Source organism: Lotus japonicus, chromosome 4, assembly GCF_012489685.1.
Source record: "Lotus japonicus ecotype B-129 chromosome 4, LjGifu_v1.2".
In the NCBI taxonomy this organism is placed as follows: Eukaryota; Viridiplantae; Streptophyta; class Magnoliopsida; order Fabales; family Fabaceae; genus Lotus; species Lotus japonicus.
In genome coordinates this window covers 8,689,573-8,759,874 of record NC_080044.1, presented here as the reverse complement: position 1 = coordinate 8,759,874, position 70,302 = coordinate 8,689,573, and the positions used below count along the sequence as shown (strand labels likewise).

The 70,302-nt window shown below is 36.8% G+C and overlaps 6 protein-coding genes and 1 pseudogene across 12 annotated transcripts; 3 read left to right on the top strand and 4 right to left on the bottom strand.

Moving 5' to 3' along the window:
- Positions 1-4,770: 4,770 nt before the first annotated feature.
- On the bottom strand, positions 4,771-15,750 carry LOC130713545 (uncharacterized). 2 transcript variants are annotated; one of them, XM_057563314.1, is made up of 15 exons: positions 15,385-15,748; positions 15,104-15,296; positions 14,556-14,635; positions 13,205-13,243; positions 13,027-13,045; positions 11,360-11,413; positions 10,349-10,476; positions 10,201-10,269; positions 8,985-9,070; positions 8,277-8,386; positions 7,686-7,736; positions 6,090-6,148; positions 5,786-5,830; positions 5,570-5,644; positions 4,771-5,206 (listed from the first exon to the last, which is right to left on the bottom strand). In XM_057563314.1, exons 1-15 carry the CDS (start codon positions 15,547-15,549, stop codon positions 5,087-5,089), a joined length of 1,293 nt encoding a protein of 430 aa, XP_057419297.1. In that variant the 5' UTR covers positions 15,550-15,748; the 3' UTR covers positions 4,771-5,086. The 2 variants fall into 2 exon arrangements, with proteins under 2 accessions (XP_057419297.1, XP_057419298.1); XM_057563315.1 differs by lacking the exon at positions 11,360-11,413 and having other exon boundaries at positions 15,385-15,750.
- A 750-nt stretch (positions 15,751-16,500) lies between these two features.
- LOC130715079 (SUMO-activating enzyme subunit 1A-like) lies at positions 16,501-20,355 on the top strand. Its single transcript, XM_057565079.1, has 10 exons — positions 16,501-16,890; positions 17,048-17,099; positions 17,349-17,544; positions 17,673-17,752; positions 17,865-17,981; positions 18,474-18,524; positions 19,195-19,261; positions 19,516-19,619; positions 19,693-19,797; positions 19,877-20,355. The coding sequence occupies exons 1-10, from the start codon at positions 16,769-16,771 to the stop codon at positions 19,991-19,993; spliced, it is 1,011 nt and encodes a 336-aa protein (XP_057421062.1). The 5' UTR covers positions 16,501-16,768; the 3' UTR covers positions 19,994-20,355.
- Positions 20,356-21,094: 739 nt separating this feature from the next.
- On the bottom strand, positions 21,095-25,969 carry LOC130712236 (alpha-L-arabinofuranosidase 1-like; annotated as a pseudogene).
- A 12,865-nt stretch (positions 25,970-38,834) lies between these two features.
- LOC130715887 (protein THALLO) lies at positions 38,835-42,014 on the top strand. Its single transcript, XM_057566037.1, has 7 exons — positions 38,835-39,304; positions 40,106-40,200; positions 40,281-40,371; positions 40,942-41,189; positions 41,398-41,458; positions 41,550-41,618; positions 41,721-42,014. The coding sequence occupies exons 2-7, from the start codon at positions 40,136-40,138 to the stop codon at positions 41,850-41,852; spliced, it is 666 nt and encodes a 221-aa protein (XP_057422020.1). The 5' UTR covers positions 38,835-39,304; positions 40,106-40,135; the 3' UTR covers positions 41,853-42,014.
- A 6,334-nt stretch (positions 42,015-48,348) lies between these two features.
- Positions 48,349-53,537, top strand: LOC130710932 (transcription factor bHLH153). 4 transcript variants are annotated; one of them, XM_057560324.1, is made up of 7 exons: positions 48,349-48,507; positions 48,637-48,770; positions 50,855-50,980; positions 51,534-51,599; positions 51,760-51,819; positions 52,596-52,643; positions 53,080-53,537. In XM_057560324.1, exons 2-7 carry the CDS (start codon positions 48,729-48,731, stop codon positions 53,233-53,235), a joined length of 498 nt encoding a protein of 165 aa, XP_057416307.1. In that variant the 5' UTR covers positions 48,349-48,507; positions 48,637-48,728; the 3' UTR covers positions 53,236-53,537. The 4 variants fall into 4 exon arrangements, with proteins under 4 accessions (XP_057416307.1, XP_057416306.1, XP_057416309.1 ...); XM_057560323.1 differs by having other exon boundaries at positions 51,760-51,825; XM_057560326.1 differs by lacking the exon at positions 51,534-51,599.
- A 2,476-nt stretch (positions 53,538-56,013) lies between these two features.
- Positions 56,014-58,536, bottom strand: LOC130715307 (uncharacterized). Of its 2 annotated transcripts, XR_009011617.1 has the most exons (5): positions 58,203-58,536; positions 57,976-58,034; positions 57,308-57,489; positions 56,336-56,470; positions 56,014-56,225 (listed from the first exon to the last, which is right to left on the bottom strand). XR_009011617.1 is itself a non-coding variant. In XM_057565387.1 (4 exons), exons 1-4 carry the CDS (start codon positions 58,519-58,521, stop codon positions 56,398-56,400), a joined length of 633 nt encoding a protein of 210 aa, XP_057421370.1. In that variant the 5' UTR covers positions 58,522-58,536; the 3' UTR covers positions 56,014-56,397. The 2 variants fall into 2 exon arrangements, 1 of the variants encoding a protein (XP_057421370.1); XM_057565387.1 differs by having other exon boundaries at positions 56,014-56,470.
- A 2,782-nt stretch (positions 58,537-61,318) lies between these two features.
- On the bottom strand, positions 61,319-69,263 carry LOC130711795 (BAG-associated GRAM protein 1). 2 transcript variants are annotated; one of them, XM_057561534.1, is made up of 18 exons: positions 68,848-69,263; positions 68,530-68,574; positions 68,285-68,382; positions 67,957-68,032; positions 67,017-67,145; positions 66,845-66,891; positions 66,596-66,716; positions 66,326-66,442; positions 65,897-65,926; positions 65,684-65,783; positions 65,119-65,225; positions 64,122-64,265; positions 63,941-64,045; positions 63,044-63,190; positions 62,786-62,839; positions 62,265-62,328; positions 61,768-61,829; positions 61,319-61,653 (listed from the first exon to the last, which is right to left on the bottom strand). In XM_057561534.1, exons 1-18 carry the CDS (start codon positions 69,022-69,024, stop codon positions 61,534-61,536), a joined length of 1,743 nt encoding a protein of 580 aa, XP_057417517.1. In that variant the 5' UTR covers positions 69,025-69,263; the 3' UTR covers positions 61,319-61,533. The 2 variants fall into 2 exon arrangements, with proteins under 2 accessions (XP_057417517.1, XP_057417518.1); XM_057561535.1 differs by having other exon boundaries at positions 68,530-68,593; positions 68,848-69,261.
- Positions 69,264-70,302: the final 1,039 nt, after the last annotated feature.

The window sequence follows — 70,302 nt, the reverse complement described above, 5'->3', positions numbered from 1 at the left end:
AAATCATCCTCCTTTGGTGGGTTCTCTAAGAAGGTCTTAATCGATTCCATCCAAGGTAGCTCGCCCTCACTGACTGACTTTACAGCTTTCAACTTTATTTCTACCAAATCAATGCTCGGGCGAAGCAGGGTTTCTTGAATGACTGTTTGGTAGTTGCCCAATCTCCCTGTGCTTGCCAACTTCGCCAACACATCAACCCTCTCATTTTGTCCCCTCGGGACATGTTCTATTTTGATTTCTTTGACCTCCATCATCAATCTGCGCACCACTTCCAAATATTTGGACAGTTGCGGATCCTTCACCTGGTACTCGCCTTTCACTTGTTTAACCACTAACTGCGAATCTCCTTTGATAAATAACTTCTGGACTCCCAACTCAATGGCCAACCTTAAGCCGGCAATCAGAGCCTCGTACTCAGATTGATTATTGCTCGCCTTGAACTCGAACTTGAGAGACTGTTCAATGATCATTTTATCTGGACTTTCAATTGTTATTCCCGCCCCACTTCCAGTGTTATTAGAGGACCCATCCACAGACAGGACCCATTCTCCTTGAGTCTTCTCACCTTCAGTGGGTGTTAATTCCGCCACGAAGTCAATTAAACTTTGGACAGTGACTTGGCCCCTTGGCTCATATTGTATGTCATATTCTGATAACTCAATTGACCAGCTAACCAATCGCCCTGATAAATCAGGCTTCTGAAGTACTTGCCTTAAGGGAACATCAGTTTTGACTTTGACTTGGAAACTTTGGAAGTAAGGCCTGAGGCGCCTTGCAGTTTTCAAAATCGCCAAAGCCGCCTTTTCAATTTTTTGGTACCGCAACTCTGCCCCCTGTAAAGTATGGCTCACGAAATATATAACTTTCTGCTTTTTTCCTTCTTCCTGGAGCAACACCGTACTTACTGCCTTGTCAGTAACCGCTAAATAGAGCACTAATGGAACGCCTGGTGTTGGCTTGGAGAGTACCGGTAATGTGGCCAATGTTTCTTTCAATTTGGTAAAAGCTTGTTCGCATTCCTCTGTCCACTGAAACTTTGAATTCTTTTTTAAACATGTGAAGAACGGGGCCGCTTTGTCACCCGCCATTGGCAAGAAACGTGACAAGGCGGCCATTCGCCCTGTCAAACGCTGAACCTCCTTTACACTTGTTGGGCTTTTCATCTCCAAGATCGCCCTTCCCTTATCAGGGTTCACTTCTATTCCTCTTGATGTTAACATAAATCCCAAGAACTTTCCTCCCTGGATCCCAAAAGAACACTTCTCAGGATTCAACTTCATTTGATATGTTCTTAACTGATCAAACGCTTCTTTGAGGTCGCCACCATGATCACTAGCCCTGGCGGACTTTACAATCATGTCGTCCACATACACCTCCATATTCCTGCCTACTTGTTTTGAAAAAATTTTGTCCATGAGCCGTTGGTACGTAGCTCCTGCATTCTTCAAACCAAAAGGCATTGTCTTGTAACAATAGTTCGCCTGATTGGTCATAAATGCTGTACTTTCCTCATCCGAGGGATGCATCATAATCTGATTATAGCTCGAATAAGCGTCCATGAGACTTAAAAGTTCATTCCCTGAAGCTCCATCCACAAGCTTATCAACATTGGGAAGTGGGTACGAATCTTTGGGACACACTTTGTTCAAGCTTGTGTAGTCCGTGCACATTCGCCATTTCCCATTGGCCTTCTTGACCATCACAACATTGGCGAGCCACGTTGGGTACTGTACCTCACGGATGAAGCGGGCCTTGATTAATTTTTCAGTCTCTAATTGTACAGCCTTGTGCTTTTCTTCACTCATTCTTCGCCTTGGTTGGATGACTGGGGTCGCCCCTGGTCGTATGGCTAGTTTGTGAGTGATCACCTTGGGGTCAATCCCTGGTACATCATTGATGGTCCATGCGAAGAGATCTAGATTATCACCCAGAAGGGTGATTAGTCTGTCCTCTTGTTCTGTTGTCAAACCACTGCCAATCTTTAGAAACTTGTCCTTGACTTGCACCTGCTTGGTTTCTTCCAGAGGTTGTGGGCGAAAATCATCAGCCTCATCCCTTGGGTCCAAGCTAAATCCTTCTTGTGGGAAGATTTCTGTAATTCGATGGCTCTCCTTGGCGGCCTTTCGCCCATAGAGCGCCACGCTTCTTAAATAGCATTCCCTTGCTGCATTCTGGTCTACACGCAATATCCCGACCTTCCCGTTGCAGGCGGGATATTTAACAGTTAAATGAGCAGTTGAGATGACCGCGCAGACCTTGTTGAGGGTGTCTCGCCCCAAGAGTACATTGTAATTGGCTCTACACGCCAATACTAAGTACTTTACTTGAAATTTCTTGACAAACTCTCCTTCTCCAAAGGCAGTCGGAATTTCCACGTATCCCCGCACACTGACACGGTCCCCTGTGAATCCCACCAAGGTTCCCTTGTATGGTTTCAAATCTGATTCCTTTAGTCCCAGGCGATCAAAGGCGTCTCCATAGATGATATCCGCCGAAGATCCCTGGTCTAAGAATACTTTCTTTGTCACATAATTGTTAACCCTAATTGTTACCACAATTGGATCGTTGTCATGGGGAATCACATGCGCGAAATCCTGAGGGGTAAATATAATAGGGGAATGATTCACCCAACACTCGCCTTCGTTCGACTCTTGTACTGAATGTACTGTCGCCACGTAGCGTTTTCTAGCCCTACTTGAAATTGCACCCCCGCCAAATCCTCCTGCAATAGATGAGCATTCCCCAACAGGATCGCCCAACTCTTCAACTATCTCTTTACCTTTACCTTTGTCCTCTTGAGTGATCTTAGCTACCTCCGGCGTTGCTATGTCTTTAACAAAGTTTGCCAAATGGCCAGCTTTAATCAAACGATCAATTTCCCGCCTTAAATTCCAACAATTATCTGTCGTATGCCCCAACGCCTTGTGGTACTCGCACCACCTATTGGTGTCCACGTTAGCTGGCGGCCGCCGTGGGGGTGGTGGGTACTGCACAACGTTGGTCTGCCCAACTGCCCTTAAAATGGTACTTAAGGGTGCATTCAACTTAGTAAGTGGGACTGGCGTTGGCGAAGCACCAGGCTGACCAGCTGTGGCAGCAGTGGGACCTTGTGAATTTCTGTGCCATGTATTTTGAAAGTCAGGTTTAGAGTTTTGGTATGGTCCCGGTCTTGGTACACGGGGGGTTTGCGCTACCCTGGTTTCCTTCCCCGCCTTGGATTTGTCCTGTGAAACACCGCCAGATTGAGACTGCTTGCGTCCTTCCTCTCTTTCTTGTTTCTTCTGATCATCTTGCTCGATCAATATGAACTCTTGAACACGAGCGCGAAGATCCATCATATCCTTCGCCGGTCGCCTTGTTAAGTCTCTATTCAAATCTCCCGCCCGAAGGCCATTTTTGAATGACGCCAAACAGACATCTGGATTTTCCTCCTCCAACTGCACCGCCATCTTGCTGAAGCGTGCCATGTAGGTTTTTAATTTCTCGCCTGGTTGCTGATGTATGCTGATAAGATCAAACATTGTTGCTTTTGTGGTTTTATTGGCGGAAAATTGAGTCAGAAACTTAGTGGACAGATCAGTGAAATTATCAATGGAGAAGGGCGGTTGTCGAATGAACCACTGCATCGCCATGCCTTTGAACGTGGAAGGCAATAATCGACATTTTACCGCATCCGTCGCCCCGCCGATCACCATTTTGGTATTGAAATATCTAAGGTGCTCCATAGGATCAGATTCGCCCGAAAAGGCGTCTAATGCCATGGTTTGCAGGTGCTTTGGAATGTCCACCCTAGTGATGGCTGGAACAAAAGGTTGAAATTCAACTACATCCTCCGCCTCCAGGCGTTGTTCTTGCTTAAAATCCTGCCACTGAGTGAGATACTCAACTTGGGCTTGCAACTGCTCGTTTTGGGACTGCACCTTCTGTAAGGTATCTAACATTTGTTGCAAAGCCGCAGGCGTGATACCTGTCACTGCCTCTTGCGCTCTCCGTGGAGCAGTGGTTTTAAGATCTTCCAAGTTCACATATTCAGGCGGCGTTGAACGCCGCCGAACACCTGGATCTGATTTAGCGATCAGATCTGAAGGTCTTCCCGGAGCTGCATTCACCAATGACGCTGGCGACGGCGCCACTGAGTGGACCCCCTCCGAGGAAGCTTCCTGCTCTTGCTCGTCCAGTACGGGACGGTTGTTGTTTCGTCCGCCGCCGCGACCGCCGTGTCGACCACCACCGCGCCGACGATGATCGCGTCGACCCACGCCGCATGAACGAGTCTCCATGGCTCGCAATTCCTCCTTCTGTCACCGGAAGAGCTAAGTCAGAGCCACAGACGGCGCCAATGTTCTGTACTAGGGCAAGCTTACGTAGGAGAAAGACAAAAAGTAAACCCTAGCAGAGCACTAAAATAGCAAAACTACCATAAAAGGAATATTCTCATTAATGCTGAAAAATTGGTTTCGTACAAGTGGATGACCTCCCCTTTTATAGAGGGGGTGGTCATGATATGGACCTTTCCTATATTTGGGCCTGACAATCAGGGCCCAAATCCCTGTACATATAAGACAAATCCAAAGGAATCTTCCAGCTGGCTTGTGGGTCCATCATCTAAGGGAGGGCAATGAAGCTCGTTGTGTCGCACTTCCCGCCATGGCTATCTTCAATGGTTTATTGTTCATTTTGGGCGGGACATAATCTTCTTTATGTCCCGCCCAGTCCAGGGGATAATCTAGTAGTCTAGCACATATCAATTTGAACAGAACATGATTGGAAGGCATGAGGGCAATTAATTCTTAGATCCCAATTTGACAATTTCTTCAAACCTTCGGCTTCCAGTTTCTACAAACAAAAATGTATACCTGCCTCACAAAGATTTGTACCATATCAAATAAATTAGGCCTACATAGCCATTTTCACCTTAACAAATTGTACTCATCGCGGAACAATCACTGGAATGCATTGGAATCTGCACAAGCAAAATCCATGCTCTGTTTACTATATACACTTGAATCCCCTCATGTTGTGTTGTTATCCATTCTATTCAAAGTATACCCTCTATACAAGTAAACCTAATGACTCAAGAACATCATCATCTTGATTCCAGCTTTCTCCACAAATGAAATGCTCTCCTGATGATAGGATCAGCTGAAAACCCTTCTGCGTAAGCACTGATAGCTGTTAGAAGGCTGTTGAATTTGCTGCCATCGTCCTGCACACGTTATTTTTCACAATGTTAAAATACATTTGTGCCATTCATGCATAATAGCGAACTGCCGAACATTCGAAGTACGGATATATTATAAAACTCAATAACGACTCAAAGGATTAAGTTCTTCCACGATGAATTCATAAATGCAGGAATATCTTAAGTAAGTTTCAACTGATCATTTAATCATAAGTTTTCTTTTTCCGAAAAATATTCAAGTAAATATCCATAAACATTTTTGTTGCTGCTATTTGCAATCTCATCTACCAACATAGTATTAATGCAAAGACCAATAAGTTATGCCCGGAACATGGTTATACTTATTGCACAATAACATGAAAATTTAAACTGCCTTAGTCCACAAACCTCTGGTTTTTTAAATGAGAGATCTCTCACAGAAAATGGTACCATGTAGAGTGGAAGATCAGAACGCAACAATGCCTGCCATAATTTGAAGCACTAACATATAAGAAGGGCAAAATTGTAGATTGCAGGACAAAAGGATGGCGAGAAAAAAATTGAGAAATAGAAATAAAAGCGTATAAAGAGAAAAGAGAAGACATCAGAGATTGAGATTCTTGCCAGTTCCTTGCTTAATAGAGCCTGCTCAGCATTTGCAATCAAGGCCTACAAGGAAAATGGCATATTAAATCACAATATCAGCAATGATCCAAATAGAAGGTGAGGTACATTAATTTTAGAAAGTAAAACCAATATTATCATATACAGCAAATATTCGGACAGGGGAAGGGATTGCATGCAGATGCTAGATGCATCAACAAATCTTACTAATCAGGTTGAAACAGACATACCAAGTTCAAACAAGAACATTTTAACCATCAGATGAATAAACTTGCACAAGAAGCGTAATGTGGACCAGTAATACCTTTCTAATGCGATCCTCTTTTACTTGATCAACAGACTCCAACAACCTCTCCAATGTGCCTATCCAGATAAGTGAATAGATATGGCTTAAAAACATACATTCAAAAGTATTTAAAGATACACGACCAAGTAGCTACATATACATTTAAATAAAAAATTAAGCGCGTAATACAAAGTAAGATTATTTGGATGACTAATCTATCAAATGCCAGCTAAGGACCCAACCAATCAAATATCAAAGTAATATAAATAGATTTTAAAGAGTATAAGTAGGACAAGCACCAAAAGGAAAGGGAAAAAGAATTTGGGGGGGGGGGGGCAAGCAGTTATATGTGCAGCAATATAAATTTACATTAAGAATTTCTGGACAGTGCAGTAAAGGCACAGTTGATACGCGACAATCCAGCCAAGCCAAACACTCCAAAAGAAATAGAACAAAGGAATTATGACGAGAACCAAAGTATTTGATTGTAGTAAAGGGAAGTCATTCCCAATGACAGATAGAGAAAATACAGTGGAAAACCTTTGGTCTCTCCCACAGAAATAGAAAATGGAAAGAAAAGAAAAGAAAAAACACAGATAAAGCAGCACTTAGAACTTGAAGGGCAGCAACCTCCAGCCCAAACCTCAACATTCTTGCCTAACCTCTCTTTTCCCCATGACATTTTATTTGTATCTGAGAAAGACCCCACCCTTTCCATGTTTTCTTCAGTTTTAAGTGTGGTGCAAACTCTCTCTTCTCCCCCTTTCCTGGTGTGGTCCAGCATAGATTGTGCCTAACAAAGTCCATTTTATTTTCCCATACCAAGTCTCCCCAGATGCTTTGGACATAAGCAAATAAAAAGGCTTGCTTATGTGGGTCTCATCTCATATATAGTTGTCAACTAGCTCATTCAAAACAATGTGGAACTCCAAACTCTCAAGTGCAATGTGAGTCACCACCACATTACAATGCTCCCCCTCAAATAGAAATTTTCTTCTAGTACAAACGGACAACAAAATTACTAGAAAAAGCCAAACACTCTATAATAAAGGATCCACAAACATGGGACGGGACCAAACAAAGAGCCAAACAGGCTCCACAACCCAGTCCAAAGTCCGCAAACTAACCACGTCTCCAAAGTAATACTCAAGAACCTAACCAATGGCTCTGATAGACTGATACCACTGAAACTGAAACATTCTGAATAGCTGATTGATGATTTACTAATACTAACATGATTCAGCAGTACAATATTTATAGACTAGGTTTCTAGAGGTTTCTTAGTCAACTGCAAAATCTAAAGAATAAAATCTAACTTATCATAATCGATCATAAAAAATCATAATAGTATAAAATATAAACATAACAAACTATATCGTAAAGAATTATCTTAACAAACTATATCCTATCAGATACCTCAACAGTTAGGTAGGAAGACAGATTGAGTAGTTGCGTGTGTGGAAATAAAATCAGAGAGCATATTAATGAGAGAATACTGACTTCCTATGATACCAGAACATTCTTTACCTATGACCCAAAACACTGGATGAGAATCCTTAACCTAAGACAATGTAGTATTTTGCTAAAGGAATGAGAAAGTTCACAAAACCTTACCAAATTTACTGATCAATTGCACAGCATGCACATCTCCAATTCCATGCACACCTGCATTTATCAGTGCTAAGATTGTTAAATAATAAGTGAAATTTTAGAAGCTTAGACCTTAGATAACTTATTAAACCCTAAGAGCATGCTTGGGAAAATAGTCAAAACAGTGGTTTCACTCTTGTTCGTTAGCCATGATGATTCTTCATTAGTTTAGCACATATAAAGACATGAAATGATGATTCCAAATCGAACCTTGATTCCACAAAACAGATTCTACCCTAAAAGAAGGGCTTCCTTATCTAATTGAATGAATTAATGTTTTTTTTCTTTTCTTATATATTTTAAAACTCCATTACATATGAATTCCAGGTACCAAACACAAAAGTAGAATGGAATGTTGTAAAATAGATTGCACTCCTAAGCCATCCAAACAGTGGAAAGTGAATGATAATTCCATTTTCATTCCAATTTCATGTGATTTGAAATACTAATAGAATTGGTAAGAGAAAAAATAACTTTATTCAAGTAAAACACCTCAGGATCAGGTAGATACAAGAACTAAAGGTATAGATAATGAATAAAGGAGAACAAAATAACCTGGAATATTATCAGATCTGTCACCAGAAAGAGCAATCATATCTGCAAACTGGGATGGTTCCAGACCTCCATATCGCTTTGCAAAATCCTCAACTCCAAATGAAACCATCCTGTTGAAAAAATACATAACAGTTTTAATGAACTACTTTGTTCTTTTCCGATGTATCAAAAAAAATGAACTACTTTGTAATTTGCAACAGCAGATAAAAATCAAACATAATGCTATTAAATTCTGAAAACCTTTCTATAGTATGTTCGTTTTAATTCGTTTTTACTGAATTGTTATACAGCACCTAGAATCAGTATTATTCCATGGAATACAGGCTTTGCATTAATAATTTCTGAAAAAAAGTTCATGCAGCACTCAAGAAGAAACAGAAACAAAGAATAATAGGAAGAGATAGTGCAACATGTTTTAGGCTTTTAGCATAATATTTATTTTGCCAATAAGTTATAACTTATAATTATCGAAACAAACACAGCCAGGAAGTTTAAATCTAAACTGGGCATCTTCCGTTTTCAAATATTTTGCCTCTGGTAATGTGATATTTTGTGTATGATGGTTAGCAGGAGAAAAAAGGTAAAACCCCATTATTAGATAAATTTTCATTATAGAGACCTTACAAATAAAAAATAAGTTCTATTAATTACTGCACTAGATCATTAGCTATCACATGACGTAAAAGCAGAAATTAGTCTGATACTAACTGATCACCACGCGGAGCAATTCTTAGGAGACGTAATGAAGGAGATAGAATCTGAAAAAAGTCTTTGTCAGGGGAGACAACTCGTACCTAACATCATAATAAGACAATCATTAGTGATAGTGAATTGGTATATCATCGAGGGTATTTCCATAACAAAAGCAAAGATATCTGTCTTGCTGCTCAGATATTGCTCCATCCCTTTGTATTAAAATGCTATACCCCGTCCAAGAAGAGTAGAAAACAAAAATCCAAATAAGTCTCATGAATCACATTAATAATTAGTATTATAAATGCCATCAAACAACTGCACCAACTTTAAATCATCAATGGACTAAGATATAAATACATATCAAACAAAACAGAAATAAAAGGTATTTCCATCGATAATTATTAATTACTGCCGAGGGGAGGTAGTTGAATAAAGAGGACGCACAAGGAGCCAAAAATTCAAATGTCTCAAACTACGGGAAGGTAAAGCGAAATTTAATTTTATTGCACAGCTAAGTGGATTCTAACCTTCCCAATGAAAGGTTCCATATCACTACTACATACAACATGAAACACTCAAATATTTACATAAAAATTACAGCATTGTCACTAAACTAAGTAACATGCAACACTGCCAATTACCTAAATAAAAATGCAAATAGGACAGAAAGATGTTTTGCAAGTAATGGAATTCAAACTGGTCATTAAACATAAATGAATTAAGTACAAATCATGAAAACGAAGCTTTAATTATTATTATTATGATTGTTTATCTTCATCTCTAATAAGAACTTAAGCATTTTTAGCATTTTACGATGGGCATTAGTTTTGGTACTATCCTTATAGATTTTCTCACCACCCCAATCTACCGCAGTTATGCTTGTGGGAACCAATTGCACACTGCATTTAAGATTGCGTAATACAAGCTATACATTCGGCAATCATAAATGCGGAAAATGCCAAAAGGGGGATGGTATGAGAATGTAAAGTGCTGGTACCAATAACAATGCCCTATTACAATGTGGGCATCTTTGGTTTTTGGTCTGTGCCAGTACAAAATTTAACACTAAGAATAACAAGATTTTATTCAGTAATATGAATGCACACTTAAGACGATAGTACCCTTTTCATTCCGTCAAGAAAATCATATTTTCTCAAATCTGTAAAGGTGCATCAGAGCAAGGGAGTATGAGCCATTCTCTATATTTCAAAACCATTAAGGAGATCACCTTGTACCCAGCATCAACACTTCTTAAGGCTAATGTTCCAATCACATCATCTGCTTCTACACCTGGAACCTATCATTGAGTGAATTTTTATCAATTACAATACACTCTTTAAATCTCAAAGCAATATAAATCCACAACTTATACTCGCCTCAATGACTTTTATGGACATGGCCTTGATGGATGCTTTGAGGTATTGAAGTCCCTGAACAATGGTATCAGGGGTTGGAGGACGGTTGCTCTTGTATGAGGGGTATAGATTGTGCCGAAAATTCTGGCCTTCAAAGAAAGTGCAAATAAAATTAGGACATGTGACATTAAGAAGCTGTAAAACAATGAACTAAAGTAAGTCATGGTCAAGGAATAAAGACAAACGCAATGAAAAAGGTTCATTAGTCAGTTACTTGTTATTTTCAAGTACCAAAAAATGATATTAACTAACCCTACCCCCATTTGAATGGAAGCCTGGTTAGAATCAAAGCACCATTAAAACTAAAGCGACACAAATATGAACAGAATGAAAGATCGAGGCCATGCCGCCATGCAAAACAACATAATTTCAGCTTGTCATTCTAAGCAGAGAGATATTATGTTCTTCAATGAAGCTTAAGGAGGAAAAGTAAAAATAAGAGGAAACAGGCCTGGGAAGAACGCATTCATGTTGAATTAATTAGGTTTAGAAGTACAACTGAATAGCATTATATCCTCCAAAGTCTAGAACCCTACATTCTTGAAATGTTCCCTAAAACAACTGAGATCAATATATCAGAACTACCTCTAACCTTATGATGAATATTGGTTAATTAGGTACCTGTAACCCAGACACATGAATATGTGGAGAGTGAAGTAATGAGAGAGTTAGTAAAGCATTTTGTATTAGTAGCTTTTCAGTTGCACAGAGAACGATCTATTGCTCTAAATGAAGAGCCAGGCTCTGGGATTACAGGGAATTTTTTTGTTCCTTTTTGAGTAAATAACAGGTCTATCCTGTTTTCTTAACTGATGTCTCTGTCTGTCAAAATTTTAAAGGGAAAAAACTGAAAACTACCCTACTGACTACACTGACCATATATGACCACAAAAGGAAAGGGTTCAAATTCTGATTTGGTCTTTCATTCCATTATAATCAAGCAAAAATACTGAAACTCATAATTAAACATACCTTTTGCAGTAAAACTTTCTTTTGATGAATTATTAACATGACGAAAAGGAACTCCTGAAATTAAAAAAGGTTTTCTTTATCAACATTATACTTGAGAGTGACTTTACAAGCCAAAGAGCCTGAGAAGTGCAAGTTAGCTGCTAGCAAGAAAGAAACATAAAATTATGCGTTTTAATATGCCCAGAAATTTGCACTCAATTGACCAATTTTCCTCCTATGGTACTTTCTTCATTGATCAAAATAAGTTTCATCTAGATACCAAATCCATGATTATCAGTTTAAGAGTATGGTGGGGAGTGATGTAGTGAATAACACTTATTTATCTATTTAGAAAGCGCAAAGCTTCCTTTCTCTTTAGTTTCTAATCATATCAAACTAAAGGATTCATCTTCCCTAAAAGCTGATTATATGGCATCAATTAGTTTTATTTCCTCAGATACTTGTCCACTTCTATTTATGATTAAGGTGAACCACAATATGAATGCTTAAGTAAAAGATATGATGCGAGATAAAAGAACTCAAAGAACGCACATGAATAGCATAAATGCATTCAACCCCAATATTTTTTTGTTACAAAGTTCCTATAGCCCTTTGATTTGGAAACAAATGCCTAATATTACAGCAGGAACAGTAGAGGTAGTCATAGACTCATAGCAGTACTAGAGCAATGGCACAAGTCTATATTCCAAGTTTTAGTGAGACCAGTGTTGTTAATTGCGGATGGAAAGCATGGCAGAAAACCAAAATCCCGCCATACATGACAAATAATGGCGGAATATGGCGGCCAAATCGCGGGATATCAGCCATGGTAGAAAGCCAAAAAACTGCCATGAGAAACCGTCATGGCGGATATTTGATAACACTGAGTGATACATGAGGTAAAAGAATCTTTGGGCCTTATGCTCAATTGCAAATCTTAAAAAGTTAAAAAACAAAAAAAAACAGTATCAGGCCAATATTACTAGCACATGACACTTAAAGGATTAATATTATGACAAAAATGAATTCTTGAATGCCCAATCTGGAATTCAGACTGAGAAGATATGCAGAACCAATTACACGTTCTGATTTAATTAAAAAAAATTTACTATTTGTAGAACCAATTACATGTTCTGATATTTTTTTGAATTTCTAATTGACTTTATAGACATCAGGTGTAGTTTCAATTCAAATTGTAGACGGACATATCAGTTGGAAACCCAGACCTAATTGAAAAGGTATCCTAATGTTAAAGACCACACAAAATGTGAAGTTGTGTGGGTGTCCATTCTTAGTTTCTTTCACAGTAACATTTCCAATTTTAGAGATTCATCCAGTAAGTCCATCTTGCCAGCCTTATATTCCATGTTTTGCCTCCCAGCATTTTCAAAGTTACTACCGTTGATAATTGTATTACAATGTTTTTATTATTTGTCAACAAGAAAATCCTAATTTCCTCGACAAAACCAGCATGATCTTAGTTAAAACATAAGACACCCAACACATTGCTGCATGGAAACTATAATTCAGAATTTATCATCAATGCAAGCATACACTCCAGAAAGTAAAACAATACAGAATATAAGTATCACAATGATTTTTAAAAGAAAAAAAGTGAATGCTTATAGACTGAAAATCTAAAAGGGGAAAAACATACTAACATGTGAAGACAGAATTTGATAACTCACCATCGTGGTCGAACACTACCTGCATGCAAAAGAAACCAAACCATATTAGCAATATTAACTGACCGTAAACATGAGGAAAAGAATAAGATTGAAATAATGAGAAAAAATAGTGATGAAAATTTTAAAGAAAATACATGATTTTTTTCATAAACATAAATACATAATTGACAAAACATACCACCACATGGGAAGGGAGAAATTCCAGAACATCAATTATCTGCAAGGAAGATAGCCGAGAACAACTATAAGATAAAGATAATACAGCATCAAACAAAACGAAACTTCTATGTGTATTCACTATCCAATCATAAGTTAAAATTATTATGTACAGCTTTATTGTCAATGAAAATTAAAACAAAATCCGGGCCTCAATTTGAATGATTTCCAAGATGACTGCGCTATATCCTTCTTTCTTGATTGAGAAAAGAACACGGAAAAATTTCATCAATGATTCAATGTTAATTAAAATTTTAAAATTATTGTTTTTCAAGTCTCAGAGGTTCATCAAGAAGACAAGTAAAAAATGCTGCAAAACAGTTAAGTTGTAGCTCCTATAAGACAATGTGGTTGCTATTTAATTAGACAAATGGTTTACATTAGTTTATAAATAAGGTTGTATATAGTCCAACATAAGTCCCACACATTATATTATCACCTAATATTACTCACATGTGATAAGAATGTAAATGTGATGCTCCTAAGAGTATTGTACTTATAAGAAATCACTATTAAGTGCCCGTTTGATTCTTTAATTTCTCTTGTTCCGAGGCAGTGAAACCGAAAAGTATCTTACACTCATTTCATAAAACTTGAGTTTGAGTAGGAAAACTGAAAAACAAGCAAAGCTTAATTCTACTCATCGTGTTAATCTTTTACACTAAACGCACTGATAAGCTTCCCCCATATACATGCAAGCCAATACACTTCACCTATCCTTGTTTGGTATAGTTGCTCTTTGAATACTCTAATATTTAATTTTTACTTCAATTTGTTTTGGTTTGGAAAAAACCTGCATGTCTATTATGATTGTCATTTTTTTCACTACTATGTATTCTTTCATTGATTGCAATCCGTCACCAACTTTAACAACAAACCCTTGATTTCAAAGCTTCGAAAATTATTACTGCACGTGAGCATATAAAGGTTAGAGAAAGTGAAACTACAAGTTCTCATTGAAATTTCAGAATCTTGATAATCATGTCACATACAAATTTTCATTCCAAGAATAGGTTAAAAAAATTATATTTATGAATTTATCTAAACTCTAGCATTGTTTATCACTTCATGTGTCTGAAAAGAATTTCTATTAAATATGGACATTAAAATTAATACTTACAATGAGATATTTTTTTCCATAAATTTAGAATAGTCTTTGATGAGAGGCAACAATGCTCTTCATCTTTATTATATTGAACAGTGATAAAATAGCAACAAAATATACAAAGCACTAAAATGGAGTACAAAAAAATGAAGCTAGGAGCATAAAACTAAAATGGGAAAATCGAAGATCTGCATAGAAAATAACTTACCAATGATAATGCCGTAAATATTGTTAAAACCCAATCTCCATTTCCATCCGCATGTGTTAGATGACCGTGGTGCAATTTTGCTATCACGCCATAACAAGGGTTACCAACAAACAATCAAACTCCTTACACAAAAGCCCAAATAAATAAAGACAAAATAGCTTTTAATTTCAACAAGAGCAAAATAAACACATGATCTCAAAAGTTATATCAAACAAGTAACCAAATTTCTCTAGCTCAAAACCAAATGCAAAAACAATTCAGCAGAAACGAGGTGAACATGTTTTAAAACCGACAATACAAGATCATGAGGTAGTTAGCGGTCCATAAGACATTCTATAAGACACAAGACAAAGCAAGAACCACAATTCTGACTATGTTTGAATATCCGTTGACACCAATACAAATGAAATTCAGCTCGAATGTGAATGAAACTCTTCTTATAAATCGAAATGAGCACGCAATCGGCATGTAAACACCGGCTAATATAGTTTAACAAAACCTAGTCAAGAATTGAAAAAAAAAAAAGAGTAAAGATAAACAATGTATACCTAAGAGCTTGTAGTATGCTCTATGAATAACCGATGTACCATCAACGAGCATTACTCTGCCATTATCAGTGTTCGCCGCACGCTCCTCCGCAGAACCAAGTGGCAATTGAACAGGTCCACATCTAGTTTCAGGAACCAACGGTGCAGTGCTCGTTGCAGAAACAGGCGAATTCAGAGATGCACGACAATAACCCTAACAGAGAAACACAGAAACTTTCAACAACGAGAAGAGCACGGTGAATGTTGATAGTAATTAGTTAATTGCTGGCGAATGCGTTTACCTTCGAGAGCGGTGTGCGGCGCGAAGAACGAAGAAGCTTCGGCGTTTGAAGGCTGCGAGAGTGGCTGCCGGCGGTGGCGATTCGGTGGAAGCGGCGGAAGGGGACTATTCTCGAGAGGGAATGTGAGTGGAGGAGCAAGAGGTGGTGCTTAAAGGAGCACGCCATTTGTGTGTTTTGTTGTTATGGCAGCAGAAGCAGTTACAGCATTGAAGTGAAAGGAAGCAGCCTGTTGTAGCAGTTAACAGATATGAAAGCGTTGGATGCGGCAGATAAAATTTGGGCTGAGCCTTCGCTCCATTTTATCTTTTGGGGAATTCTCTCATGCCCCAAAGCTTTTGTTTGGTTTGCAAGAGATAGAGAAGAGAAAAACGGGAAGGTTAGGACTTAGGAGTTAAGTAGAGAGAAAAATGTGAGAAATAACGTAAATTAAGTTGTTTGATAAGATGGAAATAGAAGAGACGGTGGAGAGAAGAAACGAGGGGAAGGCCATAGAAAATTGTCTTTTGTAATAAAAATATTTTTTATACAAAAATTGCATTTTCTAATAGTACCCTTACTATTGAGGGAACAATAGCTAAAGAACAAAAAGTCTATCTGTGTACCAAACTCTTCTCTTGGGACCCAAAATTTTATTCTCTCCTCTCTATTAGATATACAACCAAACAAGAGGGAAGTTCCTGCCTCTATCCAAGTTCTATCTCACCTATCTTTCCACCCAAATCATGCTTTATACAATGGTAATGTCATGTTATGCGATGTCAAGTTTGGTTTAACCAAAATATTATATATTAAGGCAATCATATTTGGTCGGGTGTGGTAAGACATAGTTTTAAAACTTACCTCGGACCAACCAGTATGACCGGTTGAATCGGGGCTCGGTTACTTGATTTGTCCGAACCTCTCATCAAATATGTTATGTGATTTAACTAGTAAGAACTGGTGCGACTCGGCTGATTTAATGGTTAAAACAGTGACTTCAGTTTTCGGTTAAATCGATGAGTCACCACTTGCTCAAAGTTGAAGTAAGGAAAAAATGTTCATTTTGCCTAAAATTTAGAGGAGATCGAAATTGAGCTTTGGACATGGAGGAAGTGATGCAAAGTATTAACGTCAAGCTATATATTGTTTACTCATTATAGACGAAATGGGCTAGTAAAAGCCCATATGCAAAATTATATCCAAGATCAGACAGGCCCAAAATTAAAGTCACTGACTACTCTATTGACATTCACCGACGATTAGCCCCGCCCTTGAACTGAGATACGAATTTTCAGTGTTTACAGGGAAAATTCAGCGCGGGTGCGTGTTCGTTGTTAGTTACAGTTGGTTAGCTTCCTGTGTGTTGTTATTTTCGACTTCGGAATCCAAACTGAAAACTCCGACGATGTCACGGCGAGGAATCGACGGCGACGGCGACGGCGACGGCGACGGCGAGGAGTTGACGGCACAGGAGACTGCTCTGTATGACCGTCAGATTAGGGTTTGGGGAGCAGACGCTCAAAGAAGGTAGGTCCCTTCTTTTTATTTTCTAAATTGTTTTGAAGTGCTTGATTGATTTGCTTTTGTTACTAATTTAATTCAATTCTGAACTAATTTTTATAAATGTAGTTAGCATTTTAATATTAGGTTTTGTTTGTGATTCTGTTTTTTATTTTTTGTTTAGATTAAGCAAAGCTCATGTACTAGTCTATGGAATGAAAGGAACTGCAGCTGAGGTAAACCTAGAACTACATCAATGAGATTTGTGCAAAATGAGTCCCTAAACTATTAAGCAAAGCTCATTTGGTCCCCCACGTAGGGGACCGAGAATGCTAAAAAAATAGTTTAGGGACTCATTTTGCACAAATCTCATTCATGGGGACCAAATGTGCCTTTAAGCCTTTTGATTATTGGTGGTTTTTTTTGTTGCACTTTCATTTCTCATGGATGTGTGAGGAGTTGAGTTTCCTTTTTTTTTTTTTTAGTTTTGCAAGAATATTGTTCTGGCTGGAGTAGGTAGTCTGACGTTAATAGATGATCGGGTGGCGAGTGAGGAAGTGTTTTCCTCGAACTTTCTTATTCCTCCGGATGAGAATGTGTATGGAGGAAAGACCCTTGCTGAGCTTTGCTGTGATTCACTTAAAGACTTCAATCCTATGGTTCGCGTTTCTGTGGCAAAAGGTTCTTGTTTTTTAACCCTGAATGATTCTTATTAACTTGTTATCTGTTTCTGTGTTGCTTTTGATTGGTTTATTTTTCTTACGTCAAGTTTTGTGTTTTTCCTTTTCGGTTATTCATTTTGGCTTCAGGTGACTTGTCAAGTTTCGATGTAGAATTCTTCAGCAAGTTTGATGTGGTTGTCATCAGTTGTTGCTCACTATCTGCCAAAGTACAGTTGAAACTCTATCTGAGATATATGATTCTTTACTTGATCACTGTGATTTAAATTACTTTACCCTTTATGATCTTGTAACTCGTTTGCGTTTATTCTTTTTCTGTAGAAACTGGCTAATGAGAAATGCCGGAAGCTATCAAAACGTATAGCCTTCTATACTGTTGACTGTAGGGATTCTTGTGGTGAAATTTTTGTTGATCTGCTGGACTATAGATATTCTAAGGTATCACCACTCTTGTGGTTCAAATTTCTCAGGGCTAATTATCAGCTTTTTTTACTTGATATTATCTTCTTCAATTTGTGGTCAATCTCTGTGCCTTTATACAACAATGGTTCTTAAACAACCCCATATCTTTATTCTAAATAAAATGACAATGATATATTACACCATTGGTTGCAATTAGTGTTAGAGGCCACATGGCCGAATTTAAGGACAAAATATATAAAACAGTATACCCAGTGAAAGTATATGCTGGGTTGATGAATTTTTAATGCCTAAATTCTTAATGATGCTTGTGGTGTGTTTTGTACTTTGTTGATTGCTTGAAAGTTGAAGTTCAATAAGAATTTTGTAGAACATGTGGATTTTAAACGTATTTTCATTTGTAACAACTAGCAAGTTGCTTGTTATTAGAAGTTCTTGATGATAAGCATCAGAGGAACTGTTTATTCAACCATCACTAATTTTCTTTTAATGTTTTTTTTTCTTTGGCAGAAAAAACAAGACGAAACTATTGAATGCCACCTACAGTATCCAACTTTTGAGGTATATTTTAGTCTTAATTATCATAGTTTTACTGCTATCTTGCATTTCTTCATAGTTCTGGCCTCTGGGTCTTGATGAGTTGCACCGGTGTGACACTCTAGACCTTCTATGTGTTTGAAGTGAGCCTTTTTAATTGACAGAAGAAATTAATATCAGTCTTACTAAGATAAAAGAACTGACCGAATTTAACCTGAAGGTTGAAGGATGTTTGGTGAACCTGATAACCTTAATGGCTGACCCAGCCATAACCTTACATCAGATGCCCATGGGCTCTAGGTTGAACATCAGTTCAAAATTGCATCAGGGATCCTAAAATAATAGTAATATGCAAGTCAGTAAAAAAAAGCATCCTTTTTTGTCATGTTCTAGGTCAAGGTTTGTACTGTTGCACATAATTTTCTGCAGGATTCATAATTACAGAATTGTGTTGGTTTTGCAAAACAAAAACAAGCATTGATGAAGTTCGTAGCATATTGGACCTTATCTACTAGAAGCACTAAATAAGCTCCAATAAGTGCTCTTTAGTTTGCATCCAAACGGTCCATAGTGCATGTCGGTCTGTCTTGGCCCTATGTCGTTCGTACTTTCCCTTTGCGTGTTACTACTCTACCATAAATGACATTTAGTTGATATCTTCATGTTTAGTATGCCTGTTTGCTTTTTTCTGCAGGAAGCAATATCGGTTCCTTGGAGGGCACTTCACAGGAGAATGTCAAAGCTGTACTTTGCAATGAGAGGTTTGACAAACTGTACAGTTGTTTATATAAGTATAATACATAAAATAAGAATAAATTATTCAAATCAATTGAGAAGTAGAACTTTTAGTCGTCCACTTAAGTGACTTATTAATTGTTTCTGCTTTTGTCTTGTTTATGAAGCGTAGCCTTTTCTTTTCCCTTCATTGAGCTTTCTGTCTGTTTTCTGTTTTGTGTTTTGATCAGCCCTGCTTATAGGCAAACTTGCAATCAATAACACCAATTATCTATTGCAGTAATAGAAAAGTTTGAAGAGGCTGAAGGGCGTAACGCAGGAGAAGTTTCAATTGCAGATCTTTCTGGTGTTCTCAAGCTGAAAAAGGAGCTTTGTACTGCACAAGTATGCTTGCTGGAATTTGTTAGTTAACATTCAATGAACGCATCACTCATCTCCTCTCTGTTTGTTTTGACAGTCTCTCAATGAATCTCATGTTCCTGATACTCTACTAGAAAGATTGGTAGCAAATACAAAAGAATTTCCTCCAGTTTGTGCTATCATCGGGGGAATGCTTGGACAGGTATTTTGTCAGTTTTCATTGCGTTTTGAAAATGTCATGCGATATTTATCTGACTAGGTTGACTATGGTGACATCACAGGAGGTTATCAAAGCAATTTCTGGTAAAGGAGACCCCATAAAAAACTTTTTCTTTTTTGATGCCTTTGATGGGAAGGGCATTATCGAAGACATATCAGATTCAAATGCTGGAAAGTGAATGACATCTCTGGTTAACTGTTTTCTTGTCCAAGCACCGGAATCCAAAGTGGGAAACTGCGCAGAAAACTACTGAATTTCAAAAGATCTCTAAGAAGAAACAGAGCACTTTAAGTGGACAATCTTTTGCATGAACTGCTCAGTTATAATGTCTTAGTTGCTAATTTATGTAGGCTATTAACAATTTAGGGCTAGCATTGTCTTGGAATGTAGCAAATTAAATGTATGTATGCTTTGGACCATGGATTATCTTCTGTTATCAAGCGTATGTCTTGGAACTTATGAAGCCTCATCATGGTTCAGAAATCTACTCTGTATATTATTAATAAGAGTACTCACTATGGAGAGTGAGGTTCTCAGCCTCGTACGTTTTTTGGTTATTATCTTCCTCAATCCTCACTTAACATTTTCTTCTCTTTCAAATGGCAAAATATCTCTCCTTGCCAAAATCAACGCTTCTGGCTTCTGCTTTGAGTCTGTGACTAATGTATCACTCACCTTACCAAAATCTCCTTGTGAAATCAATGTTCCGATACACTAAAAATCCCTTAATTTTTGCCATCATCTCTTAAACCCCTTAATTTCATATAGCAATTTGTAAGACAATGTCTCCTTTGTCAGCTGATTCAGATTCAACCTATCTTCATCTCAGTTATTGCCTTTATCTCCCCATCTTTATCTCCCAAGTCTTTGCCTTTTGTCTCACAGTTCTCCCAATTTCAGGTGTGACTTCTCATTTGCGGCATGGGTAAGTCATGTTCTTCATCTAATTTTTTTTTCCTTATATTTTTTCTATGGTTTTTATACATTTAAATCCATATCCTTTAAACTCATAAAAATATGATTAATATAAATACAAGTTGAGTCCGATAATTTATATCAATATATCGTTTGAATAATAAGTAAAGATTCAACATTTTAAAAATCTTATCATATTTTGCAACATTAAACATATATATGAAGGATTTTAAAAACTCATTTACAATAAAAAAATTAAAATATATATTCCATTAATTTGACCAAAAAATAAAAAAAATATTTCACATATTATATACATAACCTTCCCCCTCAAAATTAAATACAACAATCTCCATTTCATTGATTATTTCAAAATATCCAATGCTGTCACTGAAATTGGAGGGATTATGACCTTCATCTTGTTGTGGCGAGGGTGAAATGGACTTTGTCTTGGTGTTACCTATATATATAATAAAAATAAGTAAGTATATTTTAGATCCATATGTTAGCCTAAATATGTATAATATGTTCATATCAGAAGAAAGACAACACCTTTTTTGGCTCTAAGAAGCTGTTTTCATCCAATGCATTTACAGACGTGAGCACAGTCTTTGTCCCAATTATCTTTGAGTTCCCCAATCCCCGAACAATAATCTTGAGTTTCACTTGGTTGTTTCCCAAGTTTGCAACCTAATCATGTCAATTGTAGACAAATGAGTATATTATGTGAAAGAAATAGTAGTCAAAACGCAACATTAGATCAAAATATACAAAGATATACAAGTATGCTATAATTTAAACTTTTTAGCACAAAAACACAAAAAACTAAAAATGTATTACCTTTATTTTTAAGTAAGTTTTCTTGTCTAGAGGATTTGTCCAAAGAATTGCTGATGCGTCAAATGAGGAAGGATCGGGTGTTTGAAGTTGTGAGTTAAGAAATGTTGCTTCATTTGACTCTTTAAACATATGTGTCACCCAGTAGCTAGGAGTTCCATAAGCTTGATGGGAGTTAAAAACAATTGCATCCGGGTTCCACCTATAATGTCCAAAATTGTACACCTCATTATTGCCTTGATGCACTAAAATAGACATAAATGAATATAATGAGACATTTATTCTATAGATTTACGAGAAATAAAATAGACATACTTCCTATCATTTGCATTTACAAAAAGTGGTGCGTATGCTGCCATTGCTACATGATCACTGCATCATAAATGAGAAAAAGAATGGTAAGTACAAATCGATCTAATGATTTTGAAAATAGTAAAGTAGCCAAATTCTATATTTTAGAAAATGTGCAGTAAATCTAACCTGTTTCTTTCTAATCCAATAAGGAACCCAGCTTCGGACACACCTCCTATAAGGGTTCCAAGCTTAGCATGTTGGCTCCCAATTAGAGCATACTCACTCACAAAAGCCTGCAGGGTTTTCAAATCACCAGAAGCATTAATTCAAGTGTCAAGTGTCTAACAAGATATCGTATATAGAGTTTCAAGAGGATCACAAAACCTTTGGACCATTGCGGGCGTCTTATCAAACCGATGGGCTTTGTTAAACATTTCTGAAGGCTCGGTAGGGTAAGTCTGTTAAGAAATTTAGAGTATGTGAGAGGATGATGAGGTGGTAAACGAAAACTAAAAAAAATAAACTCATTATTTTTCAAAGTAAATGAAACTTTAAAGTATGAGAGTCAATTATAATAGACGAGATATTACATGATATTCATAAAAATCAGCTGGATGATCCAATGGATTAATAGAAGCATCGCAATTTGAAATTATTTGAATATCAGGATAAGCTTTTCGTATCGCATTGTAAAATGCCATGTAGTTTCCTGATAAATAAAAAATTAAATGATTAGTTTAATCTCATATCATCTATTTCATTCATGAAATATTTAAAATAAATATTCAAACAACTATAAATAAAAAGGATTTGTAGGGAAACATTGAACTCGTGTGGTCTGTGAAGATTGCAATAGAAAAGTAGTAGGCCAATAGAGAAATAAAAGGAGGGCGCACCTAGGTAGTTTTTCTTCCCACAATCTTCATTTCCAATCCCAACATGTTTTAGGTCAAAAGGCTCTGGGTGCCCCATTGATGCTCTAAGAGAACCCCATTTTGAAGTGGCAGGACCTCTAGCAAACTCAATACCATCAAGGGCTTCCTGAATTTAACGTTAAGAAAAAGATACTATTATTAGCAAATTATACCATTGTCTCATAAATAATAAACAATGGTAATTTGAGATGGAAAAAAAGTGTTAGAAATATACTTGGACAAAAGGTGTGATGACGCTTGTATCAATTTGATCAGTATGGCTGATGCCTTTAATAAGAAATTAAACACAAACAAAAGTTGAAAGTCACCAAAGGTTCTTAATCTATATTAAAGCTCAAACAAAAGTGATAAGAATAAATGTAAAAGTACCATTGTTGAATACCCAAATTGGCTTTGCACCAATGTCCTCAGAAAGCTACAAAAGGTATATAGTGTATAATAGTTATTGACTTTCATTAAAAAATAAAATATGATTGTCATCAGTCCATATCCAAATAAATGGACCTACCTGAAGACCCTCAAAATAACCTAATCCGTCGTCTGTCCAAGAACTCCAAACATCGCCAAAGTGCCCAGGCCTTTCTTCCCAGGGTCCAACACTATCCTTCCACCGGAAAGCATTTCTAAGTGTTTGTCCTTCAACAAAACAACCACCTGTAGCAAAATAAAATTTTACTGTCTTTTAGTATCTACACTTATAATTAATATGCATTAAACATCCAAAGATTTATTGTTGAATAAGTTAAGGTGATGGGGATTTTTTAGAAGTCAAATAAAATAATGATCCTAAATTGTTTAACCAAATATGGTAAATTTATCTTATACTAAAAAGGACTTGTGTAATGCATCAAATACTTGCTATTTTGACATTTGTTTTCAAGAAAATAATCAAAGTGGATAATTTTTCTTATAAAGATAATAAAATTCTCGCAAATTACTAGAGAAAGACCCTAAAGATGTGATTCTCATGCCGAGTCACATGCATATATACCTGGAAATCTAATAAAGGCTGGTTTCAACTCTATGACCATGTTGACCAAGTCAGTTCGGAAACCATGTCCCTGTACCAAAACATGTTTGAATAAAATTTTCTAATGAAATTAACCATAAAAAATTGAATAGCACCAAAAGTATCCGATGTTCAAGCTAGAATTTATACAGAGTAGTATAATTATATAAGAGGAAATCTATGAAGGGACACACACCTTAAAAGTGTCCACGGGCATAGCTGACACTTGGTCCAACCATATGACACCCTTTTGAGTTGTTGTTAACTGAAGAGTTGCATTAGAACTTGATGCAGCAGGTACCAATGTAAGCTCCATTCTTTTCCAGTTACTAATTTCTGATGCAGAAGCTCTGCAAGATCATTTATAAAATTTGTAAAATTATCATATACAAAGGATACATTTTGTAAGCTATTGAACATATGATTTGTCTTGGTTTGTAAAACATGGCCCTCACTTGATACTTTGAGAAGCCAATATCCCTCCATCTTCTGCTTTTCTAAATGATATTGTCATATCTAGCGACCCCGTTGATTTTACAAAGAAGACAACTTTGTATCCCTTTCCGTGCACAACATTCTGCAACATGATTTTGTCATTAAAAAGGTGCAAAAAATTTCAATCCTTGTAAGGAAGAAGAGTAAACTTCTACACAAAATAAACACTCGTTTCAAGGACACAAATCCAATATAATCGATTGTTGAGTTTTAAATTTTCTTTCTAGAATATATAATTTTATTCCAATCTACTCTAATTTTCATCATAACCTCTTTTTTGTTATATATCTCACATATTATCATTGTACATGATTTTTTTATTTAAAAATTATATTACTAATGTTTTGTCAATCATAAATATTGAGATTGTCAATATTTCTAATTTTAGAACTATAAACTTAAAATTAGCATATATTACATGAAACACATGTACAAAATTGATATAATGTTTCAATTCAAATAATTTATTTTGTAGTGTTTAATTAATTTAAGAAACTTCATCTCCATAATTTATATGTATATCTTTTGTAATTTTAATATTTTATCTCTTACAGTTTTTAATTTTTTTTATAAAATATCATGCAGTACTTAACACATGCATCTTATAGTTAAATTTAAGTATCAATTAAAGAAAGGACATAAAAACAACAAATAGATAGGAGGGTGTATGAGACATATTAAATATTTATTCTCACCATGCCCCAATAACCTGGGTTAGAGACACCAACACCGCCTGAAGGACATTGGTCACAGAGCACATCCATTCTCAATGCCACTTTATTGCGTTCAAAGCAAGAACTACGTTCTGTTTGCAACAAAACCAAAGATTCATTTCCAACTATAGTCCAAGGGGCAATATTTGATGGAGTTTGCGTTCCTCCTGCTTCAAAACCTGAAATAAAAATTTATATATGAACGTCGTGCATGCATTAGCAATACAAATATTGTTGTCTTAAATATGTTATCTTTCGTGAGGTAAATTCTTCAATTGGGTGAAAATAATTAATCTTATTTTTCATTTCTAGAACCTCTCAGTAGAAGTTAAAAAATGGTGTCTTACAGTTCTTTTTTGGTCATTTAGCTAGAGAACATTGAAATGGCATATAAGAATGAAACTGAAGCTTTAAAGAATTATGGTAGATAAAAAAAATTTGTTTAAATTTGTTATCGTTACAATATAGAAATTACCAAAAAAATATTTAATATATAGTTTTATAAAGACGTTCAATCATATTCATTATCTCATTTTTTACTCCTTTAATTTTAATTGTATTTAATTATGATACCACAAGACCTAATGGAACGTTTGTGTCTAAACATCTCATTGTTTAACTCATATGGAAACTAATTACCTCTATTGCTCACAAGCTCTGCCCATAATCCACCACTTCCAGCATGATTAATCTCCTGAAAGACATTAGAAAAATTTATGATATCAAATAATTTTAAAAACCGTGAAGAATCCACATAGACCATAACCCTTTCCCACCTCAAAAAATACTCCAAAGAGAGTTTCGGGAATCGGCCTTCCTATAGGTTTAAGATCCCCAGCAGATGTAAGATCTACAACTAGTGTTGAAGTCTTGTTTACATCAGCAGAACATTGAGAAACAAGATTATATGCCACTATGAGCCATAAAAAACTACAACAAGCCTTTGAAAAATCCATTCTTTTTCTCATATTTTCTATCCGATTCAACCCCAGTGTAGATAAGCCAATCTCTTTATGTTGCCTTGCTTTTATGATTTCTTTCTAGCTGGTATTTATAGGATAACTTTATTGGATAATCATCAAGAAACAATCATGGTTAAAAATTACAAGAGATCCGAGTCTCACGTATATTTTGGTAAGATAAATTCTATATGGTCAAATTACAGCATTGCTAAATTCTATATTTGAACTTTTTGACATGGATGCTACGAATGCTTATCTTAATCTTCTTATTCTCAACAACAACTAACTATGCCTGCATGGTCAACCTTTAAAAAGTTCCTCAAATGAAAAGTCTTTTCATTATTTTAACATTATCTACCTATGTATGATATTTAAGTACAAGGTAGTTGTAAATTCATGTTTGAAACTTTACACCACTAGCTATGCAGAATTTAAAAATTTCTTTATAACTGGCATCCTAACTTCTCTCATGTCTAAGACTATTTTTAGGTTTCCTACATATATCGTTGATAACATATTATTTAGGCTTAATTGCACTTTTGGTCCCCCAACTATGACCTTTCTGTGAAAATCGTCCCTAAACTTCAAAATTAGCAAAACTCGTCCCCCAACTATACACACAGTTGCACTTTTGGTCTTCTGTTAGCTTTCCGTCAGAAATCTAACGTGAGAAGCTTACGTGGCTTACTCACGCGTTTCTCACGTGATCATTCAGGAGAAAGAGTGATGACTGGACACACATGTGCATCTCACGTGATCTAACCAAGCTACAACGGTCATCTCCTCCCATCATCTTCTTCTTCACCAGACCGACGATCTGAAGAGGGTTAAAAGATGGGTTTTTGATTTCTTCTTTCTCCCTTTGAATCACGACCTGAAGAACGAAGAAGAAGGCTATGCGAGCTCCTCCAAGCGAAGGGTGGAAGGAAATGGGAGGTGGGTCTCAAAGTTCTGGCTCGTATTCTTGTTCACAGAGGAGGAAGGGAGGTCCGATTTGCGATTGTGGTTTTCAGGCTCCACTCATTACATCCTAGACTGGTGATAACCCTGGGCGAAAATTTTACGGATGTGGACTGTTCAAGGTTCGTGTTCTTACCCATTGTCTTCTCCTTGCTCTCATATATCTGTTATCTGCTCTCTCATAACTCTGTTTTTCTGTATTTGCAGATACATGGCAAGAGAGTCTGCAGATTCTTTGTTTGGTATGATGAATATCATGGACTAGTAAAATGTGATAGGTTTGATGAAGAAATTGTAAGGGAGAAGAAAATTATTGGTGCAATGTTGAGGAAGATTGATGATATGAAGAAGAAGGAAAGGCTGTTGGAGATTTCTTTGGTGACTTGTATCATTTTGATGATTCTGTTGGTGTTTGCTTATGTAAACAAATAGGGGGATAGTTGGTGTTGGGCTATGTAATTTGTTGTAGTTGTGATGTATGAAATTGAGATTTTGATGCAATGTAAACCTGTGCTATTTCATTAATGAATTAGAGACCTGTGGTATTTTAGCCATCTCTTTATGATGCAAAGTAAACCTGTTGTATTTTGATGCAAGGCCTTCATTTGTCATGCAACACACAAAGTAACTTTGGCACTTAGGCCTTCAATTGTCATGAAGCAAAACACAAAGTAACACACAAAATTACTGCACTGATTCAACAAAATAACAGTGGCACTTAGGCCTTCATTTATCATCAAAAACCCACAGTAGAGTACACAATTGGCACTTAGGCCTTAACAACATTACAGAAACCATAAAAAGAGTCACATTGCTCAATTGACACTTAGGCCTAAACCACATTACAGAAACATTAAAAAGAGTCACATTGCTCAATTGTCACTTAAGCCTAAAACACATTACACATTTTGAAGCCTAAAACACATTACTACTTTGATCCACTAACTTCTCCAAGCTTCCTCTTCTTTCCTCCCTTAGCATTTTGTCCCTTCCTTTTGGCTGGCTGTTTCACTTTCCCTTTCCCTTTAGCTTTGTCAGCCTCATTTGATCCAGCTTGAGCCTGTGGAGCCTGAGATTGTGGAGCCTGTGGAGGCTAAGATTGGCTAAGAGGAGGATCACCCTGGGTCTGGCTCACAGGAGGTGCATCCTGAGTTGCATTTTGAGTAGTTTGCACATCCCTCTGCTCAGGTTGCAGTATTGTAGGGTTATCCTGCAAAATTAGAGAACATCCATAAGAACAATAATATTACATATAGGAACAAATATAAGAGTACATGCAATGGACAAGTATCTGACCTTATTCCCTCCAACAGGAATCTCTCTATCAGCTAGGTCCTTGGCCTTGCAAGTTCTTACATTGTGCCTTTGTCCTCCACATCTTCTACATTTTAGTGCAGAACCTCATTTCTTCAACTTTGTAGGGTTCTTCTTCTCATCATTTGCCTTGTTTCTAGCCTTCTTTGGCCTCCCAGGAGCTCTTCTTACAAAAGGAGGGTTCAAGGGTGGTGCAGGATCTTCTGGCCATAACTTAGGCCCATTATTGGGCTAGATTAGATAAGAATATGTTCCCATGAAAGTTGATTTCCTGTGATTTTTTCATAACAACAATTAGAACTACAAATTGGAATTTATTAAGAACAATTATAACAACATTTAGAACTATAGATTGAAACTAACATGTAGCTTGGATCCACATAATTCTCAGGGTTCCGGCGTGCAAACCACATACATGCAATGGAATGTGAGCAAGGAATGCCTGTTAACTGCCATCTCCTGCAGGCACATGTCCTTTCTTCCAGGTCTACAACATAAGAATCAGAATCTCTCTTCACTTGGAAGTGTCTGAAATTGTCAGAACCATTCCAAACTGCTACGCATTTGTCAGCTGCTTCCTTGGAGAATTCCAACCTTTGTTGAATCAGTGGACATATGATTGAAGTCTTCCATCTCAGCATCAATTGTCTCTGCTTGACAATCCTATTGTTGATGTAAAACTTCAGCCCCTCTAGCAGAGAAATGATGGGCTTGTCCCTATGCTCCAACACTGCCATATTAAATGCCTCGCACATATTGTTGACCTGCAAATCACATCTTGTGTCTGTGCTATAGGATGATCTTGCCCACTGCTTTGCTTGCAGCCTCATCATGTCATTGTAAGCCTATTCACTAAATGCCTTCATCAAATCCATTTCTTTCTTCCACTCCTGCACTGTGCTCTGCCTTCCACAATGCCACTTTCAATTCTGATCCTGGATACTTCTTCCTGAAGTTACCATAGATATGCTTCACACATAGTTTGTGGTCAACATCAGGAATGAGCTCCTGCAGAGTAGGAACTAAACCCTGCAAATAAAAATCATTCCAAATGTCAGAACAGAATTTAAATAAATATAAAGCATAAATTAGAAGATTAGGTTTTACCTTCTGCTGATCAGAGATAAAAGCCCACTTTTTCTTCTTAATTTGGTCTAGATCCTCCAACAACAAACTCACAAACCAGTTCCAAGAGTCCTTAGTTTCTGCCTCTACCACAGCATAGCATATTGGAAACATTTGATTGTTTCCATCCTTCCCTACAGCTGCTAGGAGCTTCCCTCCATAAGTGCCTTTCAAAAAACATCTATCTAGACCAATTAGTGGTCTACATGTGTTTGTAAATGCTTGTTTTGTTGCAGCCAAACAAACATATATTCTCATGAACACTGGCCCTTTAGGTCCCTCCTCACTCTTGATGATTACAGTGCTGCCAGGATTGCTTCTCAGCAGTTCATGAGCATAATTTCTCAAGTGATTGTACTGGTTAGTGCATGCACCCTGAATCATCTCTTTAGCCTTGACTTTTGCCATGTAAGCTTTCCACCATGTAACACCCCGATTTCGGTGGCGTCACTTTAGTAACTCAAAAATAAAATAAAGCGGAAAAGCAGGTTTTTTTTTTTTGTTTTGTTTAAATAAAAAGACTTGTCGAAATAAGGTCTCAACCCAATCGCAATTAACAGCGATTAATATACAAAATAAGCACAGCCCTTGCTGCAACTAAAAACATCGTCACGAGTGTCCTCAAGTGACGGAAAGTAATATTAAGTAATTGAAAGTAGTGCCCGCGGGCAAATAAGTGCGGCTCATAGTCAGAGTCACAAGCTTTATAACTACAGTCCTCCAAGAAAATAAATTAGCCCAAACGGCCTCCAAAAGACTTCCTACGCCCGACAAACTCCCTGTGATCCTCATGGAAGAGAATCACACAAAAAGCTAATAGTCGGGAACCTACCCTGCCCCAAAATACAACTGATGAATCAGAGCTATGACCATGACAACCAAAATCAGTAACTCTAACCACCCATATCCTACACCACTATCTTCGACCCTCATCTGATCTTCCATGAAGTCCGGGTCCACGTCGAAGGCTCAGTAGTAGTCATTTCGCTCCGGGTCCTCCCCGAACGACGAACCTTCTTGAATCATCTGTTGAACGTCTGGCAGCAGGCCGACCGCCCAAACACAAACATACAAACAAAGCCACGGCGCTAGGGTCAACTCACGGAATATAGTAGATAATACAAACAGCATGTGAAGAATAAGGGGGTATGTATATATATATGTTGTATATATATATTTATATGTTCTGTATTGCCTACCCTAAGGTATATACTTAGCATGTTATCAAGGCTCTAATAACAATTCAATGAATAATATCTCAACAATACAATAAGCATTATCTCAACAATTCCATATTGGGCGCATGTATGCATGCAATGTCAATTCAAACGTTGATCCCAAAAATAGGCATGTCAAGTCGATCCAACCCATTGGGTCGAACACAAGGACTCGCACACGCAGTAAATGACAACGCCAAGTCGGTTCTCTCATTAGAGTCGAACATACGGACGTTGCGCGCGTCTAATGACTATCGCCGAATCGATCCAATCCCTCGGATTGAATATAAGGATCCGCGCGTGTCGAAATATTATCGCTGAATCGGTCCAATCCCTCGGATTGAACTCACGGACTCACGCGAGTTTATATGGCGATGGCTGAATCGATCCAATCCATCGGATTGAATATAAGGATTCACGCGTGCCCGAGTGACTACCGCCGAATCGATCCAATCCCTCGGATTGAATATAAGGATTCACGCGTGTCAAACGATTATTGCCGAATCGGTCCAACCCGTCGGGTTGAACATAAGGATTCGCGCCCGTTAAGCCGAAGATAATGTCGATTATGCGACAAAATGAATTAATCAAAAGAAGAAAGAATGAACTTGGAACTCATAGTTCCCGGCTAAACTTTAGATAGCCAAACAATAAACTGCTCATCGAGCGAAGAGTACCGAAGTACTTGGAAACTTATAATTTCCGGCTAAACTTTAGATAGCCAAACAATAAACTGCTCATCGAGCAAAAGAGTATCAACATACTCGGAAACTTGTAAGTTTCTTCTAAACTTGGACTCGGCGACCCTTCTCATCTTTCAAACTAATATTCAAGCTCCAAGCTCTTATCTAAGGTTGTTACCATTATTCAATGGTTTTAGAGATTGATTAATGTCTTATGAGTTTTCCTTGAGAAAATAGGTTTCTTTTAATCTTATAATACTTCCTATAAGTTTCAGGGATCCCATAATCCCAAACAATTCCTTGAGAAGGTCTCGATCCATTAAAACATAACAAGGTCCGAACTCCGTTCGTCCTTTCGAACTCTCTCAAAAATCTCATAAAATTCGGCATGACTTGCCCGTTATCCTCACTCATCAGTATCACAGATATAAGTGGAATAGCATAACTAAATCAGCGCAATCAATAAGCATAAACAGCATATTCCAACACATCCTAGATTAACCAGCAAACGGCCGAAGCCTCTCAGAAAACATTTTTCCATAAAGCGATAAACAATATCCAAGCAATATTCAATATCAACACAATAACCCAGTCGAATTGATCGACGCCTACAAGGAAATAGCTAGTAAGTAAGTTGCCCTAACCTCGAGTTGTTCTAGTCTCGCGGTGCAGGTCTCGCTCACAAGCTTGTTCAGTCAAGCCCAAGGTTTCCACAAACGAACCTTAGAGCAAACAAAGCAGAAATCAATCAAATTAAGTCGACATAATCGAAACAATACTAACTAGAGTTAGACAAAGCTCAAGAAACTTCAGAGTACAACACTTAGGCACGAATGAAAGGGCTTTCCCCGAATGGATGAGTTTTGACTCGATTCAAGTTTTGTGCAAAAACACTTTATTCGCTAAAACGTGCATAACTCGAGCTACAGAACTCGGAATGACACGAAACCGGCGCCAAAATTTCGACAATTGAAAGAGCTACGCAATGGCTCAGGTCATAGAGACCCAAAAATTATTTTTGGACACGGTACCCAAGCAAATAGGTTTCGGCCACTATGGAAAATAGGGTTTTCGAACTTTTTCTTCGATCTAAATCAATTCCTAGGTATTCTTAGGCGATATCTAGGCCAGGGAAACTCTCAGAAAAATTATCGGGTTAAAAACTGTCGCAGGGGTATTTTGGTCAATATTTTTAGCTCAGAATTTCAAAACTGAATTTTCGAAAAACAAATTGGATGGGAATGTCAACAACGACGTTTATGACGACTAATCCTACTAGCACTAAGCTCAATCGTCAGTTTTAAGCGTAAAGAACGAAACTTTGCCTAGAAATGGGTATTTGATGCAAAAATTGATTCCGGCGGCATTTCGTCGACATCTGACAAAATCTAATCCGCAGAACACGCTCAGAAGCATGCAGGGAATAAGTTTAGACACTGAAATCAGCTTATTTGAACAGTTTTACAAAAAGCTCAAAACTTTGAGCACAGAAAGACATAGAAGAAGTCGACAGATCTGACGATCAGAAGTGAGAGATAGTAACTATACCTCGATGTCTTCGATTAGCAACGAACGGTGAAGCAATCGGGCAAGAAACGGCGAAAATCACTTCTCCTCTTTCTCTCCTCCAAGCTCTCGGCCACTCCCTCTCCAAATGGCAATTTTTTTGTTTTTTTTTTTCATTTTTCATACTATATATAGGAAATGGAAAACGCGGAAAAATGAAAATTTCGCGATTCCGATTTTTCCTACTGATTCCAACGTATTTTAGACACAATATTCTTCCCGCTGAATCTTCTAATTCTTCAAAGAAATATCAGTATGATTTTTGGTTTTCGAGGCTTGTTTTTAATGCTTACCGGCATTAAAAATGCACTTTATGATATTGACCTCGGATGCAGAAACTTCCTTCTGAAGAAAGATTTGGAACGTCGATTAGAGTGAGCGTTCGCGGATGAAATCTTTATTTGAAGCCCCGAGTAGAAAAGTCTCCATCGTCCGTCGATTTTAGGGTTTCTGAACTATCAGGGATTCCGTTTCGGCAAACTTCCGAGTATCGGAATCAGACGTTCGTACATCCTAGAGTTTCGTATCGAAACGCTCGTTTTGGAAAGGAATAAGAGAAAGTCCTATTTTCCTCTAGAAGATTTTTGGAAAATTTCCTATAGTGTTCCAAAGCTGGAAGTTTGTTGGAAATTATATTCCTATAGTGTTCCAAAGCTGGAACATAGTTTTGTTTCCTAAAGTTCTTGTCCTAGGTTTTAAATGCGAATATTAGTCGTGCTATAACTCTTATCGACTTTGATACAATCTTTAGCTTTTCTTGAACTTTCTCCTTCACAAATTCATTCCATCCATTTACCCCTTGTTCAGGTTTTCCCTTCACGTTACATCAAATTAATCGTGAAAAGAAATTTTATTCGGTTTATTCCAACTCAAAAACTTGGGTCTCACACACCACCCCAAATGTATACCCCACCTACTTCTTGCTTCTTCAATTAATCCAGGTATGCTCAAGTTAGGACTGTGCCGGAGAAGAGGCATGTACTTCCTAGCCATAAACATAGTCTTAGCCTGCCTGTTTGATGCAGACCTGGAACAAAATAAAAACCACAATACAAATGTCAAAAAAAAATTTAAATAAGTACAAAACATAAATTGGAAGATTAGGTTTTACCTGCAGCAATTTTGAGTAGCCTCATATGTGACAAGCAGGAAGTAGTGCCTGCTATTTGTCTTACTGATTCTCAGATTAAATGGGCAGTCTTTGACACAATTAACAACCACCCTCTTCTTGTCATTCTTCACTATTTTCAGATCTTTCTTATGTTGCAGAGCAAATTCCTTAACAGCATGAATAAAAATATCCTTACTGTCAAATATCTGACCAAGAACAAAGTTCACACTATCACCATCTTCTGCAGGCTAAACCTAGGGTATCTCCTTGCCCTTTCCTCTCCTTCTCCTTCAGATGGACTCTCTAAATCATCAGAATCCCCATCTTCATCTTCAAAATCTGAGTATGTTGCTCCTGGATCATTAGTGTCTACAGGTAATGAAAGTTCATACAGATCAGGTGGTGGAGCATCATGAGGTATATCAACAAGGGACTCATGAGGCAAGATTGTGGTCCAGTCCTAGTTTTCCTCATAGTCACTATCATCTAGTGACACCACTGAGGAATCATCACTGTCATCACTGTTAGGGTGATATGACTCATCATCTCCCTCTTCTCCCACCACTTGGTTATCCTTCTCAACCTGTTCTGCCACTACCTTCTCCTTCTCAACCTGTTCTGCCACTACATTCTCAGCCTCTTCTTCCACTAACTTTTTCTTCTCAGCCTCTTCTACAACTAACTTGTCCTTACCAACCTCTTCTTCCACCACCCTCTCCTTATCAAGTTCTTCTTCAACCACTTTATCCTTCTCACACTCTAGTACCACATAAACAACCTCCTCTTGAATCACCTTATCCTTTTCCACAGAAACAACCTCCTCTTGAATCACCTTATCCTTTTCCACATCCTTTTCACCCTGAATCAACTTCCCACAAATCACATACAACCTATCAACTATTGCAACATCATCATCTGAGTCAACAACATCTAATGATATCCCATTGTCATGCTCAACAAATAAATGGACTAGATTATACCCCTTAACATCAGAGCAGAACTGGTGCACATCCTTATCAGTGATTATACGCCTATTCCCACTTGGACCTATTGCCCCAGGGTGCCTGTACCATAAAGCTTTAAAAGCCTTATACCCTAATCTAAATACCTCCTTACCCATCTCAATAGAAGATATTACATCTGTGTCCCAGTCAACCAATTGTTCTACAGAACCACCATGATATTCAAATCTGGGTTCAAAGGTCAATTTCCCACCATGATGCAACAGTATTCTTATACTATTTGACACTAAGCTGGACAAAACAAAGGACAATATTAAATTCAAGCCTAAATTCAACAAACAACAAAAGGACAACAAACAACATTGATTTAATTCAACTACTCATTCAACATGACATAAAGATAAAGGGAAGAATAAAAAATCTTACCTTCGCACATGGGTAGAGGGCAAAGGAACAGCATCCCGAGAAAGTTCACGTTCTGGGACCACACCACTTGCTTCTTCCTTGTCACAGTCCACGTTCTTCTTAATCACTTTCCTCGGGGTCCCCTTCTTGGGTCCATTGCTGTTGGTTGCAGATGGTTTCTTCCTCGGGGTCCCCTTCTTGGGTCTATTGTTGTTTGTCGCCGCTGCTATCTTCGTCGGGGTGCTCTTCTTCATTGTTGCCTTCTCCGTCGGCGTCGTCTTCTTCATTGTTGCCTTCTTCGTCGGCGTCGTCTTCTTCGCTGTCATCGTCTTCACCCTCCTTCGTTCTCTTCTCCTAGGGTTTTCTATGAGTTGCAATTTTGGTCCCTTAGGTTTTGAAATTAAAAAACCTAATTTTGACCTGAGTAGCTTGGTTAGATCACGTGAGAAGCACATGTGTGTCCAGTCATCACTCTCTCTCCTGAATGATCACGTGAGAAACGCGTGAGTAAGCCATGTAAGCTTCTCACGTTAGATTTCTGACGGAAAGCTAACGGAAGACCAAAAGTGCAACTGTGTGTATAGTTGGGGGACGAGTTTTGCTAATGTTGAAGTTTACGAACGATTTTCGCAGGAAGGTTATAGTTGGGGGACCAAAAGTGCAATTAAGCCTATTACTTATATACTAAGCTTCTCGGATATGAAAACTCGCGCAGTTATAAATATTCAAGTTATATCTATCTCTTTTTCCTTAAACATACGTGCCCTTTTATCTAGCGACGCCTTGCTCGTTATGTGCGAATTTTGGCCCTGATACACATTGCTCCATTCACTTCGCTAAACATCTATAAGTCATAGCCTCGTACAGTTCAACTCAATTGATATCCGTTTTACAATTTGGCCAATTGTAAAGGAGAAAAATGAATTCAATTGAAAGTCATTGTAAGCTCGCCATAACCTTATACTGTTCAACTCAATCGATTTTCTTTTTACAATTTGAAAAATTATGAAAGAGGAAACATGATTTGTTTGAAACACATAGCAAAGTTATTTCCAAATTTTTTTTAGAACAATAAATACCATGAGGTCGATGTTTTGTGATCGTCCATCGTCTTTGATCAATATCATTTCAACTGCCACATATTTTCTTTAGTGCTATTAGGCCAGCTGATTTGTAAACATTAAAACATAAAGAGTAACTGATTATGATCCTTAAAATGATACTGGGCATTTAACTTGTATGGTGAGGCTTTAGCTAGATTTGATTCGATTAAGGTTATGCTCACTTGGTGAGGCTTTTGTCCAAAATTATTGAAACTCAAGTTTTATTTGAACACATTTAAACCCCTTTTCTTGTATTACAATATCAATGCATAGGTAGTAAGTGACACCCAAGCAAAAATGATCAACATTAGGCTTGTCTACTAGAGAAAAGACGATTATCCGAATCATTTTGAGCATTCATTGCACCAGCATACCATGCAACTAACTTTGATGTAATGATATGTCTATTATGTGATTGTGTGGATTGATAACATGACTTCGATGAATAACAAGATATGATTTCATGTTGTTTCTAGTGTTTAGCAATGTTATTGATTATTATTGTAATGATACAATGTTGTGCTACTATATAATATTTTTGGGAGAGTGATCCTCGCACTCCATTATTTGTATGCTTGTGTTTGGACGGCCGAAAACCGTGAGACGAGGTCATGTGATGATGTGAGCAAATACTACCCAATTGGAAGAATGTTGTTATACTACCCGACGAGAAGAGTTCCTCGAGAGAGGATTAGAACAATCTTATGATTCCAATGGAGGATTATTGGAAAACTCGTTAGAGTAGAGTCGGATGTAAGACTAGAGCCTTTGCGGTACAAAGCTTACCATTGTTGGTTGAAGCATGCATGATAATTTTATGAGTTTGTATTTGAGAGTCGGGATAGGTTTCGATGCATTTCTTTCTTGCGGTTCTCCGGTGTGGGAATCGCAGTGAGTCTATCGGATTTACAGAGTCATTGCATATTGGATTCCTTTGTTGAACCTAATTATATTTTGCTATGTTGTATATGTTATGGTCATTCGTTGTTACCTCCGTGTACTTGTCTTGGTCGAGGTTAGATGTGTATTTATTTATTGATAGGAGTATGCATGTCATGTTCTATAAATGATTTGTAAAGAAAAACAAAATATTCGCATTTGAGAACTACTTATGTAAGTTGTTGCATATCTTTTTCGAGAAAGTTACTGTTGTGACCCCCGGAAGTTGGGGTGTTACACAAGACTACCACTACCACCACCACCGCTACTACCAGTGCCACCGTCGCCACCACAACCAACTTCACCACCCTCCTCACAATTACCTCCACCACCACCATCGCCATTGTCACCACTCTACCGCCACCACCCACCACTGCAACTTCCGCCATCACCACTATCAACACAATTACCACCTTCCACCGTCATCTCTACCACCACCATCATCATCACCACTATTCTTCATCACCACCACCACCCACCAAATATATGATTGTGTCAATTTAACCGATATGATAAGTTATACAATGTGTATAACCAAATTGTTGCATGATATTCAATTTTTGGTACTTATTGTGGCACTTTAAACCGGATTAAGGTGTGGTACCTGAAATAATGTGTACTAATAGAAAATATACATGTTGTAACTGAGGCAACATTCATGTATTTATATTAATATATTTTCTTTTATAAATTTTAAATGTTAATATTATTAGCATTATTAATGCCTTTCAAAAAAAAAATATTAAGTAATTCATCATACAGTTCGCGACCATTCATCTTTGCATCACCAAAATTTTGTTCCAAAGCAGTGGTGTCAGAGCTGCACCACCGTCTCCTTCATTCACCGACCACGATCTCCACATGTCGCCTTCCATGTCGTCAATAAGTCTCGACGACCAGAAGCCTATTGTTTTCAACGGTACTATTCACAGCAAATATCACACCGCAAATAATGTATAAATACCATAGAATTCACCCAAATTTTAATCGAGTCTTATTCAATACTATCAACTTTATATTATACAATATATCAAAGGGAGTAAGAATTGGTACCCCCACTCTTGAATTTACTACCCCCTTTGAAGCTGGAAATTTCTATAATATCCATGTTTAATAATTCCCGAACCTTAAATCTCGGGAAATATTATAATTTTCTTGATGATAATTCCCGAGTTTTGGTACTCAGGAACATCCCGAGTCTTAAATCTCAGAATATTTTATAAATTTCTTGATGAAAATTCCCGAGCTTTGTTCCTCAGAAACATCCCGAGGGTCTAATTCCCGGAATAATTCCAAGGGCTATGCCTCGGTAATTTATAAACGTGGATTTCCCGATATTTATCAAGCTCGGAAATGTGAAAAATGTGTTCCCGAGGTTCAACCTCAGAAAGCTTCCTTGAAGAAATTAGAAGAATTTCCGAGCCTTAGACTTCAGTAAGGAAAACGTAGGGAAATAACTTCCAATCCCGAGCCCTAAAGCTCGGGAGAAAGTGCAGGGAGAAAATGGGGTGTTAAAACATGGGACCATTTTGGGTTTTTTTTGGAAAATAAGGGGGTAGCAATTCCCATAGCGGGCAAATTCTTATTCCCTATATCAAACTAATGACGCTTGCATGATCCTAGTTTTTTCACAAACAAGGTTTTCTACGCAAAAGTGCAAAACAAAACAGAGTTAACCTTCGTAACCGCAACAGAAATTGCCACCGTACTCCTCTGCTTCCAGCGTCGTTGTCTGCCGTTCGCTAGCCTTTCACTATTTGCCGCCTCCTCCTTCACAGGCTCCGCTCTCCACCGCCGTCGTGAACCGTTGTGGACGCGGGGTTACTTTACTTTGTTGGTGCGAGGTTTCATCGTGGGTGGATAGTTGAGTAGGTCAAGTTGTTTTACCATCACGAACAAGTTGTCCTGTTTGGGTCCTCTGTGCACTTCTTCAGAACTAAGCAGGTACTTCATTCTTTTTCTTCTATTGAATATGAATAAGCATTTTGGGTTCTCCTCTTATTTTTCTATATATATTATCTATGCTACATTGCTACCCATCATTTGCATAGCATTTTTTAGGTGGGCTATTCTTAAATTTGTACCAGTGCTGATGCTGATGTTATAGGCTTATAGAAAAGTGCTCTTATGAAGTGGTGAGAATAATAGCCTCTGTGGAGCATAATTGAATTTTGAAGTTTAGATGTTATAGCATATATATAATATACTTTACACTTCATGCAAACAAGGTAGTTCTGGAAATTAAATAGAATGGGCTAATGATATTATTTCCCAGTAGATAGTTAAACTCTCTAATGCAACAACAAATGGATAGTTATCTCTAAATATTTACACTATTGATGCACAGAAATATCAGATTTGAGATGAAGTTAGTTGTCTTTAGATTTTGCAATTTTCTAATTCATGCCTCCCTAAACAGATAAAAACTTCTAGTTGGAGTTGGGGACATTCTTAAAGGAAGTAGCGCGTTAGAAACAGTAGTAAAATAGGATAATTTGAATGCTCAACTGACAATTGATTCTATCACTAAAAACTAAGAGCAACCACTTGTCTTTGCTGAATCACCAGAAGAAGCAATGGTAATCATTATTATTTAATCTTGGATTATTTAGTTATCTGTCTTCCAAATGATAATCTGTGAAAATGATGTTTGCTTTGGTTTGATTGATTATCAACATAAAGTACCTATGGAATTTTTGGCTGTAAAATGTAATTAATTTGATGAAATAAACCTTCATATGGCAGAAGGATCACATTGGTGTGCAGTGTTTGGAAATGTTAAAAGTTAGAACTGCTCCAAAGCCTAGCACTGCGCTAAAGCGTTTGAGACCTGCCATTGGGTACAAGCTTTACTCCTATATCCTTTATATTACTGGTTTCCAACGTCTTGAAGCTTACTAGCAACTTCAATATTTTTCAGTCATCTTGAAACAAAAGTTTTTGATGATGATGCTCTGGGGCCAGCTAGATTGTCTGAGGGTCTTCGTAAATCTAATCTGAAGAAACCCAAGGTATTGAAATAGAGATTTTTGTAAGATGGATTATGATTTTTTATTCTTATGCAATTCATAGTAACCTGCATTTTTGTAAGCTACTTAAAAAATGTGACATATTAACTGGTCTGTTGGTTTGAGTGAAGGGGCTTGACTCTTGAGTCTCTTAAACACAAGTTCCTGAGTTTAATCCCAAAATTTATGTGTATGGAAAAAATATTGTTGGGGCCACGTTTGGTGTCTGACCATTTTCCAGGATATGATTTCTTATTGAGTAGGGGATACTCTAGGAAATAAAGAAAGTCTTTAAACATATATCTCTTCCATTATATGTACATGGTGACTATTTTACTTGTTAGTTGTTATATTACGGAATATCATATAAGATAAGGTTGAATGACCACTAATCTGTTACCCTCCTATTGCTAAATTTGGATTAGTTTGTCCATGCAAAACATTGTTCAGCATCTGCAGTCCATGCTATTCATGATCTCAAAAGAAATCTTTCCACTGTTTAGGCTACAAAAAGTTTTATTTTTCATATCATCTGTTTTTGAGACATCTCACCGATCCCATTTTTTCGGTAAGGTGGTTTCTGGCGATGATGATTTACCCGAGAGAGATGAAATTGGCGAAAGACGAAGGAAACATGAGCTTAGGGTGCTGGCTGGTGCTGGAATTAAGACGAGAGATTATGATGATGGTCGCCATGGGTCTCTTGAGGTTGCTGCCAAAGAGAAGAATGATGAAAGAGGGGATTCAGATAATGAATTTTACAAGCAAGTGGAACAACTGCGTGCTACTAAATTGGCTGCAAAAGCTGAGGTTTACTCAAGGTGAATTTCTGGTACCCTTTAGCCTTGGCTATTTTCTCTGATCTGATTCAGGGAATTTTACTTTTCAGTCTTTGTATCTGTTCGGCTGAAAACGAAAGAGCACTTATTGGAGCTTATTTAGTGCTTTTATAGTAGATAAGCTCTAATAAGCATGGATCTAAACGGGCTCCTTTTCAATATGATAATAAAGATTGTTTATCTTTTGCAGGAAGTCAGCATTACCCACTTTGCCAGATTCTATAGAAGGAAAGCGCCATATCTCTTCGCAGGTTCTTTACTTGATCCATCATAGTTTTCAATTTAGTTGCTCATATTTTCTTGCAATGTTGTGTGTTTTTACTTGTTGCCAATATGCTATAGATGGAGAAGAACAGGGGACTAACTCGAAATCGCAATAAGGGGAAGAAGAATCCTAGAAAGAATTACAAGGTACTTCAAATAACACTTGTTCTTCATGGTTAACAAACACTTCAAATCTTTAACTGGCTTCTTGTTTGCTATTTTTCTTTCTTTTGTTATCTTAATGTGCAGCGCAAACATGAAAAGGCTGTTAAGAATCGCAAGGGGCAGGTTCAGAGCATTAGAAGGCCAACCGCACCTTATGGAGGGGAATCCACTGGAATTAACGCATCTATCAGTCGAAGCATCCGATTTAAGAGTTGATATTATCAACCGGATTTACAATATTGTCATCTGATATTATCATCTAGTTTGCCCCTTATACCATTGGAAATTATTGATTGGAAGATGAACATATTTGACTTATGGCATGTTTGTAAATTTATCAGTTTTGATCCAGTTATTTCAGAGTAGTGTTTTATAGTACTTTTTCAGCTTTTTAACTTGCACCATACGAACCTGCAGCAGTCAGAGTCAGATACATGGAGCCTTTGTAACTGACTAGTCGATAGCCTCCCTAGCTTCATTGATCTTAACCTGTTGTTGTCGTTGAAGCTCTTCGACTTAAGCCTTCAATTCAGAAACCCTCTTTAACTTGGGTACCCTTGCTTGCTTAGCTAAAGCGTCCATAGACCACATCTTGGAACTTGACACTCAAGCATCCTAATGTCTTAGATACTCAGACTTGGTGGCGACTATCACATAATAAAATGACAAGCTCATGTACTTTGGTCAAATATTGACAATGTCCTATGCATATGAGAATAAGGATCCCTAAATATATGTGATACCTCCTATTACAAAATAATATTTGTTATATCTTTAACATATCGCTATTATATCTCAGATAATTCCTTCTAGGTTTGTTACACCCTAAATATATAAGTACACACCAGGGGATGCTACCCTGGTACACATTAACTTCTAACCCTAATTCTTAATTTCTTATTTCTTCCTCAACTTTACTGATTGAGCATCATCAAAGTGGTTTGCAGGCCGCCTTCGTTGCCTACCTGATTGCTAGAGACAAGAAGAAGAATTCTTTCAATGAAGAAACGTTCCAACAAATCAACTCTTAAACATAGTCATATGTTCTTATCCAAGTACGGTAATCTAGTGCCATAACAAAAATCTTCCTCAAAGACTTCTCTAAGGCCAAACTCCATAATAACAAGTCACACCTTGGTCTATAATGTCAGGTTTGATCATTTAATTACATAAACATTCTTTATTTTGCTAACTCATTGTTCCTTTAAGACTTTAAGTTTTTCTCTCTTTAATTATACACAAACTTAAACATTAGAGTATCTTTACAGCTGATACCTCACAACCCAACTAGGTCTTGCATTGCCTCACTGTGCCTGAAATTTATCCAAAATCGTGCACCACCACTAGAGAATCTTCTTACTCTGATTTAGGAAGAACGATGCACTTCAACGTCCAATCATTTTCATGCCATGGTAGTCCTTTTACTCAAGAATAGTTACACAATTTTTTTATTGAATTAAATTTAAAATTTGTTTTCTCACATGATAAACTAGGACCGTTATCAATGTAACAAAAGTGATACTCCTAAATTAAACAAAAAGTGATATGCCATGGAGTACTTTTTTTTTACAAACAAAGTGCTACATTAAATCCTAAAATTGTTTATTTTTAGTTCAGTAATTTTTTAGAAAAATTAATAAATGACGTGCTGTAGAATTGTTGAATCAGCTCTCTGCCTCCCTTAATAATCTACTCATTTTTAATATACCTAATATTATATTCCGATGCAGAAAAAAATATATATATACCTAATATTATATATGCATAACAAATAAATAACTAAAACTAACCCAATAAATCTAGAATAATGAACCATTACATTTTTCTTCCACTCATACAAGAGTCGAATAAGAAAAAATAGAAAGAAATTAATTGAATAAGAAAAAATAGAAAGAAATTAATTATATGATATATGATGTTATAGGAAATGTAGAAAAAGCTAAAAACAAAATGTCTATGGAAATAAGATGAAAGAGAAAGTAAAATGTGAATGAACCATTACTAACCTTTTGTTAATATTTTTTTATAGGCAAATGTTAGTTGTTAGTAAATTAGTCTCTCCCCAAGATTCGAACCATGAACCTTTCACCTTTCATTTCACTCAACCCTTATGTCTCCTAACTCTTATCACTTGAGCTAACCATTAATGACCCTAACTTTTTGTTGTATGTATGACAAATGACAAATACAATAATATGGGTAAATGTAATATTCATTTGGACCACTTTACACCTAAAAAGGGATTAATTTTCAATTATTAAATTTTTTTACAAGAATTTTCAATTACTAGTTGAGTATATTATTGCAAAAAAAGTTAGTCATTGTATATGAAACTCTAAAAATATAATAACTCCAAAAACCAACTATTTCATTTTGTCCAAAATTTCACTACTTAGACTATGTTTAAATAGTTCACACTATAACTATTCTCAGCCTCTCGATTTTGAATAACTAAGCTTGTTTTTTTCTTAAACTAACCACCATGGTTGAGTGGTTAGTTAAACTAACTAAACCATGAATTAAATAAATAACATGTGCTCCTAATTTTCTGAAACATTATTTTCAATATATTAGAAAGAAAAAGGAGAAAAAGTAGACAAACAGAGAAGTCATAGAAAAAAGAGGAGACAATGAAAGAAAGATAGAAAGCAAGCAAAACCGCGTGGGCCCACAAACTACGACAAAAACCGTTCGCTCGTGGACTTTTGGGGCGCTCGGTCGTAGAAGAAAGCGTGTACGTGGACCCCACTGACCCACAACATCTCGCGACTTTCGAGACACCGAAAACAGTCGTAGAGTGCCACGTGCGCGGTTGTGAGACACGCGGTGAGAGGAGCGCGTGGCGGTGGTGGGGTCATGAGGTGAGAGATTAGGTTTGTAGAAAATAGAGAAATGAAAAAAAGTTGTCTGAATAAAAGAGCGTACCCGATGCTGAAAAAAGTGCTTCTATGACTGACATGACTTTTCACCGGTTTCCCGCCAAAAATAGACCAACGTTTGGATTGGCTTGCCTTGTGAATGAGCTGCCACTTCTAATTCTTGACATTGTTCTTCTTAATTAGTCAAGCATCTTACTAACTAATGTACTACTTTTGTTTTCAGTTATCCGTTTAGAAGGGGGAAAAGTTGGAATAATCTTGCGTAGACATTCTATTTCCATGGCCTCATCTTATTTATATCGGAAGACTAAATAGAGAAATAAGTTATATGATTTATGATTTAGGAAATGCAGAGAAAAACAGAGAAAAAATGTATAAAAATATGATTGAGAAAGTGAGGTGCAAATGTATCATTACTCCAAAAGTTAAATTATATTTAGCTCTTTATGTTTTTTGAATTCTTGAGTACCATATATATTTTGAATTCTTCAATACCACCGCTGAATTTCATGTCATCTTTACACTTTGTTTGGTTGGGTGGAGAGAGATAGAGAAGAGAGAGTAGAGAAGATAAAAGTTGAGTAGAGAGAAATATGTGAGAAATAGAGTAGATTTTACACTATATTTGGTAGCATAAAAATAGAGAAGAGATTGAGGGAAGAGAGAGAGATAGGAGAGAGATTGGAGAAGTACATTTATTTGGTACATGAACACTGTAGCAAAGAGAGAGATAGAGGGTGAAGATTTTCACCTTTTTGTTCTCTTCGCGTTTTGCGAAGAGAAATGATGGCTGCTCCTCCTTTTTTTTTTTATTCTGTGCATTTAGTGGCGGTTAAAACCGCAACTATCTGCATTCTGACATTACTTTTACTTTTCGTTTTTCGTTTCTTGTTTTTAGTGGCGGTTTAGAACCGCCACTATTTGCATTCTGACATTAAAAAAATATTTTAATCAAAAGTTAACTTTTTTTCTCTCTCTTCCACCTCATTATTTCTCTTCTCCCTCTCCTTTATCTCTACCATACCAAACAACATCTAAATCTACTCTATTTCTCACATATTTCTTTCTACTCAACTTCTCTCTTCTCTACTCTCTCTTCTCTATTTCTCTCTTCTCTACCAAACGGAGTGAAAATGAGAAGATGAGAAAAAGCTATGGGTCCCACGTAATAATCAATCTCTCTTCTCTCTCACTTGGCAACCAAACGGAGGTAGTTCTCACAACTTTTCTCTCCCTTATTTCTCTCTTCTCCATCTCTTGCATAACAAACAGACCCTAAGTGAGCAAAAAGTAGAAAAAAAAAATACAGCCCACGATCACTGTTCCTTCTCTCCTCAAATTGAAGAGACCCAAAAAATGGGTGGGCCCCACCTCTGCAGCCCCCTCCTCCCTCCTGCCAAACAGGGTAACTTCCCTCATCTCTTGCATCTCTCTCTCTCTCTTCTATCTCTCTTCTAACAAATAAAGTGATAGTGTTATAGTGTCATGTTCATTTGGTGGTAAGTTGTCTCTCGTTTAAGTTTTCTTAGTCTAATTTGGAGTAACGATTTATACACACATCACTTCTCTTCCATTTCATTTTCACTCATTTTTATTTCTATCTCTTTCTACATTTTCTGTCACATCACATATCATATCACTTATTTATCTCTCATTTCTTCACTACCTCCCAAGGTGGAGATGAAATTAATTGGTGAACAAAACATTATTGTTTTAGAGATGATACCAAGAAGTCTCTTTTATTTTTTTCTAGGTCAAAAGAGATATTCTACATGTACTTGCTTAAATCAAACATGTATGGTACTTATTTATATATTAATTTGCATCATGCTTAATTCCTTTTTATAAAGGCTTAACTGCATTTTTGTTCTTCTACTTTGTTCTTTCGTGCGATTTTAGTCCTTAGCAAAATTCATTACCAATTATCATCTTTCACATTAACCGTCATTTGCAGTTTTGATTTTCCTTTGAAATCCATCTTCATAGCCTTATGTTGTTGTCTTCATAATCTTTGTCATCATTAAAACACATTAACTTATATGTTCTTCTTAGATGGAAAACTCATGTGAAACAGTTATTGCTTCAACACCACCATCATCATCTCAAATTCATGATGATTATGATTGTGATAGAGCGGAGGACGAGTGTTCTTCGTCCTCACCATCTTTGGCTCTCCCGCAGGTGGCATGGAGGAAATTCTAAGGGTGCATAAAGGTTTGTTGGCGGGTTGTGTCTCATTTCTTACTTGTCCGAGGGAATCTTCAATGTCGTGGGGTAGATTTGGATTTGAGCTGCCTGTCGTGTGGTGTGGAGAGGGAAACCATGGACCATGTGCTCATGCTATGCCTTGTGACACAAAGATTCTAGTTTTCTTCTCCTCTTTCGTTGCATGTTGCTTCCTTCTCTAACTTTGTCGATTTGGTTATGCAGCTCCTCATGAATGTTGATCCATATGCTATGATGGTCTTCCAAATCTAGTTTTCTTCTCCTCTTTCGTTGCATGTTGCTGCCTTCTCTAACTTTGTCGATTTGGTTATGCAGCTCCTCATGAATGTTGATCCATATGCTATGATGGTCTTCCAAACGTTGTTATACGCCCTGTGGGAAGCTCCTAATGGCGTCGTCTTCAGTTGTGGTCCATTTTGTGTTGATGCGGGGGTTGCATAGTGGGTTACACCTCTTGCAAACTTAGATATCGGTGGAGGATGAGAGTGGAGTTGTTGTCTCCGCTCACCAGGCGGTGTGGAGGAGGCTAGGCCTTTTTTTTTTGATGAGCCAAGGTTGTATTAAAAGTGGAGTACAAGGTGTACTCCAACCTCAATACAAGAAGAAAAAGTTCAGCAATAAAAAACATAATTACAACAGACTCAAAAGGGGAAAAGAAAAAACAGAATGCAAAAACCAAAAAACATAAACCAGTTAGGCAAAAGGTAAAAGTCAGCAAGGCAATATGAATATGCCAATCCCACAACAACCCTACAACCCAACCGCCAAACACGAACCCAATAACGTATTATGCAGAGTAACAATGTCATAGGCGAAAAGAGCTTCCTACAGCCATCCTCACAACGATTGGAGACATTTAAGTGGACTCGAAATCCACTCAAACAACGAATAGAAAAAGTGCTTAGAGATGGATTTAAGCCACAACCAAGACCTCCATTGAATCAAATCCAACACACTCGAGGAGTTCCGATCAACAGCTCTAAAGATAAAGCTCCATTGGAGCAGATAAAGCTTAATGTTGATGCTTCGGGAAAGGAGGGAACTTGACGGGGTGGAGATGGTGGCGGTCGACAACGATGGGGTTGTTCATGCTGCAACCTCTTCCTCTCCATTGCATGCGATATCTGCGACGATGACAATGAGGATGGGTCTACGATGAGCCATGTCTTTGTATATGAAGTTGGGTTTTCCAATCAATTCGCATGGAAACAAATTGGATTTCAGGGTGTCTTATTTGACCATGATTGTTAAGGATTGCCGTCATTTGTTTGTTGCTTTTAATTTTATATCTTTGTATGAGTGGCAATGGTGTAGTTGATTTCCTCACAAGGAACGCCGCCACCTACCCAGATTCAGAGTGGGTGGAAAAAATTTCGCAAAAAAAAAACTAACACTCTTGTTACCCATCATGTAATGACTTCAATGCCCCCCATTTTGAAATTTCATGTCTCTTTCAAAAACAAGCATGGTTTTTAACATAAAAAAGATTATGAAGAAAATGAGAAAAACTAAAATGTCCCTCTTGGTTGGATATTAGCTGTCAAGTATATATTTATGACAATTTTCAATTAAAAATCTTACGTAAGGAGAAATTGTATTATATTCATTTTAGCTTTATAAAATCACATTTTGACACTAACCTTTCTCCCCCTTCCTCTTCCTCTTCTTCCTTTTCCACTAGAAACCACACCACTCTGTTCCTCTTCCTCACTGCCCCTCTTCCTCTTCTTCCATTCATGAACTTCCACTAGATTTTTCCTTTCAAGGTCAAGTACCTAACTCACTCACTTCACTGTCCTATTTGTCTCTTCTAGTAGTGGTGTCTGTGACTTTTTTTTCAATCAAGTTTCTAAATTTTCCTCCAAAAGTCTTACAAAATGAAGTTCTGATTACAGGCACAGCTTAAAGTCACAATCTTTCCAACTTTTGGAAGAAAAAAGAGGGCTTTTGGTTTCAAACATTTCTGGTTTCTGCTCCAAAATCAAAGATGATAGCTAGCTCCTTCTGCAATGCTGATTCAGTGTTTTCAGTAAGTTCTTAATTGAATTTAACATCACTTTTTCTTCTTCTTTTTTGGGTTTTCAATTTTTTTATTGTTGTTGATTAAAGTTCCAATTTTTCATTTTTTTTTCACTACAGTCACTAGAGTATGCATGTACCATCATAATGAGTGGTTGTGTTTTTACTTTGATTTTCTCTACACTACAGTAACCTTTGTTTTCTTCCTTAAATTAAGTAATTGTTCTTATCTCATTGTCAATTAAGATATTAACATTAAACTAAAGTAGTTGGGAAGATTTTGCACTCAAATTAGATTCGTTCATGCAAAGTGTTATGTTTATGTGTGTGTGAATGTGTATATTGTATATGCATGTCGTTGTCCAAAAATCAAATGGTGGGCCCACCTTACGATTGAGGTTCTTGTCATCATCATGAAATTAAAAATAGATAATTAAATTAAATGATAATTTTGATATGGTTACTAGTAAAATCACATTCTGGAGAATTCTTGTACTAGCATATTTGGACCATTGAAAAACTGTGATGAATTCTAAGCCATTGGATTTGTCGACAGTGATGACCCTTGGCCTGTTTGAAGGAGCTTGTGTGATTTGATTGCAATGCATGGCTGATTCTTTTCCCTTGCAGTCAGACTCAGTCTAGCATCATGATCACGGGGCCACTTTTGATTTTGGGTTATGGACGGTGTAGCTGTTAGCTGTTTTTTTTTTGTTCTAAGTTTTTTCAATATTTAATCAGTGGTCTTTTCTTATATGATGGCATCGATTTTGAGAAATTTCCGTATTAGTCTGACTAAATCAGCGCATGTTGTTTTGATATATCAGTATATAATTACCAAGGTGCAAGGTCGTATGTGAATGCAGCTTGAGAGCTTGAGTTGAATACTTGGTGGAGAGAACTTTGCCACCACACTGATCCTACCCGGCTCGAACATGATTATGTGCTTTTTTTCCCTATTCACAGTAGTTTGGGAATCTAACCCAACGACTTAGTTAAAGGATAAAGGGTTGAACCACTCTAGTTCCTTATTTTTAACTATAAAAATGTTACTTTGTTTTCCCTATCTTTTTTATTTTTTTTTAAAAGATCTCCTAGAGTAAATTTTACCAATTGGAAAAGTATGGACTTTTATAATCCTTTGTATCAAATTAAGGCATTGATTAAGCTTCTTTCCTTATTTTCATACTTTTTTTAACTTTCATTGTGTTTTGGGGTAAAGATGGATTATTTTAATAAAAGTAGCCAAGTAGGCAGATCCATTCAAAGGGTTATCAGGGTACTCAATAGATACCACCAAATGCGTCCTTGGGTTCGAATCCCCTTGAATGCACTTGCATTAAATACTTGATATGGAGACCTTTGGTGCTCGTAGATGTTCTACCCGGTTCGAATAAGATTGTCTTTGTTGAGGATACTTGCGGTTTAAACAAAAATAGAGATACTTAATAGATCTCCATACACAAATGCCACTCACCAATAATCCATGGGTGCAAGGGGGTAAGGATCTCCTTAAGATGTATGACAATCAAGCTGAACTAACTGAAAATACAGTCGTTAGCTTGTTCAATTACACCAATAAAATGCTATCAGGACTTTCTTCAATTACACTGGGTAGGATTCGGTTCTCCTCTCACTTCAAAGGGTTAAGTAAGTTATTGTAGCCGTTGTGATTTTGATCACTTACTTGCACATGTATAGCACAATATGATGTCTTTTAAATCTCAGCCATTGATTTCTCAATCAACGGCTACAGTAACTTACTTTGCCTTCTAAAGTGAGTCTCACACTTTAGAGGAGCCAGATCCCTCTGGATTAAACTGGTTTTCTACTTTATGTATTGTATATGCACTATGATTGTGTGTCTGTTACTAGTCTATGACTACTGTGAACATAGTCTATATCTTCACACTTAATTGATTTAAAGTACTTAGTACATTCTAGTTCTACTATGGTAAGAGGAAATGTTGATACTTAGGCTTTCTTTTACCAAACTTGTTCCTGTTTTCATTTTCCCCCATAATTCACGCTACTACAATATTTTCTATCTTACTTTGTTCTTATACTGGATTTTTTTTCTGTTGTTGCCACCAGAGAGAAGAGGGGATAGATGTTAGAAAAATGATCGGACATAAAAGGAGTCCATGCTCTGTTGATCAGAGCAGTTATACCTCTATTGCATCTAAAAAGCAAAAGGCTGATTTATCTATGAGTTCTAAGGTTTATTCTGCTTCTTTTTCTCCTTCTATCATTTTTGGTTGTTGAATAACAGTGCCATTTCCTTTTTATTTGTCTTTCAGTATCCACTCTTGTATTTATAGCAGTATCCTAGCTTTGAAGTTTTTCATTGAGAAACAAGCATTGGTGCCTCTTCTCTGTATGAGTTTCCTTAATCATATTATTAGTGGTTGTTTGTATTAATAATTTCAATTATTGAAAACAGCTTCCCTATGGTAAGAATTTAGAGACTTGAGTTCAGGTTGAGATCAATAACTGTCTCAATTCTAAGCCCTATTCAACTCTACTACTCAAAATCAATAGATAAAAGAAAGAGTGAACATCCATTTCTTCCTGAAAGCTAAGGTTGAAATCACATCCGAGAGATAGGTGACATCAATTTAGTCCCCGATTTGAGGGACTAAATTGATGTGAAATTTCTGTGTTTGAACCAACCTGTTGCATGGAACTCTCCTTGATGCATGACATCAATGCCTTGCTTCATTGAAAGTGACATAAGTTTTTTGTGTAACATTTCAAATGCTTCTGCTAATAGGATAGGAAGGAAAAGGTTGGAGAACGAATTGTTGCTCTTCAGCAGCTCGTTTCCCCATATGGAAAGGTACACCACAGTTAATTTCAGGCACAATGTATTTGATAACTTACTATTATTTACTTTGTATCTGGTGGTGTTTGTTATATCTTTTACTTGTCATACTTATTTGACTTGAATGAATTGTTCTAAATTTCTGAGTCTAAAGACTTTCTGATTCTCACTGCAGACAGATACATCTTCTGTTCTTAATGAGGCGATGGAATACATAGGATTCCTTCATAAACAAGTTAAGGTTTGGACATTCTTGAATAACCACTTTCTGAATTTATTGTTATAAATATCCTAGTAACTGGTTTAATACACCACAAGCATGCCTTATAATAATATTTGGACCTGAATCAAGTCACCGTGTTCTCTGTCCTGATGTAAATTTCTTATAAACACACTTAAATAATATATTTCTTCATTTAAGGGAGCAAAACTAAATGCTATTCTAATATCATATTAGAGCATTCCTAATGTTCCCTAGGCCTAGTTTGGACCTACCTGCAATCCGGATAAAAATATTGTTGCATTAACATTATTTAGATTTAGTTTCGCTGAACTTGAGCCATGAAACAAGATATTTATTCATTCAATTTATGTCTCTGATCTGTTATCCTCTTTCCCTCAATTGACCTTGTCATTACCACCCTACCCAAAAATCAATATTGTACCAACATTAAGTAGCAGTATAATGGGACTGGATGAAGTAAAAAGAAAGGCTTATTATTATCTTCAAGTAGAAATGTACAGTGAATCAGTGATGACTGATGACTTAGTGTATGTTTGGATACCAGTGAGTGAATGTGAGTGGACTTTTATCCTAATCCGTAAAAGACTTCCGTTCACTTTTTCTTGAAATGAGTGCTAATGTCCATAAGCACTCATGCCAACAGGTATCCGAACATAGTCTTAGTTTATTGTTTCTCCGTATGCTCTAATACGAGATGTTGCAAATTCCAAACTATGTTCATTATCATTTTGATCTAATGCAAAGATTTTCTCTTCCTGTTTCAACAGCTGCTCAGTGCTCCTTACCTGGAGAGTTCACCAGCAACCATGATGGAGGTGAGCACAACATGAATATTACCACAGTGGAGACTGTGGAGTAGGATATATGTATGCATGAGATCAAAGCTTTTTTGGCTTTTACATCATGGCATTTATGAAAGATTTATTACACCAATGAGAATTGGTGAAGATGGATTCGTTTAATTAGATTCAAATCTTGTATCCCCAAACTGTCTCATTCTTTGTCCCACAAAAAACAAAATTAACATCCCCTCTTGGTACGGCAAGATTTCATTGGTGAGACAGGAAATTGAGACACTATTTGGGGATAGAAGATATTTATCCTATTTTAACCTGTCTTTAAACTGTTCTTGTTGTTGCTTCATATGCTAGGAAGGGACTTCATCAAATTTGACAGATCAAAATTTTAGTTAACTAGTGTTATTTATTCCTGGTGTTAAATGGGGTTCTAATAGATTTTTTACCACTTCAGGGCATAGAGCCATGCAGCCTGAGGAATAGAGGATTATGTCTTGTTCCAGTCTCAATTACTATGGGAGTTGCTGAGAGCAATGGTGCAGATATCTGGGCTCCAATCAAGACCACTTCACCAAAATCTGAGAAGGATATTGTCTCACAATTTCATTGACAAATTTTGTCCAAGTTGCGAAGCTAATCTTGTAGCTTGGAAATTTATCAAATTATGTTCTTACATCTATGGAATCTATCATCTATCATAGTTGCTAAAATAGTTAGAAGTGTTAAGAATTCAATCTAGTAGCAACCCCACGCCTCTAAAATTTTAAACTGGTGATGGCGGTAAGCTATCAAGTTGCCATATATATCCTTAATTCTCTGTGCTGATTATAAAGTGTATATTTATAATTTCTAGCTGTACAATGATTCCATGTACTGACTAGCTTAATGGAAGTTGTTTCAAGATTTGATGAAGGTACGAATGTCAACATTAGACATTAAACTTTTTTTTCATTACTAGTGTAGTAGTCTTTTGACCTACATGTTTCAATGCTGTATGCATTATGTCACCCAGAAAAATGCTCTTGATTATGTTTATTTTTCACTTGAATCTTGTTTTTCTTTGAAAGGTAAATGATATTTATTACTTTTCATGTTAAGATTTTTCTAGATAGAGCCCTTCTAATGTATTTTGGTTTCGAAGTAGATGGGTGAAGACTTTTTTATTTCAACATGTATTAATTTTTTTTTACTTGCTTGCTTTAGAGTGTTTTATACATCAGGGCCTAGCAACGCGCCCCCGCCATTTAACCAAAAACAAGTAAGACATTAATGGGGGGAAGGGTAGCTCACTTGGAAAGCTAGGGCTGTCCAGAAATGTTTGGTCCGACCGAAACCGACCGGCCCGCGACCAAAAATAGGCCCACTCGGTCGGGCGGGTCGGATGGCGGGTTGAGGGAGGGAAAAAACCGACTCCATATGAGTTGGTTCGGTCGGTTACGGTTTGGAGCCCAGTCCGACCGAACCGACCGAACCTAATATAAAAAAAAATTACAAATGGCCCAAGTGAAGCAATGGCCCAAACACCAAAACCAAAAAATTTAACCCTAGCTCCTCTCTCTCTTCAGTCTTCACTTCTTCTTCTCTCAACCCTAACTCCTCTTCTCTCGCCGCCACCACCCTTCTCATCTTCTTCTTCTCTCCAAACCCTAACTCCTCGCCGCCGCCAGCCACCACCCTTCTCCAGTTTTTCTCATCCTCTGCTCCGCCACACCCTTCTCCTCATGACCTCATCCTTCTCGCCGCCACCACCCTTCTCCAGTTCTCTTCATCCTCAGCGCCGCCACCACCCTTCTCCTCTTCTCTTCTCCTTTTCTTCTTCTCTCCAAACCCTAGCTCCTCACCGTTGCCACCACCCATCTCCTCTTCTCTTCTCATCTTCTTCTTCTCTCCAAACCCTAGCTCCTCACCACCGCCACCACTCTTCTCCTCATCACCTGCGCCGCCATCCTCTGTGCCGCCACCACCCTAGCCACTCCACCACTGCATCTGCATAGCTTCTTGTCTTCTTCCTCCATGCTTATCTGGTCCGAGATAGCTTGTTCATCTTCATTTTGCCTCAATCGATTCTGATATCGCAAGATGAAGTGAACATGCTATTTCGCATGAGATAAGCAATTGAAAACTGGTTCTTGACTTCTTGGTAAGTTGGTAATGGTAATATGGTATATCCAGATCTGATCTATGTTGTTTTTGGTTAATTTTTTTGATGAAATTGAATGAAATTACTCAAATTAGGGTTCTTTGCTCTTCATCTTTCTATTCTCTGCAAAATCCGGTGAAACCGACCCGACCCGCCCGTTACCCGACCAACCCGAAACCAATCCAAACCGACACATCTCATGGTCGGTTACGGGCCTAGTTTTATGTCATGCGGGTTCGGTCGGTGGAGCTTTTTGGGCCCGAAACCGACCGAACCCGACCGGTGGACAGGCCTTACCATAAGGGAATGAAGGGATTTACAGGGTGAAGGGTCAGGATTTGAATCCTGGCAAATGAATTAATTTACTAACAATTAACAACTAATATTTGCCTATAAAAAAAAGTAAGACTTTAATACATGCAAATTGCAACTTTTTAAATAATGAGTTTTTTTCTAGGTACAGGATTTGAGTCCTGGCAAAGGAATTAATTTACTAACAATTAACAACTAATATTTGCCTATAAAAAAAAAGTAAGACTTTAATACATGCAAATTGCAACTTTTTAAATAATGAGTGTTTTTCTAGGTATTTGATAATTTCTTTGGAAGACCTTATTCTTTTTCTGAAGTTTCAACCAATGACACATTTGACAAAGTCAACATGATTTAAAAATTATAAAAATAAAAAAGATCTATAAATACTTTTTTGCTTTATCGGGAAAACAAGATATATAAATACTTAAGTTTAAAAAACATAAATATAAATATATTTAAATATAAAAAACACTAATTGGATGATCAGGTTGGTTTATTATACTGGAAAAAAAGTTGAAAACAGATCTTATTACAGTTGGTTTGGTTCAAGATGAGTCTGTTGAAAACAGATCTGATTGCAATTGGCTTGGTTCAACATGAGTCTGTAGTGTACCAATTAACCGAACAAATTCAAAGCAAGTATATTGGTTTTGTTTGGTATGAAGTTCATCTAACCTATCCATGATGAACAAAGAGATTATAATCTGTCCAAAATAAGAAAGTCAATTTCAGTTTTCTCTTATATAATTGCAAGTTTACCTTTGATTTTACGCCTTTACACTTTTTGATGCATTTAGCCAAATTCTATCACACACCACAATCACTTAGACACTTAATCCAAGCTCAAAATTGGTACTTACTTCCATTTAATCCATGTGAAGGCGATATACTCAGTTCTTGCCGATTATTACTTGACAACAAATTATAAAAACATGAACTTAACGCACGATGAAACATTATAGAAACACAAATTAAGAGACTGCTCATACAGCTATTTTGAAGAAATATCAGCTATACAAGCATTATCAATGATATATCATGAAACAAGCTTGTCGCAAATAAAACCTTACAACACTTCAATTAATACTTTCTTCAGCTTCCATAAAACTGGGGAAACTAACTGCCGTATTGCATCAATTGCACAACTGAAATCAATCAAACTACCATTATTTTATGTTGTTCAGGACTTCAGGAAACCAGTGAGTAGGAATCAGGGAAGTTTAAATGGTTTTTCTAAGTTACAGTATATACTCACTCATTTTTTGTGGAATCAGAATATGGAAGTCCAGAATATAGCACAGAAAGAATAAAAGCTGCTCACTCCGCAGCCGAAGGCTTCACCTTCTCTCGCAGGAACTGCAGTATATGCTCACGTTTCCAATTATCAACTCTGCAACAGTCAAACAAAGAAAAGCATTAGATAAACAAGCTAACACTTATTTATTTATTTATTTTTTTTGAAAAAAGAAACACCAGTGACTCCTAAAAGTACACAAAAAAAAAGTTTTCACAACTGCTTTTTTGTGCAAGAAAGATTTTCAAAGCTGTTGTGATTATTCTCGTTTATACTTTAATAATTCAAAATCTTACTCCTTTTCAATTGATAATTCAAATAATTCTTTATCCGATTTTTCATCCCGATGTAAATATGATATCCATTGCAATTAAACTATACATAGATCAAATGCAATACTATTTTCAATCACATAAAACATTTGTAAAAAAATTCTACAACAATATTGATCAGAATTATGCATCTTATTTTACTATGGGCATAAGCCTTCTAATAACACATCTTTGAAAAGTCATAGTCAGTGTAATGATGAACTAACTACCCCATAAACTTACGTTGTTGGGTGAAGACACATAAATGGTTTATATTGTATTTTTAACAAGCCCCTTTCACACAAGAGTCCATCGGGTAGAGGCGTGTACAATACACAAGCTCACCTATCATATGATGAAATTCCACTTTTTATGAAAATAATGGGGGCAACAAGGATTGGACTTTAGATGACTTTGTCATCATTGAAACTCTCATATCATATCATGAACCAACTATCCTAACAACTTATGATGTTGGTAAGGACATAAAAATGGTTTATATTATATTTCCATCAAATGTCTTACTATCACAATCAATTAAAAAACCCAACATACAATGAGCTCCAAGAACAAGACGCTAGCAAGGTATTTCATTGGAGAATAATCAAGAAGTCTCACTCACCTGATTGTTTCCTTTTGTTGACCCACATCATCCAGCATAATTAGCTTTGGCGGAGAATTGAAAACATATTGAACTTTGACAGACGGAAACTGATCCTTTTCCTCCTCAATAAAGCTAACAACTTCAGGATAGAAAACAAGTTTCCTCATGCAGACTTCCAGCAAGGCACCAGAGTAAGTAATCTAAAAAAGAACCATGAACATTGTCTCGCTCTCATCAGCCAGGGCATGGGATCATATATCAGCGCAATATGTAAAGGACAGCAAAAGTATATGCAGATGCAGTTATTGCATACACACTTTCACAAAGGATCCACATTTCTTTAAATTTCAAAACAAAACTATGAGTTGGGCAAGCTAATCAAATGTTGTTCCGGTAACATTTCGATTGTTTTTACTTTCAATACATACATGTTTTGTCTAAAATTACAAAAAAAATATGTTTTGTCTAAAATTACAAAAAAAATGTCACCATATTTCCTATAACACCATTTCCTCTGAAAATTCTTTAACCAAAGTAAAAGGAACTTGGTATGTTTGTGCTTTTTATTAAAAATATATTACTGAAAATGAAAACAAAATATAAGCCAAACACCCATATCCATATTGTGCAATTTGCAAAGTGTTTGTATAAGCTACAGCCAAAAGGGGTTGTCAAAGTTACCATACCTTGGTAGTGGCATCATCAGAGTCCTCCGTGCAACACTTGAAACAATCCGATACCAAATCTGCAACAGAATTCTGAGCACCCTCAGTACAATCCTCATTCAATGAAATTAAACCCTAACCCATGTATCGTAGTTGCGATCAAACAACGAATCAGAACAAAGTAAAACTAGTATTGAATGAAACTTGAGAGAGATCGGAAATTGATTTGGTTTTATATATATATATACCTTTGTCTTTGACATATTCCGATAACGTGTTACAGTCGGAGCACAAAGCGAGTCCGGTGAAGCCAAGGTTCTCGCATTCTCTTAGACTCAGTTGCTCCTCCGCAGATGCAACCGAACTCAATGCTAACAACACAGCCACTGCAATGGCATATGCACCCATCAAATGCTTCTTCATCTCTCTCAGAAATCGAGCTCCACTATGGGAATCAACAATGAATGTTCTGAGGCTTGGGAAGCTCCTCTCTATATGGGCCCCAATCCCATATTTCAGCAAGCACTCAAAGAAAGTTCCAAAAAAAAATAAAGGGTTAACTATCATATTGGTCCCTGTGTTTGAGTCGCCGTCTGAGGTAAGTCCCTCCCCGGAAAATATTTGGTCTAAAGTCCCCGTGTTTGAAAAACTTTTGGAGCGGGTCCTCGCCGGAGGGCGGAGCTCCGGCGAGTGCTTAAATGGCACACTGACGAGGATAAAAATGCTTACGTGGAATATAAAAATTAAAAAAAAAATTAAAAAAGTTATACATCAGACTACTAAATTAAATTAATAAAATAAAATAAAATAAAAAATATAAATCATCATCATGACCCATTATCCTGTTAAGAGGAAACCACAACCCCAAATCTCATCATCATCCCAGATCAACCCCAAATAATCATCATCATCAATTCATCCTCACCTGCAACCCTGCATCCTCACCCCCACCCCACCCCACCCCAACCTCAACCTTAACCCGATCCCACCCCCAACCTCAGTTCCCCACCCGCAACCTCAACCCGACCCCTACCCCCAACCTTAACCTCAACCCGCACACAACAACACAAACCCAGAACACCAACCCCAAACCCCAGCAACATCAACCCCAACCCCCTTATTCCTCCCACGCTCCCCAACCAAATCCCGTCAGCAGAAACCTAGATCGGGAACCACCACTTCCCCAAATCGAAAAGAGTTTGAACCAGCTGAAGAATAAGGTAGAAGAAATGAGAGAGAAAGAGGAGTGAGTGACGGAGCCTCCTCCATGTCGGAAGCAGAAGAAACTATGGGTGAAGCCTGATGAGTGGATCTATCAAGAGAATGAAGACTGATGTTTTGGTTTTTCTGGATCTATCAAGTGGTTGATCGATCTCTTCACCTCTCTCTTCTCTCACCCATGTTCTGGGTTCTTCTGGATCCAAACTTAGATTGGGGTGGGGATTTCGGTTGGGGGTAGGGGTTGGGGTTTTGGTTTTGGTTCCGATTGCAGGTGAGGGTGAGGATGCGGGTTGGGGTTTGGGGGTGAAGTTGCGGGTTGGGGTTTGGGGTTTGCGGGTGAGGGTTGAGGTTGGGTGAAGGAGGTTGCGGGTTGGGGTTTGGGGGTGAGGGTGAGGGTGCAGGTGGGTGAGGGTGAGGGTTGAGGTTGGGTGAGGTCGTGAGGGTTTGCAGGTGGGTGAGGGTGAGGGTGAGGTTGGGTGAGGGGGTTTAGAAACTATGGGTGAGGTTTGAGGTTGGGTGTTCTGGGTTTGTGTTGTGTACTGGGTTTGAGGTTGAGGTGTTTTGATGATGATGATGATTCTGGAGTGTTATTTTTTGGGTTAATTTGGGGGAATTGAAGTTAATTTGGGGGGAAATTGATTTTGTTAATTGATTTAGGGTTAGATTTGTTAATATGTTTAATTGTAGTTAATTTGATTAATGAATCTGACATGTAATTTTTTTTTAATTTTTTAATATTTTTTTAAATCCACGTAAGCATAACTAACACAGTCAGCGATCCAAATCATCACTCGCCGGAGCTCCGCCCTCCGGCGAGGACCCGCTCCAAAAGTTTTTCAAACACGGGGACTTTAGACCAAATATTTTCCGGGGAGGGACTTACCTCAGACGGCGACTCAAACACAGGGACCAATATGATAGTTAACCCAAAAATAAAATACAAAAAATGTACCTTGAAAAATATTTACTAATGAGGTTGTTTTTGCCATGTAAGCATAGTTATCAATAGCGCGCGATAGCGCCGTCCCATAGGGTAGCGACCTTCCCTTGGATGAGATTTCATTTTTTAGGGTCATCTGCCCGCGATCTGCGATTGACTACTATGCATGTAAGAGGTTGACGTGCCCTTGTTGTCTTTGGGAGGTTCCTCACATGAGGTGTCTCCTTCACACTAGAAGCTAAGATCAATACCAACATAGTTATTATGTTGACTGAGGCTGGGGGAGAGTTTCCTAGTTCCAATTTTACAATCAAATATAATAATTATGTTTTGATATTGATCTTAGTTTCTAACGTGGAGGAGGCACCCCATACATCAGCGTCCTACTTCGCAAAAAAAAAAAATCTCAACTTGATAAATATTTTCCAAAGTGCAATTTTTAGGTGATTTTTTTGTATTATTTTAGAAAAACCCCCTTAAAGAAACCATTCATAGGCTTCACTATTAATATAATAATATCGTAAAAAGGTTATCTTTGGGCAAAATCATTTTAAGATGTTATGAGTTTCAATTTTGTCAAAATATTATCTACAAAGAAAAAAGCCCTCAAAGAAAACCATTCACAGGCTTCCTTATCTACAATATTATTTGAACTTATACAATTTTACCTTTATACAATTTTACCTTGTGTAGTAGTGATGAGTGTTTTTTTATGTTAAATGTTTAAGTTTATTAGAGTAATCGACAGTGCTATTTGTGGTACTCAATTATATTGCTCTTTACCACTTTATTAGGGTTGAATATCGCCAATCTTATCTCTCAAAAAGAAAAATACAACCATTATATAAGAAAAGCAATATGTTCGAATCATCTTTTCTTTCTTCAAAACTAAACACTCAGAAACTACTTACATAAACTTTTTCCAAAATTGATGACTTTATAAAATTTTCCAAACATGCGCTTTATCGACTAAGCTTTTATAAAATGCCCATGGCATGAATTCATTATTTAGAACTATCGTGTTACTTAAAACCAGAAAGCATTTGCCTACCAATCTTGAGAACTTCTAAACAAGAAAATCTTTATCAACTGGAGTGCTGGGCAGTTCATGTGATTTCTATTGAAACGAAAATGGAATGTAGTGCTGACAAAAAACAAAAACAGAAATTTTCATTTATCACACATGCGTTTCAAGAACAACCATTGAAACAAAGAAATTTTCATTTATCACACTCGTTTCAAGAACAACCATTGAAACACCATGGCAAGGTGAAAGTTGCCAATTGAGACACAACCTATTGCTGTAAAAAATATACATATATTTCTGCACTGCCTTACAAGAATTAAAAAACAAAAGAAAAAGGAAATTACAATATTGTACAGATAAATTAAATCCTATAGTGAGGTTTAAAGGAATATTAATTTTCCAGAGCTGCCACTGCAGGAGACGAAGAGGCCTTATCGTCCTCATCACCAGAAGCATGAGACTTGATATATGAACGAGCAACATCTAACATCACATCAACTTCTTTCTTGTACTACATAGATAAACAGCAATTTTTTTCATTAATTAAAAGCTGCAGATACCAACAGTATGAAGATAATAATAGTAATAATGCAACAACTTTTTTATCAATCAAAGATAGACCAACCTCATTGACTGCCCCTGACTTTATTTTTCCTTGCATCACACACCACTTCTTGAAATGTGCACCTGCAGAAACAATTCACACATTTGCTCATCCTTAGTCGTGAACAAGAGTACAATGATGTGGAGGATGGAATTAAGCCAGATTTTACTTTTTAATTAAAAATGACCCTAATGATTCTCAGTGATAGGTAGGTAACCCACATAGACACAAATAAATCAATAGATACGTAAATAAATCTCTGTTTCTATATTGAAGCATCTATCAGATATGCCAAAGACTCTAATATTTATTTGGGTGACTGTATTTCATGCAGATAGCACAAAGAGGAAGCATTCACAAGGGCTTTAGATCTACAACAAAATCAAATAATATTGTGTCATCATAATCACACTTATTCGTGGTTGGTGATAAGCAGAGGACTGCATCATCAATGACAGACTTAAAGAAGGAATGAAAAGTATAGTGGTGCAATATTCAGGGTAATAACCAAAACTTACCCACTTTAATGTCCAGTGTACATGAACTTTCATTAGTTGTCTCCAAACTCCATTTACAATGTACCTGTTTGACCGAAAACATGGTGTCATCTTTTGTCAGAAAAATATAAATATTAGAATAAATATGTTGGGAAACAGAGGGCAAAGATAATGCAATGATTATTTGTATGCTTTCTCATCTACTTGATTCATTAGACTAACTGTAATACTTCAAAGTTCAAATTATCAGAGGTGTAGCCATTTAGATTTCTAGATGTCAGTTCAAGCCTTGTATTATTACAGTTTTAATGTGGCTGTTAAGCCTGTTAGAGTTCAGTTAGGCTGTCAAAAACTGTTACTATAAATATGAGTTTTCTCATTTACTTGTAGCAAATTATGAGGTTCTTGACAGCATATATCACATATGCCTCTATTAAAGTGATGAATGATAAAAAAAAGTCATCTCAGGAACAAAAGCTAAATGAAAAAAGTTAACAAATAAAGCAGAGCGGACCATATATGATATCCCAAGTATGCCATACCTCAAAATACGACCCAAATGGAACATCATGGGCCTGCTGCACAGTCTCAAACACCTAAAATAAGTCACAAAATCCCATTAGACTTGCACAGGCAAGAAGCTTTGGGTTTATTCTTTATCTTTGGTTTTTTTTTTGAGGGGGGGGGGGGGGGGCGATATAGTAGGATTTGCATTGCGAAAGCAAAGGAAGTTAACTAGACCACAAAAGATAACATAATTGTTATATCCTGACAAGAAAATTCAAGCCATAGTCTCTAACCAGGTTTTTCTTGTCTGGTGATAGGACATGATGTTGAAACTCAGTCATGGCTGTGTCCGGAGGGCACATGGGGCTGTTACATAGGGATCTGAAGGTTATCTCTCGGACTTGACCATCATATTCATCTGCTGTATGCCACTGTCCCATCTGAAAAAAGCATACCACAGAAAAAATCAACAACTTAAAAACAGGATACCACTTGGTTATCAAAATTTATATCCATGCAAGATGTTAAGAACCACCTACCTAAAGTACTTAAGTTGTTAGGAGAAGAAATGGCTTTTTTATTATATTTCAAACAAGTCCCCTCACATGAAAGCCCTTTGGGCTTAGGGTGAAGACAGTGCATAGGCCCACTTGCCCTATATTTCAATTTCAACTTTTTTTTTTAAGAATGGAGTCAGTAAGAATCAACCTCTAGACCATATGGTTATTAAGACTCTCATACCACATGAACCAACTGCCTTAAAATCCCATTGGCAGACACATCTTTAACTAGTTTACTCCCCTGCTACTTATTCCAAAATTTCCTCGGCTTTACTCTCCAAATGTGGGGTTCAGTATTCTGAATCAGAATTCAGGGGTCTCGTAAAACATCTAACACAAGAAAGGTATATTATGTGGATCACAAAGATTCAAAATTTTCAAACTGAAGATAAAGTGCCTTAATTTGAATCATCATGAACAGTACATCTAACATCGCTTAAAACAATAGAAGACCTAAAGGGTTTATCGATTTAAGAAAAAGCCAAACTAGGATGCATGATATCAGTCACCAAGCATAGAGCAATGTGAAAAAGATTTTTACTATTTCACATTTGGTTTCGCTCTTCTAACCCATTTGAAAATTGAGAACCTATATAACAAGAATAACAATAGCAATTGAAGAAAACTTACCACAAGATTAGTATCTTTTCGTACTGAACGATACTTGCCAGTAAATTTTGAACCATCATTTAATAATAAGTTAAAAAACTGCTCAGCTGTGCAGGGAAAAACATCCTGAAGGAGGATCACAAGTTAGTAGTTACATACTGTAGTTAAACTCATGAAGACAAAATGAGAAAATGACGCATACATTGTATATACCAACTAAAGCCTCTTCTTTGGTAAAAGGCTGATGTTTTCCAGTTTTTGGCAAGCTAGCTTGAGGAACCCTATCTGGTATCTTACTTCGTTTGACAGAACTGCTATGTGCACGTAGTTCTGATTCAGCATTTTCCTGTATAACAAGCACTGAATCTGTAAGGGTTCTAAATATTACAGAATCACATAAAATTGTTTCCAATTTATCCAGAAATTTTGAGGTAAAATTCATTTATAATCAAAAAACCAATGTATATATCAAAAGAATTTTATAAATTCATATTCTGGAGAGACAAACAGTTTATCTATTCAGAATATATGGACATCTTTGTCCTCTATAATCTTCATCTTCACTTTTGGTTAATGACTACAACCTATGCTCTTCTACAATTATAAAATAAAAAGTTGCAAACAAAAGGAGAAAAATTACAAAATAAAGGGCAAGCAATGGTATATGGTCTTTCTTTCATTTCAGAAAAAACAAGAATCTATGTAAGGCAAAGGAAAGTAATAATAACTGCAGTTTGTCCAAATGACAACTCAACTTTATGGTGTTTTAAGTTTTATTATATACTCAATCAACTTTGTACCAAGGTGTCACAAACTATTAATTTATGATTTCATGATACTAAGTGCAGCCTAAAATTAGCCGAGAGAAAAGAAAAATGCAGTAATAATCATTAAGTTCTTAAAAGAAGTAAACACTGACTACTTTCCATTTCTTAAGATAGCTAACGATTTTTAAACCAGTAGCCCCAAAGTTTCAACACGGTGGAGCAGAACAATTGGACAAAATTAGTTCTCTGGAGCATATGATTCATCAATTTCATAATGTGTTGCCAATGTACAACATGGTGTGAAGGTATTATGCCTAATTTCAATATTTCGCAGATTCTATAATAAGAAGCATATGGTTGAAAAAATAGATTTTAATTTTGTAATACAAATAAACAAGGCCAAATTGATTAAAAGAAAGAACCGTAAATAACCTTCTTCTCAGCTTCCAACATTTCATGGAAATTCTTTGCTGCACGCTGTAGGTTTCTGAAGGCATGATTTCTGTTCCAAAATGATGCAAATTTATATCTGACTCTACCTGAAATTAAGAAAAATGAAGATCTAGTCAAATCATCTTACAAAGGTCATCATCGTCTGTGATTAAACTTGGTATACACTTTTATACCCTAAATAAAAACAGTCGTCAACATTTCATAAAAGAAAGATTTCCAGGATTAAAAAAAAAAAAAACAGCATCATTCTGTAATTTCTTTAATATTTTGACAAGAAAAAAGAGAGCCAGCAGAATATTTAGAGGCCAATCATAAAGAAAGCATCGGAGTCAGTCAACAATAAAGGAAATCCTTCGTGCACCAAACGTAATTGTGATACATCTATAACTACACAGACAAAAAGAACCAAGCCCATGCAATATGTGAAGTTTAGTTTAATTGGTTTTTTATGAAAGTATCTGAATAAGCATTTGATCATAAAAAGAAATTTAAGAGTTCCCCCAAGAAAATGAATAATGAAATAATGTTTGAACAAATTACTAACCATCAGGACTTCCTAGAGGAGGGACACCATGTCCACCAGCACCCATACGAAGAATAATTGTTATAGCAGGATTAATAAATGCATGTTGACTCCTTCGAATCTTAAGAGAAAGCAGAATAATTGCACCAGATGTAAGTTTTAATGTAACTGAGAATCTGAGATATGAAGTTGGGTGGGGAGGGAGAAAGAAAAAAAAGAAAATAGAAGTAGTACCTCATCTATATCTTCAAATGGAATAACCACCTATCAAATATATCCCAAAAAAAGAAAATCATACTTTTAATTACTACCATCAAATAAAATACATTATATATAAAAGGAAAAGACATTATAAATACAAAATCCAAGGAATCAACAATAAATAAAAGATTGGTAGTGTTGATCAGTAGAAAAGGGATTGTTCCTCTAAAGTCATATATATATATATATATATATATATATTATTAACAATAAAGTTTCAGGAAATAAAAGTCCAGCCAAAACTCAATTGTTATCAATCTCTGAAAAACACTAAGAATATTAAAAAATTTAAAATGAAGCAGCCAACATGGGTGATGGATCAACCTCGTCAAACAAGTAATAATGTATGCTATAATGTATACTCAATTGTGGTAAAAGACAACTATAGAAGTATAGTCTGACCTTCATTTGCTTTGAGAACACATTGGAATGGAAACAAATGTGCCATGCAGAGACATACATTCGACCATGATACAAGAATGACCTCTCAAGTGCACATGAATAACTATGCTCGACAACCTAGAAAAGATACTTCATATGTAAGATCCACAAACACAATTGTATAAAAGAACTAGAAAACACAGGTGTACACATATAAATGTTTATATCTCAGAAAAAAGACCATGCTGATAATTTTTAATAAAACCCGATAAATTTAATTTCTGTTGGTACCTCATCTGGAAGAAGATCAAATATTGTTTGAAGAAGCCCTGGCTTTTGATAAACTACAGTGGGCCCCTGTTTTTCCAAGGGCATTCTTCTTCGAGTGTTGGCTCCACCATAACCATTCATTCTATCAGTCAAGTAAATCAATAAATAAGTATTCAGCATATAATTATAATTACAGTGCAAAAGTATTTTGGACCACTAAAAGGAATTGTAAATTAATAAACAGATTAATTATAAAACTAAAAATCCTACCTGGAAGAATCCGAAGAGTGTTTTCTTGTTTTTATATGAAGGCAAACCTGACATTCAATTAACAGATCTATAATGGTACTTGAGGTATAAAAAGGTGCTAGCAGGTCATACATCTAAAAGTCAAATAAACACTACAAAACCACAAAACATTTCTTCTGAATGCAGGTATTACCTGCCCTGATGAGCTATCCAAAGCATGCCATACAGCGCCAGTTTGGCCTTCACTTTCAACCGGAACAGTCACAGAACCAAGAACAGCACTTTTCCAAATTATATCCCAATCATAAATTGTGACATTGATCTGCTACGTCAGCAGGGAAAGAGGTCAGTTTCATGAAAACCTACATAAGTACATAACAGACTTATTCAGGAAATTAAGAAGTAAAGTGTTATTATGATTTATGCGTGGAAACATCAATCTGAGGAAATGCTCAAAACATTATGTTTTGACTGCTATGATTAACAAAACAACATATGCATAGGTATATTTATTTTCAGTATTCTTCTCATCATATTTTTCGTTGGAGAATTTAAAAAAGAAAACTACTAGAAAAAGAAAAACACAACTAGAATACAGATGGGCATGCAGCAGACAAACTAATCAAAAGACTAAAACAATCTCAAGTCCAATAAGTAAAAGATTATCAATTACAATGACAATGAAATTGTTAGAAAGAATCTAAATAAGATAATATTATGTTGATAATACAGTAGTATCTCTGTAACATTGCTCAGCTGTGAAGTTAAGACTTAAGACACATGGAATTCCCACACGCCTCTCGTTTTCCTCTTTTTATTTTCTCTCTCAACAGAAATGACACTCAGACCTATTTCAATGGAGGACGAATTAAAAATAAATTGTATTTATCAACTGCCAAAATATAAATTACTTGTATGAAATGGGCGACCAAAATACCAATCATGTCCTCTGAAAGAACATAAGTCCAGTTAAAGGGCGACCAAAATACCAATCATGTTCTTAGAAGACAACTTTCACAATTATACCAGAAAATATATGTCACTTAATGGCAAGAATAGGTTGAATATCACGCAGCAGTCGGCTCAGATAAGAACTGAATCTCAAATTACTGAGACCAATTTTCAACGGTTACCTGGACAGGAAGTTCATCAACGGAGAAATTGAACTCCTCACCCCACATAGGATTTCTTGAACCAGGGACCATGGAACTGCATCAGCACACCAGAAGATCAACTATCCTAATAGAGTAAAACCTAAACCTAGTATAAACTATTGAATCAAACAAACATTGCAATATATGCAAAGCACAGACCTGAAATCTACAACCTAGTATATCCACAATTTCCTAAATTCTACAGGAAATTGACCCAGACACTAACAAATTTCTCTTCTAGCTCCAAAACTATTTAGAAAAGAAGATTCCAATGAAGAGTGGGGAAAAGAAAGGTAGAGCATTAAACCTGAATCGCTTTTCATTCCCACATGTGATGATAACATAAGGGTCCGACGTGCCATTTAAGTTAGCAGCAACAAGATTCTTCGCAGCCAATAGTTCCAACTACAAAGAGAAAGTAAAAAGCAAGCAAGAAAGAAAGAAAAGCCATATATCAATAATTTCCCAAACACACATACACAAAAATTGAACGCAATTTGCCTCCTCTAAGAAAGATGTTGCATACTAAACATTGGTAGAAACCTAAAATACCTTGATCAAATACCCCGAACTGGCAGAATCTCCTTTCAAGCCGATCTACAAAATAAGTGCAGAACTGCATGTCAACAAGTTAAAAATTACTCCACGAATCAAGCAACTCACTTGAAAATGTTGCTGACCCATTTAGTTACACAACATAACACTATCACCTTTCGTTCATATAGAAATTGAACTTAAAGCAAAGATTATAATTGTAAAGAATGAAAAAAGTAACTGTGAGAAGAACACTAATAAGGAAAGAATTGTAAAAAACGAAGAATTTCCCCGCGTGATTTTGAGCGCGGCAAGGAAGAAAATGACGAAATTAACCTTGTCGTCGTCGGCGGAATGGTCGGAAAGCGAGCGATCGGCGGAGGAGTCAGCGGTTCTGAAGGTGAAGAAGCGGTAGGCGAGGATGGCGAAGAGAGCGGCGGCGAGGGCGACTTGGATCTCCCAGAGCGAAGGGAAGAGGAAACCGAGAAGGGCGAAATCCATGGTAACGGACATGATCGCCGATCAAGAAGCGAAATCGAAATTGAAATTGAAATCGAGCGTTGAAGAAGTTCTAGGGTTTAGAGAATCTGAAGGTGAGGCCATGAAAAAAAGAGAGAGAATGTGGAAAATGTGGAATGGGAATCGAAGAAGAAGAGAGGGAAGTTGAATTATATGAAGGGGGAGAGAACGAGGGAGTCAAACTTGGACCGTTGGCGGAGACAACCGCACTCGTCTTTGGCTTTTCGCAATTAAAACGGCCACGATGGAGTATGGACATGGCATGATTTTCTTGTTTAATTTCTAATTAAATATACTGATTTATTATTACATTGTTCATTTGTTCCTAGGTCGCCTAGCGCCATTCATCGCTCATGTCGGTACACAAGCCCACAAGACATCAAGCCTTCAAGGATTGAGGGGATTGTGTCTTTTTACGCCCCAAGGTCCTCTAAATTTACTTCGTTGGAAATGGTGTCTTTCTGACTCATCTGCTACAATCTTGAAACGTCACATCAAATCACCATCTGTCGCATTAGCAACTCCCAAGTTCTCATCAAGACATCCTGCTTTGAACTCTAGAACATAGATGCCCTCATTAGTAATAAGTGCATCGATTAAAGATAAACTTACCTAAATAACCTATAAATACCTAATAAATTTATAGAACTCCTCAAATAACCAAGAAATATAAGAATGGAGACCTAAATGCATAAAAAATTGAATAAAATACCTTAATTAACTTATTAAACTAAATGTAAAAGACTAGCGAAATAGTCCTAAAACATGGGTAAGCAATACATGTAAAGGAAAATAATATAATAAAATATCTCAAACTTATCTAGATAATTTTTTTTAAAATATTTAAAATAACTAACTTTTGAGTTAAATAAAATAGGGTTAAGGGTCATATTAGTCCTTGTGTTTGTAAAAGTGTTTGATTTTGGTCCCTTAGCCAAAAAATGACGATTAGTGGCAGGTTTTTTTACAGTTACTGGCGGTTTATAATACAGTTACTGGCGATTTTTTGACTGAGGGACCAAAATCAAACGTTTTTACAAACACAGTGACTAATATGATCCTTAACCTAATAAAATATTCTATCATCAACTTTTTGGATGATATTAACTTCTTGCAAGGAATCGAGGTGGAGTGTAAATTTTAAATAAGAATTGTAGTGAGTGTTATTATAATAAGGCTTGATTCCACTTTTGGTACTTGATCTATCATGATTGTGTGATTTGACTCCATGATTAAAATAAGCAATTTTGGTCCCACAAGTCCCAATTTGTG

Coding starts and splice junctions, on each gene's coding strand:
- LOC130713545 (XM_057563314.1), bottom strand. CDS start 15,549: ATGGCGTGCTCCTTTAAGCACCACCTCTTGCTCCTCCACTCACATTCC. Junction 9,071..10,200: donor GTGTTGATGCTGGGTACAAG/GTGATCTCCTTA, acceptor TTATGATGTTAG/GTACGAGTTGTCTCCCCTGA. Junction 5,831..6,089: donor AAGAGGATCGCATTAGAAAG/GTATTACTGGTC, acceptor TTTTCCTTGTAG/GCCTTGATTGCAAATGCTGA.
- LOC130715079 (XM_057565079.1), top strand. CDS start 16,769: ATGTCACGGCGAGGAATCGACGGCGACGGCGACGGCGACGGCGACGGC. Junction 16,891..17,047: donor GGAGCAGACGCTCAAAGAAG/GTAGGTCCCTTC, acceptor TTTTTTGTTTAG/ATTAAGCAAAGCTCATGTAC. Junction 17,100..17,348: donor TGAAAGGAACTGCAGCTGAG/GTAAACCTAGAA, acceptor TTTTTTTTTTAG/TTTTGCAAGAATATTGTTCT.
- LOC130715887 (XM_057566037.1), top strand. CDS start 40,136: ATGTTAAAAGTTAGAACTGCTCCAAAGCCTAGCACTGCGCTAAAGCGT. Junction 40,201..40,280: donor CGTTTGAGACCTGCCATTGG/GTACAAGCTTTA, acceptor AATATTTTTCAG/TCATCTTGAAACAAAAGTTT. Junction 41,619..41,720: donor ATCCTAGAAAGAATTACAAG/GTACTTCAAATA, acceptor CTTAATGTGCAG/CGCAAACATGAAAAGGCTGT.
- LOC130710932 (XM_057560323.1), top strand. CDS start 48,729: ATGATAGCTAGCTCCTTCTGCAATGCTGATTCAGTGTTTTCA. Junction 50,981..51,533: donor ATTTATCTATGAGTTCTAAG/GTTTATTCTGCT, acceptor TTCTGCTAATAG/GATAGGAAGGAAAAGGTTGG. Junction 52,644..53,079: donor CACCAGCAACCATGATGGAG/GTGAGCACAACA, acceptor TTACCACTTCAG/GGCATAGAGCCATGCAGCCT.
- LOC130715307 (XM_057565387.1), bottom strand. CDS start 58,521: ATGATAGTTAACCCTTTATTTTTTTTTGGAACTTTCTTTGAGTGCTTG. Junction 58,035..58,202: donor GGAATATGTCAAAGACAAAG/GTATATATATAT, acceptor ATTCTGTTGCAG/ATTTGGTATCGGATTGTTTC. Junction 56,471..57,307: donor CAACAAAAGGAAACAATCAG/GTGAGTGAGACT, acceptor TGACTGTTGCAG/AGTTGATAATTGGAAACGTG.
- LOC130711795 (XM_057561534.1), bottom strand. CDS start 69,024: ATGTCCGTTACCATGGATTTCGCCCTTCTCGGTTTCCTCTTCCCTTCG. Junction 63,191..63,940: donor GAAAAGATACTAATCTTGTG/GTAAGTTTTCTT, acceptor TGCTTTTTTCAG/ATGGGACAGTGGCATACAGC. Junction 62,329..62,785: donor CATTTGGGTCGTATTTTGAG/GTATGGCATACT, acceptor TCGGTCAAACAG/GTACATTGTAAATGGAGTTT.